Source organism: Nelumbo lutea, chromosome 6 (genome assembly GCF_056320005.1).
Source record: "Nelumbo lutea isolate HS-2025 chromosome 6, American lotus-T2T, whole genome shotgun sequence".
NCBI lineage: Eukaryota > Viridiplantae > Streptophyta > Magnoliopsida > Proteales > Nelumbonaceae > Nelumbo > Nelumbo lutea.
Genome location: NC_142689.1, coordinates 57,254,739 through 57,326,827, shown reverse-complemented (window position 1 = coordinate 57,326,827; position 72,089 = coordinate 57,254,739). Strand labels below are relative to the sequence as shown.

Here is a 72,089-nt window from a genome sequence, read left to right as displayed (position 1 = left end):
GCCAACATTCAAAACCTGGAGAGTGAATTGACCTCGTTGCCTCCGACCAATCCGTGCAACAACACTAGACAAATCCAAATTCTTCTTTTTGGGTGCCACTCTCTTTTCCGGCGTCTTAGGCGCATTGTACCCTGTTGTGGTGCTCAAGACATGGCAATAGGTCTCGCAAACACAAATTCCTTATATCAGAATAGCCTTCTCCATCCTGCGCCACGAAGGTTTCCAAGGCCTCTATAGGGGCTTTAGCACATCACTGATTGGCACAATCCTTGCTCGGGCTCTCTACATGACAACGCTTGAGGTCACGAAGTGCAACTTTGGAACCAACTAGTATATATATATTTCTATATATTTTATATATATTTATGTATATTATATTATATATATTTTAATATTTTTATATATTATAAATTAATAAATATGCATTATATATAAGGGAAATTGTCTAAAACTCACCATGAGTTTTCACCATGTCAGTATGTTTTTATTTTCCAAAACTTACTTTCCATAAGTGCACCGTTAATGCTTCTTAATAAAGGTGTCCACATCAGCATAAATAACATTTTTCATGACCAAATTACCCTTAGATGGTGAGTTAGAGGAAAAGGGTATTTTTCAATTTTTGATTTTCATGTTTTTTGCATTTTTAGTGTTTTGTTATAATTTTCAATGTTTTTTATAATTTATGTTTTTTACATTTTTCTATTTTCTAAATCTATAATTTTTCTTGTATTCTTTGTTATTTTTTTGCAATTTCTGTGTGTTTTCTATAATTTTTGGTGTTTTTTCTACAATTTTTATTTTCTGATTTTGTTTTTCAATTTCTATAGATTCTATAATTTGAAAATAATTTTTTATTTTGTTTAAAATTTCTATAATTTTTTATATGTTTTTGAAAATTGAGTGTTTTATGTATTTTATATTTGAAAATATTTGTTTGAACTTTTCCCGTTTTCATGTCTAATTATTAAAATATATGTATATATTTTATATTTCTCTATGAAGGTTAAAATGGTAATATATTAACACCCGTTAATTTGTTTAATGTCAAGTTAGTGACATGGTGACTTTTAGACATTTTGAAAAGTTGTGGTAAGTTTAAGAGAAGTGTCAAAATCTCAAGGTGAGTTTTTGACAATTTCCCTATATATATATTTATAATATATGATATATTATTGATTAATTAAAATATAATATTTTATATATATTTATATTTTTATTATATATTTATATATATATTTTTATAATATATATTATAAAAATTAAAAAATCGAAAATTTGACGAACTGAATCGACAGTTAACTGAACCAATCAACTGGTTTTGATTATCGGTTTTCTAGAAACTGGTAGTACCAGTTCGATCTAAGAAAAAGCCCCATGGTTCGATTAACCGAACCATGAGCACCCCTACATTCATCTCGACAAGTACCCCTTCTTTCCCTGCCAACCCCTATTTAGCGTTGCATCTAACAGACACAGTCTTTGACAAACACAGAGACGTGAGCCCTAATTTCCCCTCTCTCAGTCTCTTTCATTCATGATTCTCCCCCCTCTCTCTTTAGACCTTTGAATCACAAGGATCCATTCAACTCGACACGTACTCCTTCCTTCCTCCCCCGCAAGCCCTGATTTGATGCTATCTCTAACAGACAAAAAGATGTGAGCCCTGATTTCACCCCCACTCATCCAAGTAGAATTTGACCCAGATGAAGCCGATGATGCCGACGATGCAATGTTGTTTAACGTCTCCGACTTCCTTAGCTGCTGCCATTGATTCAGGCTTTGCTCCGACCACCACTCGAGGTGGCGTGTCCCACATGTCACTCTTCTTCAACTACCGTGTCGCGGGATTCCATCTTTCTGCGATCAATTTCCACATTGCATCTAGCTTGTCGTTCTCCTCCCGCTTTGCCTCGTTCTCTAGACCTCTCACCTTCTTCTCCACTGTTGCCTTCACAACACGCCTTGGATGTCCCACAGGCTTTGCCTCTGTCGTAGTGTCTGGTGGTTTTTTGATACGTCCCCATTGTTTTTATAATGGTAGATGATATAGCGTGATCTAGTCACTCCTAGCTAGAAGGGGCCTCGCTCCTAGCTGGCAATAGACAGCACCTGAGAAGGAGAAGATGAAGGATTCCCGGGGCGCTTGCCTAGCGGGAACACTCTGTTGCTTAAGTTAGAAATCTGAGAGAGAAGGTTAGAGAGTAATGATGAGCTAAGAGTGGGGATGCGCACTACTCGGTTACAAAAAATTCAATTACCTTTTTCTTGGGGGTCGGAGCCCTTATATATTAATGCGCTACAAATCGGGTGTAACTGCGTTTGGCTCTCTGCTACAGCCGTTATTCGTCAGATTGATTTAATTGGCACAGGTATCCATCGCAGGGTATAGTCCTATCACCTGAGAGACAATATGCAGAGTTGGCGTGAACGCTGCCTAACGTAAGACGTGGGAGCAGTCCTCTAAACTGGTAGGTGTTGGCCGCCAGACAAGAGACATTAGAGCAGACTAAAAAGCACGATCTTGTCGGGTAAGACGTTACCTGAAGACTTTGGGTTACTCAATAGCGAGCTCCCTTGTAACGAACTCCTTCATAGCGAGCTCCAATAGCGAGGTGTCTTGCAGCAAGCCGTTTTGTAACAGGCTATTCTGCTAGGGTTTCAGTGAGCTCATTACGCCGAGTTGTGGCCAAGCTGTCATGCCGAGCTGTCACTTACGTTGAGTCATATCCACGTGTCACTTAGTCAGGAGGTCGGGTCAAATCACCCTCTATCAATTGCCCCCCACTCCCAGGGCTAAGAGTCTCACTTTGGCGCGGGGAGTTCATGAATTGATGGGTGGATTTGACCCATATTCAAAACTAGGTTGACTGATTGCATGATGTGTACGCGCGGATGTCAGGTGACTTCTGGATTTTTGGGCGCCAAAAAATGCGCCAAACTGCATTCAATTTGGGAAGACGTGCAACCGTCTTTACTTCAGTTTTAGAGGATGTGCGGCCGACGTTATTGTAGGCCGTCGGATCTACTTTGATCAAGACCATTGGTTTTTTTGGCACAGTGGCTATAAATAGGAGGGCCGCAGGCCTCATTTTCTTTACGCCAACTTGCATTGCATTCAGTTTTGAGGTCACGCCTTCACCTTGTTTGCTCGAGCTCTCCCTGTTTCCGTCACTTTCTCAGTCTACTTCCCTGGTGAGTCATTTATTCTGTCCAAGCAATGTTTGGATATCCAATACCACAGTGGCTTTTCCTAAGATGGTAACTAGGGCGAGGTCCCATCGAGCTTGGGGGGAGCTTGGGGGTTCCCTAAAGGGCAGGCTCCAGAAGCCCGCGAGGCCTTTGGTAACGCGGCTTCCACTTCTCGGGGTTGGGAGCCTGATAGTTTCGGCCCTTCCTCCTTGTCCATGGAGAGGCTTCGAGCCCTAGTCTCTTATTATAACCTCCCTAGGGATCTCATCTACAGCCTCCCATCGGGTAACTATCCCTGGGAACACAGCCACAACGAAATCATGGTCTTTGAGGAGCAGCTAGTGGCTGGTCTCCGACTCCCTCTACATCCTTTGATAGTGGAGGTTCTTACCCATTTTAATGTCACTATAGACCAAGTTCATCCGAACTCAATCTGAAATGTGGTTGGGACAAATTCTTTATTTTTTGAGTATTGTCTTCCTCTTTCCCTTGACATATTTGCCACCATCTTGTCCATTAAGAATGCCTCCCCCGGAGCCCCTCCAGAGAGGCGCTCGTACTACTTTTCCCCTTGTCTTGGCTTCAAGCTCCTCCATGATCTACCGAACAGGATCCCAGCCTGGAAGCGTGGTTACTTTGTAGATTGCAACCCCGAAGGGTGGCCCTTTCCGACCCATTGGAAGGCCGCCATTCAGGATCTAGGCGTTGAGCTGAACCAGAAAGTTTGGGAAACATTGTAGTCTTGGGTGGGGTTAGGCTTCCTCTATTGGGACTACTTGGTTGAGGACAAGCTCGTGCAGGCCGGCTTGAGCCCTGGTAGGTCACCCTTAGTCTTTTTTTTTTGAGCCGGACTATTGCCTTGTGATTCTTGCAGCTAACATGTCTGGTGTGGATGCGTGTCGCCTTTTGTCGAGCAACCAGAAGCGCAAGGCAAAAAGGTCGCACCTCGACTAGGCGTCCACTTCTAGGGCCACTGAGTTCGAGACTGCGGACCCAACCTTTGTTCTGCCACCAGAGGTCCCGCCTGTGTCCTTTGAGGGAGTAGCCATGGGAGGCAGTGAAAAAGAAGAAGAAGAGGTCCCACCTCAGGAGCAGTACCCTTCAGCCACGCGATCCGGCCCCACCATGTTCCCACAGTTTCCTACCGAGGGAAGGGACGAAAGAGTCACCAACTACCTCATGGCCTCGCGGAGGAGTTGGCGGGCGGTCACTCATAATGAGATTGCGAGTTGGGTCGGGATGCACCATAGGGTGCTCGCCAAGCTGGCCTCGGCTCACTGCATGGTGGTAAGTGCCTTCTTCTTCCCTTTTTCTCCCTCCCTTCTCTTTTCTTTCTCTCCTCTTACTTACTTCGGCTTTCTATTGGCAGCTGAACTCCACCATCCATGCCATGGCCGGTCAGACTGCTATCCACTCCCAGGGTGCCATCAATCAGAGGTCAAACATGCAGGGCCTCCAACGCGAGCTCAACTGGGCCCGGGAGGAATTCTTCCAGGCTCAGGAGGGGAGCGAGGCCTAGGAGCTGCTCGTTAGGGACCAGGAAGCATGGATCTCTCGTCTATCTGAGGAGATCGCCCGTTACAGGGAGGAGTCTTCAAGGGTGGTGGCGGAGAGCGAGCTTCTTCGCCAGCAGGTCCAGAGCTTGGAGTCCACACTCCATGAGAGGACCCGCAACTTCGACACCGCGGTGGAGGTAGAACGTGCTAAGGCGGTGGAGGACTTCAAGGAGCCCCAGGAGTTCCATGACCTCCAAGGTCGAATAAGGCTCTAAGTCCTACCACTTAGGGTTCAAGCTTTGCTAGTGGCTAATCTAGAAGAAGTTCTCTGGACTCAACCTGGAGAGTGTAACAATGAGAGACCTGGCCCTTGAGACGGTGGACGCGGTGGCGGAGGAGGAGCTCGACTCTTTGGGGGAGAGTGACGAGGAGGTGGAGCCTTGAGGCTGGTTGCTCTCTTTTTCTTTTCTTCTGAAAAAGGAATCCTTTGAAGTGGTTTCTCTCGAGCGGCTGAGCCCTATTCTCTTTCTTTTCTTTTTGTTTTGATGTACTCTCTCAGGCTGTTAAGCTCGGTTTTTTCTAGTAATGAAATGTTTCTCTTTTTTTTTTGCTAAGTGTTGTGCGATTTGCTCTTTTGACTATATCACTCGAATTGTTAGAGCTAAGTGCCCAAAGTGGGGTTTATAGATTATCGTTACCCCGAGCTGTTTCCTAGTACTTGGTAGGGGTGATTTTATAACGTACACTGAGGTGACCAACATAGTGAGCATATGCCCGACCTGTATGCACCTGGGTTAGTTAAGTTGAAGTCGGTTGTCCCTAACGGGTCCAACTTGTATACTGGGGCGGGCTATGCATCATAGGATTCACACCCGAAATGTCTGTGCCTTTGGTATTAATACTTAGCCTATGTCGATGAAGCGGTTAGGTTTTATACGGTGCCGAGGTCTTTGTTAGCTTGGCGTTTTAGCCATTAGGCTAGGGGAGTGACTTATGGTCCACTCTCCTAGAGTTCGCCCATGCCACGGAGGCGACTGGGTCTTGTAGTGCCGAGGTCTTTGTTATCTCAATGTTTTGGCCTTTAGGCTTTGGGAGAGCCTACAGTCCACTCAGCTCGACGATTACAGGTAATACTACCTTAAATTGATAATATTCAATGCCCAAGGTACTTGTTTCCCTTCTAGGTTTTTGAGCTCATACATTCCTTCCCCGAGCACCTGTCTCACTCAATAGGGTCCTTCCCAATTTGGCCCGAGCTTACCAACACCGGGCTCAGGCACCATTAACTTACGAAGGACCAGGTCACCGATGCGAAGGTTCCGCTTCTTGACCCTGGTGTTATAGTACCGAGCTACTCTTTGCTGGTAGGTTGTGGTCCTAATGTATGCGAGGTTCCATACTTCGTTGAGTAGGTCGAGGTTGGTGAGTAGCTCATCTTTGTTTGCCTTGTCATCATACACTTCTAGACATAGCGTGGGGACTTCGATCTCGGCTGGGATAACTGCTTTAGCGTCATAAGTGAGGTTGAAGGGAGTCTCGCTTGTTGCGGTCTTCACCGTGGTCTGATAAGCCCATGGTACACTGGGTAGCTCGTCTACCCAGAGTCCCTTAACTCGATCGAGGCGTGCCTTCAGTCCGCGAAGAATGGCTCTGTTCGTGACCTCCGCCTGACCGTTTGCTTGAGGATGTGCTACCGAGGTGAAATTTTCTTGAATCCCCATATCTTTACACCAGTTCTAGAATTTGATATCCTTGAACTGCTTTTGTTGTCAGAGATTAGCACTTGGGGTAATCTAGAATGGCACACTATACTTTTCCAAATGAAGTTTTGCACATTCCGTGCTGTGCTCATCGTGAGAGGTTCGACTTCTACCCACTTGGTGAAATAATCAACTGCCACCACTAAGAACCTCCTCTGTTCTGTCGCTGGCGAAAATGGTTCGAGTATATCGATCCCTCACTGTGCGAGAAGCCACACGGACTGGTGAGATACTTCAGGTCGGCGGAAGGTTGGTGGCGGATGTTGGCGTGCTTCTGGCACTTGTCACATCTTTTGATGAGCTCGATCGCATCTACCTTCATTATTGGCCAGTAGTATCCCTATCGTAGCACTTTCTGGGCAACAGCCCCCCAAGTGTGCACCAAACAGGCCCTCATGAGTGTCGCAGAGCACTAGCTCGGCTTCGGAAGGTCACAAGCAGCGCAGATAGGTGAGCGTGTAAGATCTTCGGTATAGCCGTCCGTCTATTATGACGTATTTGGCTGCTTAACACTCTACCCTTCTAGCGGCATTGCATTCTGCGAGGAGGGTCCCGTGTAACAGGAAGCTCGTGAGCGGATCGATCCAGCTTGGCTATGCTTGAACGATAGGAGCGACCTCCTCTATGTACACGGTCCTCATGGTATTATCACTGGTGTTGGCTAACCGGTACAGGGTGTTGGCCTCAGCATTCTTTGATCTCGGGATTTTCTTGATGAAGTGTGACTAGAAGTTGAGTAGAGCCTCTCTTACTTTGGCTAAGTAGGCGATCATGGTTGGCTCGCGGGCTTCGTATTCACCTATAACTTGGTTGACCACAAGTTGAGAATCAATGCAGACGATGATGTGTTTGGCTTTCACTTCGTTTGCTAGGGCCAACCCAGCTAGTAACACCTCATACTCTACTTCATTGTTGGACGCTGCAAACTCAAAGCATAGCTTATACTCTAGTTTCACCCCGCTTTGCCCATACAGAACGGTTCCAGCTTCGCTGCCCTATTGGTTGGATGAGCCATCTACGTGAAGGATCCAGGGCTCCTCATCCTAGCTCAGGTTCGATCTAACTTGGAGAGAAGCCGCACTGGTTGCTACTTCACAGTGCTCGAGCTCAACCGGCCTGGGAACCTCGACCTCGACCAGCCTGGGGGCTTCGATGCTGAAAGTACATTCCGTGGCAAAGTTGGCTAAGGCTTGGGCCTTGATAGCAGTTCGCGGCTTGTACTGGAGGTCGTATTTGCTGATTTCGATGGCCCACTTCGTCAACCTACCAGAGACCTCGGGCTTTAGCTGGACTTGCCTCAGAGGCTTGTTGGTGAGGACGACGATAGTATGAGCTTGAAAATACGAGCAAAACTTCCGAGCTGCAATAACTAGAGCATACGCCAACTTTTCGATCTATGGATACCTCTTCTCTGCTCCCTGCAACACCTTGCTAACATAGTAGATAGGTCATTAGACTCTATTTACCTCTCTTATTAGTACCGAGCTGACCACCTCGTCACTTGCAGAGAGGTACAACTCCAAAACATCACCCTCCTTGGGTCGGGTTAAGACCGGGATACTGGCGAGGTACTTTTTGAGATTGTCGAACACGAGCTGGCATTCTTCGGTCCATTCAAAGCCTTTGCTTTTAATTGCCTTAAAGAAAGGTAGGCAGTGATCTGCTGATTTGGACATGAAGCGGCTCAGAGCGGCTATGCGGCCATTCAGCCTCTGAACCTCCTTCAATTTCCGGGGTGGTCTCATATCTAGGATGGCCTTAATTTTTTCCGGGTTGGCCTCAATGTTACACTGGTTGACAATGTACCCTAGGAATTTACCCGAGATGACACCGAAGATGCACTTGTTTGGATTTAGTTTCATGTTAAAGTTATGCAGAATTTCAAAAATAGAATGCAAGTCTTGTATTAAATCATTTGAAAACTGAGTCTTGACGACCATGTCATCTACATAACATTCTATTTTCTTGCCGATCAACGGCTCAAACAATTTATTTACAAGTCTTTGGAATGTTGCTCCAACATTTTTCAGTTCGAAGGGCATGAACTTGTAGCAGTATAGGCCGAGCTCAGTTATGAAGGCCGTCTTTTCTTTGTCAACAGGGTCCATCTTGATTTGGTTGTAGCCCGAATAGGCGTCTAAGAAACTCGGCAACTCATGCCCTAAGGTCACATCCACTAGACGGTCGATCCTGGGGAGTCGGAAGTAGTCCTTTGGGCAAGCTTGGTTCAGGTCGGTATAATCGATGCACATGCGCCACTTACCGTTAGCCTTTTTTACTAGAACGGGGTTGGCCACCCAGCTCGAGTAATGGACTTCCCTAATTAAGTCAGCTGCGAGTAGCTTCCCGACCTCCTCGTCAACTGATCTCTAGCGCTTTGGGGCTAAGTTGTGTTTCTTCTGTCTAACAAGCCTAACTACAGGATCAATATTTAGCTTGTGAGTGATGATGCTAGGGTCTATGCCGGGCATCTCTGTCGCGGACCATGCAAAAACATCTAAACTTTCAAGTAAAAAACTTACTAGTTGGGATCGCAGAGGCTCCTCGATTGAAGCGCCAATCAGGAGTGCCCGAGCTGGGTCCTCTGCCGAAGTCAAGACAGAGGCGGTCTCTTCTGTGGGTGCAGCTCGCTCCTCGCACTGCTCCGTAGGTCACTCCAGCTCGGGGTCGTCTGCCACCTTGGCTTTCCCTTTGAGGGCGGCGATGTAGCACTTGTGAGACTCAAGTTGATCGCCTCGCGCCACCCCAACTCTGAAGTCCTTATGGAACTTCATCGCCAGATAGTAGGTGGAGACCACCACACGTAGGGCATGGGTGATGGACTGACCTATTATGGCATTGTACGGGGAGGGTGTTGTGACCACCAAGAAGTCATGGTTGAGCCTTACTATGCTAGGCCAGGTGCCGACCTCCATAGGTACAGTGATTCTCCCCAGGGGTCTAACTTCCTCTCTATTGAAGCCTACCAAGGGAGTATTTGCGGGCTTGAGATCACCTTCTCGGAGCTGAAGCATGTCGAACGCCACCTTAAAGAGAATGTCCGCCGAACTGCCAGAATCAACGACGACGCGCTTGACTTCGAAGTCGTTGATCTTTATCTTCACGTCAAGCGCATCATCGTGGGGGTAGTGGAACCCGCGCGTGTCATCCTTCATGAAGAAGATCAATTCTTTTGTCCTTGGCTGCTTCGGGGGGTTCTAGTCTTCCCTTTCGACCTTGCGAGCTGATGTCCAAGCTACAGCCGAGGTGCAGCCCACGACAATCGATCCTCCGATGATTACATGGATAGTCCCCCGAACTGGTCTCTCTTCCAGGGGCCGCCCTGCGGCTGCTCTGCTTGCTTGCTGGATTCAGGAGCATCTCTGTTTTGCTCCTCCTGCCAACCTGCTTTATTATTATTATTCTGTACAAAGTTTCTTAAGTATCTGCGACGGATGAGCTTCTCTATCTCATTGCGGAGGTTTTTACAACTCTCAGTACTATGACTGTGATCTTTATGGAAGCTACAATACAAATTTTTATTCCTTACATTAGGGTTCCCTTTCAACCGGGGTGGCCACTTCATGTACGGGGTGTCCTTGATCGCCATAAGGATCTTGGCCCACTTCACGTTCAAGGGCATGTAGTGTGTCCTCTTCGCTGGTGGAGATTGGAAGTGCTGACCTAGCCTTGTCCCCCGAACTAGGTATTTTTTCTTCTTACTGTCCCCCTGGGTCGGGGGCTCAACTTCTCTTTTTCTTTTTTCAGGGATCTGCTCACCCTTCTGGTTGATTTCCTCCTTTGTCCCTATAAACTGGTCTGCGAGCTTGAGGAACTTGTTTTCCGTCTTGGGCCGATTAACAACCACGTGCCACTTGAAGTCTTTGTGCGTGATTCCTCTCTTGGCTGCGGTGAGCCGAACTGTAGGGTCCAGGTCGGGTATTTGTAAACAAGCGTCATTGAACCACTTGATGTAACTTCGGATAGATTCTCCTTCCCTCTGGACTATGCCAAGGAGGCTCTCATGGGTCCTCGGGCATCGCTTGTTGGTGATGAAGTGAGAAGTGAAGACTTGCACGAGCTGCGTCCAACTTTTTATTGATCCGAGCGCAAGGTTCCTATACCATGTACGGGCCACTCCTTTGAAAGTGGTGGAGAAAGCCACACACATGTAGGACTCACTGGCCCTTGCCAAGTGCATTTGTGATTAGAAGGCGTCAACATGGTCATTCGGGTCGAATGATCCGTCATATTTGTCCAAGGGAGGCAGTTTGAAGTCCTTGGGCATTGGGACGACCAAGAGTTCTGGAGACAGAGGGGATGGTACAGAGAGGAGTGGAATGGATTTTTTTCACCCGAGCTTACCTCTTCCATACCCTTGAACTTGGGCAGGTTGTGTGTTGCAGTTCGGCGAGCTCGGCAACGTCTCTGCTGCCTTTTTGCGGGCTCCACATTAGTGCTGCTGGCCTCGGCATTGTCGGGCACAGTTTTTGTAGGGAGGGGGACAGACTGCTGGTGATGGTTGTGATCAGAGGGGTCTTGCCTAGAGTCTACGGCCAAGACCTCAAACCGGTTCTCCACAAGCGGGGCTAGGAACTCAGAAAGTTGGGGTGACGCAGGCCTGGTAGGTTGGGACCCTCCTGACTTGACTGTGCGCGGCAAGGCAGGGGTGTCTGGTCTTTCCTTCCTTCTGTAGGACAAGACTTGACTCTTGAGAGGATTCTGGGTCTGAGAAGTCTCTCCCCGATGAGAAGGACGCTCGTTCTGACGGCGAGGCCGGACTTGTTGCATGGCCGGATGCCGAGGAGGAAGGGGTTGTTGGGTATGAGGCAGCGAGGGAAACTGCTGCTAATAGTGTTGCTGAGAAACTTGGTGTAGAACTTGCTGATGATACAGTTGGAACTGTTGGACCTATTGCATCTGAGCTTGCATGGCTCGCATGGGGGGAACAAGGGAGGGTTCGGTGAAGGTTGTTCCAACCGTGAAAGGGAGTGGAGCATTCACGGGTGCCATTGTCTAAGGCACGTTCAGAATGGGAACTCCATCCGCGGAGAGTGGGATGATGAACTGTCCAATACACACCGGTGGGACCTGGAGTTGCTCCCTGGCAGTGTTCATTTCTGCACTGCGTGCTGCGTTGCTAGAAGAAGCCATGAGAACTGAAGTCTGCAAAGTTTTATTGGAAGGATTTTTGAAGCTTTCCCATAGATGGCGCCAAATAATGTAGCACGATCTGGTCACTCCTAGCTAGAAGGGGCCTCGCTCCTAGCTGGCAACAGACATCACCTGAGAAGGAGAAGATGAATGATTCCCGGGGAGCTCGCTCGACGGGAACAATCCAATGCTTAAGTTAGAACTCTGAGAGAGAAGCTTAGAGAGTAATGACAAGCTAAGAGTGGGGATGCACACTACTCGGTTACCAAAAATTCAATTACCTTTTTATTGGGGGTCAGAGCCCTTATATATTAATGCACTGCAAATCAGGTTTAACCGCCTCTGGCTCTCTGCTACAACTGTTATTCGTTAGACTGATTTGATTGGCACAAGTATCCGTCGCAGGGTACGGTCCTGTCACCTGAGAGACGTTATGTAGAGTTGGCGTGTACGCCACCTGACGTGAGACGTGGGTGCAGTCCTCTGGACAGGCAGGTGCTGCGCCGCCAGACAAGAGACGTGGGAGCAGACTGAAAAGCACGATCTTGTCGGATAAGACGTTACCCGAAGACTCCGGGTTACTCAATAGCGAACTCCCTTGTAATGAACTCCTTTGTAGCGAGCTCCAATAGCGAGGTGTCTTGCAGTAAGCTGTTCTGTAACAGGCTGTAGCGAGCTGCCTTGTGGCGGGTTGTTCTGTCGGGATTTCAGCAAACTCATTACGCCGAGTTGTGGCCAGGCTGTCATACCAAGCTGTCACTTACATCGAATCATATCCACGTGTCCCTTAATTAAGAGGTCGGGTCAAATCACCGTAGAAGAGACCGAGGAATTCAGCCCTAATTTCCTGTCAAAATCGGTCACGTAGTAGACATCCGACCAACCCCCAACGATGACACCGGATTTTTCAACGAAAACCACTATTTTCTTGTCTATCTCCACCTGCATTTCTTCCATTTCGTTAATCTCCAACCAAACTCCTTGCGAAACCTTCCGCTTTTGCTTCTTGGGTCGACTCTTATCTTCTTCGCTTCCACTCTTGTCCGAGAGCTTCTGTTGGAAGCTCGACAAAGTTGCAATGATGATTATTATAAAATTGAAGACGACAAAGAGATAAGGACGAGCCAACAACTCTAGAATGAGATCCATAGACGAGGGAGAATCGAGATCGTCGTATGGAAACTGTTTTTGGCCGACGAGTACTGAAATGAATTGGCCATTCCTTCACAAACCGAAGATGGTAAAAGAGGATTTCTGGAAGTGAAACCCTAGATAACACGAAAAGAACTATAAAGATCCAAAACCCTAACATTTGAAAACCAGAAAAGAACACACTATAGAAGAACAAAGACTACAGCTAGATACATTAGATTCTTTTTGTTTGAAAAAGTTGTTCGTGCTCTATTTTGGTTGATCAATTTAATTTTAGCGTAAAAAATAATGATCAAGTGATCAAGGCTCTCAGTTCTCACTTCTCAATTTTCCATAAAAATTGTATCCAATTGATGTTGCCAAAAGTATCAAAGAGTTGAACCCTGAAACCATATTAGATAAACAAGTTTTGTGGTCCTAAATTGGCCGATAACTAATAACCGTCTATGCTTTTAGTTATTTATTTATTTTTTAATTGTAAAAAATTGTTTGTACATTTGACAAGTTTCATGGTCTTATTATTGAGCCATCTCCAACTTTATTGGTATTTTAAACTTTAAAGGGCTTTCTCCTATATCCATAAATTGAGTTATTTATCCCAAAGAATGAGGTAGTAAATTTCATTTTTATTTGAAAATTATATTAACTTTTTCTTTCATTTTTAATCTCCCAATTATTCAATAAAGAATTACTTAAAATTGTTTCCTTGTCTTCACACGGGCCCTTTCTGCTAGTATCCTACTACAGTTTCTAAATTACCATGCATATAGCACTGCACATATACGTCACAAATTGAATGATAGTGTATTTCAATTAAGTTCAGCGCAAACCTGCAGCAAATCCCGATTCATTACATTACACCCTGAATTGTAATGTTGCACGTCATGTTTGTAGACACATTTACCTTCCAAGGGTTCTTCATAGCTCTGCACCAAACTGGCATCTGGGCCTGCCTTGCCTTCTTTCTTGTTGACTACACATAACGTACGCTCAGTTTGGAAAGAGTATAAATACAAATTTATAAAGTACAAAACCTTATATTTTATATTGTACTGAACCTAAGATTGTATTTAATTGTAGTGCAATTTTATTTGCACTAATGCAAATGCATAGGCAAGTGTGGGGGGAGTTCTCCTTGGCCCCCAAAATACTGGGTCAAAATTGTAATAAAGCGAGTCCTTGTGGCCCTCCCAAAACTTGATACTTTTCAGTGACCGGTGTCAACTGGACTGGATTTGGTCAAGTCCAATGCGAATCCATTGTAAATGGACCAGCTCTAGTCCAATCCAATGAATATATTGAATTAATTTAGACTGGTCCAATTCAATGTCTAGAGGGTTCAATCTGTTCAAATTCATTTTGATTTAGATTAGTTTCAACCTAACCTTGTACATTGACACCTATATTCTTATCTTATATTAATGAACCTGATATTGGCTTAATCCAACCCAATCCAATATAAATTTATTATGGACGGACTAGGTCCAATCCAATCTAATAAATATTTTGAACTGGATGGTCCAATCCAATGTCTTATTGGTCCGTCCAGTCCATTTAAATTGTTTTGGACTGGATGAGGTCCAATCCAAAACTGATCCATTGACACCCCTTACTTTTTCAGGCCATTTTCCTCAAACCCAATTCTACTTCCTATCTCATTTTCTTGTTTAACTTGGTCCCCTTCTAGCTCCGCCACTGTGAGTAGAGTACAAATGAATATTTTTTACCGGGTCTTATTTTATTTTATTTGTACTGCAATCAAATAAAATAAGATAAACTTTAAAATAAAAATAAATCATATTTGTATTAAAATCAGTTATACTATCATAATTGTGCATCAATGCAAATAAACTGGCTGGCATTGCAACCAAACACAGCCTAAGCCGCCATTTTCCGAATCAAACTCGGTTAAACTGCACCTTTGATGTGCGTGTGCCAGATCAGGCCAGCCTAGAAATGTAATTATAGGAGCTCATCAGCTCACTGCTCCGCCTTGGGGAGTGAAGGTGCGATAGTCGGTGGAACGACAACACCGACTTTACATTGCTGGCATTCGTATGCCCTCCTCGTCCTTTTTCTCACTTGCCCTTTTGATTTGAATATGTATCTGAAATTCTGAATCGGTGTTAGTTTCAAATTGTCACATCTCCGGGCGGTTGAACCAGTGAAGCAGTGAATGGAAATATGAATGGCCTAATCAAATACTGACCTGAATTGAATGAAACGGTGGTTTAACCTACCTATTTGATTGAATTAGTTATGCTTTTCTGGGTTAATTCGAAACTGCATTAATACTTGTTATATTCTCGTATAACGCAATGCATAAAGATTTGAGCCAGAACCAGTGAGCAATACATGCATGTTTTTAAGATGATCATCACTGATCCGGTCGGCCCCTCCTATACAAGATTAATTTCCCATTTCCGTCCGATTAAAATTGGACAGATTGAATATTTACATCAAATTGGAAGCGAAAAGAAAGTAAAAATAAGATAGAGAGAGTGGCCGGCCGGAGAGATTAATTATTCTGATGCCAATTCTTCGTATACATATACGCATTATATATTGTTTTTCGTCGCTCGCCGTCTCAGTCAAAAACCATTGATACGACAAGTTAGATCAACGAAAGCATCTTCGTTGTAAGGAATTGTGAGGCCACCGAGTGGAGGATAGAACCCAAACTCTTCCTCAGCTCGGCGTAACAAGTCCTGAAATAGAGGATGGTTCAAGTAGGATACCGGAATCACGAACCGCTTCTTTTGCATCTCTCCCACGTAAACTGCAACGAACCCTTTTGGGACACCTCCTTTGCCAGTCGCCTTAGAAAAAGATTGGTTTTCTTCCGGGGCCTGTGGTTTGGGTATCTTCCTGTAGTGAAAAACCATGGCAGAAGTAGAGAACCGAAAGCACATTGGCAATTGCTTTGATATGGCTAATAAGTCTAAACAAGCTTGATAGGGTAGCTGGGAAGCTTTTAATCAACACTCTAGCAGGACAGATGAGTACACTCTTAAACAATGCTAATGTATAAAACCCAAAGGAGGAGTGGATATTTGATTGCAGTAGGTCCTTCAACTTGATAAACGATGGCATAATATAAAAAGATAAACATAGGAAACTTTTCTTTGAATATACATGGCGTGTGAAGTGTGAACGATGGTCGTCATGGATGGGGCATATTGTCGACTAGTTGGAGGGTATGCCAGATGTTCCGAGGATGATATTTCCAAATAGTCGGCATTGAGCATGTGCAAGTTTTAGAAGCCAGACTAAAACGGTTCAGCGGTTGGAATCAGAAGGGTAGCGGCCCTCCTTGCTTTGCAGTTATTTAGGGGCCGTTTGACAAATATTTTTTAGAAGATCTTTATAGTAAAAAATAAATTGAATTTTTGCATTAAGATCTGAATGGTTTGAAGTCTGTTGGGTTAAAGCATGTTTTTCATGCATTTTTCGTGCGAAGATAAAAAAATATAAAAATTTTATTTGGAGCTTTCCGTATATTTTAGACTTTTCACATCTTTTCAACACATGGGCTTTTCTCAATTAAATCTACTACGAATCAAAAAGGAATGGACCGAATCACAATCTACCGAACTTGTAATTACCAACAGGCCACACCGAAAAACAAACCAAACAAAGCCTTAATTTATTATTCTAATCTATTTAGGACACCTCCTCCTCCTCCTCCTTACCCATTATTAGTTCAACTATCACCATCATAGCACATAGGAATAATGAAGATTATAATAAATTCTAATATTCTATCGCATACGCAGAGGATTTGAACTGGCCGTCCGGCCGTATGCTTCCTATTGTACTTATTACAGCATCTTTCAACTTTCAACATAATTAACCATAAGTCCATAATTCTTTTATGGGCTATCAACCATAGTTGGAAAATGTCTCAAATTTACTTTATTAATTCTGTGATATAATATATAAAGTATGTAAAATTGATTAATTATATGTCAATTGTGCAGAAAACAAATGACTTGGGGGCGGGTAAATTGGTGGGTCTCATAAAAAGGAAAGAAATCTGTGTTCGTATTTTTTTTTTTTTTGTTGAAGGGCTATACAAAGGTGTAGTCCATCCTCCAAATCCATAACCCTCCAACCTAGGTGTAGGTAGGATTCGATCCCAACTCTTCACTATGACTGGTAGGGAACCTTATCAACTAGTTGATTGGCACCTTATTTATCTAACGTGCGGCAAGAAAAAATCCATGTTTGTATTTAGTTATTAATGGGTTGTATAAAAAAAAATGATTTCAGAGTAATTCATTTACTTGGATAAATAATATCCTCTTGAGACTTCGATAAATAACTTTCACTTTGATAAAGTGCACTTATTCGGACAACTATTTCTTAGATAACACTTGATGAATAAGTATATTTACCCAAATAAATGATAGGGGTGGATTCGAGCCAAGTTGAGCCGAATAGCTTATTTGAGCCAGCTCGCCAAGGTAGTACGAGGCTCGAGCTCGGTTTGAGCTAGAACCTTGAACTCAAGCTTAGCTCAAGTTGAAAGCTCGTAAGCTCAAGCTTGACTCGGCTCAAGCTCGACTTGAGAAAAATGTTTTATAAAATAAAAATATATATATATATATATTATTTGATATTTAAAAAATTAAGAATTATAATAATTAGTTAATATTATATATAAAAATAAAAATATTATATATAATATTTTTTATAATTTTAATTTTATTATTATTATTATTGTTAGTATTATTATTAGTATATGTATGTATGTATGTATGTACGTGCATATGTATGTATGTATGTATGTAGTCATTCGAGCTTGGCTTGCGAGCCTCACAAGCCAGGCTTTATTAAGTTCGAGCTTAGCTCGATTATCAAATGACTCTATAAATTGGGCTCAAAGTTCAGTTGAAACCGAGCCAAACTGAACTTTCACAAGCTGAGCTCAAATAACTCATGAAGAGCTCGGCTCGTGGCCATCCCTAATAAATAACTTACTAAAAAATGAATGATACGTCAATGTTAATGCACTAATAAAATTTGGGTCCACAATTGGTCCATCCCTAGACCTGGTTTGCATATAGCCGATGAAAATATTAAAATTTATAAGAGGGAAGAAAGCAAATCCACATTTTATTACTTGTACAGATGCACCAAAATTTAGATTATAGTTTTATGTGACAAGATTAGGAAGTTGGAAACACTTGTGGCACACAACTAAGTCCAGGTCTGGGTATACATTAACTTAGCCGGTGGGCGACTAGGGGTATAAATGGTATTCGAAAACCTGATTTCAAATTCAATATTCAACATAATCGAATCGAATTCGGATAATTTGAATATCTAATCGATCAAATTCGAATATCTTATTCATACCGAATAGTTAATCAAATTCTAATTCGGATTTGATCTGATTCGATTCGATAAAAATCCAAATTCGATCGATTATTTAATTCTTATATATAATATATAAAATATTTTATATAATTTATATATATAATAATTAAATTATATAAATAATTTATATATTTATATACTTTATATCAATAAAATATTTATTTTATATATTTATTAATTATCTAAAATAATTAATTAATTGAATTCGAATCAAATCAAATATTTAAATATTTAATCAAATTTAAATTCAAATATTAATTTTCAATATTAGTTGAATATCCAATCGAATTTGATCCGACTCGATTTCCATCCGTTTACACACCCTTATATCCGACCCGTCCGCTAGAAATCCTTAACAGTTGATGGCTACAACAGTCGGATGAAATGGATAAGATTCCGTCAAGGCTGACTTTTTGTTTTGGTTTTAATTGTTTGTCTTGTATTTTAATACTGGTGTCGTGGCAAAGTCTACCACGCGGAACCACTATTAAATTAGCACTGGGGCAGCTTAGCATCTTCGACAAGTGAGATATTTCCGATGTGCGGCTGCAGTGAACTATTGGGAGCGTCCTATTTGGAAACATATCCTTATCTATACGGCTTCGGTATCCTACCGTACATAGAGACGCTTTCAGTCATTATCTCACAAATGGCTCAGTTTAATTTACGCGGTTGTTCGTTATTGATAGAACTTATAATATAAACATTTTGTATGAATAGTGAACATGTATTTATATTTTTATATAAGAGTTTTTAGAGTGAGAATAAATGACATATATATCCTTTTTATGTCCATTATATGCTGTTTGAATAAAGAGTAAAAATGTCTAAAGAAAAGAAAAGAAAATGAGGCTATTTGCTCTTTTATTAATAGTATAGATTTTGTTTTGATAACGAGACAAAATTTACTTTAAACGTTTTGTATGATTCTTTTATACCTCAGCAACATATAAGTGCCATTAGTCGCCATACGAGTTAAATAGTAAAAAACGGATTTGAAAATAAAAAAGCATTAAATTTGGTGTTTTTTAGATAAATGGCTTTCACAAACATGGTTTTCAAAACCACATTGGTTTAGATGATGAAAATCCAGGAATCAGTTAGGTGATCAATTCCGTTTTACCCTACAATCATTATTTCGCCAAAAACCATTAATTTGATTAATAAATTATTGATTCGGGTATTCAAACTGTTCAAACCGTCCAATAATTTTGACTGTTTTTTATTTTTTTTGACAGAATGAACCATCTGTTTGATTCAAATGATCGTTCAATCAAACAACGATTTGATTTTGGAGAGAGTCATTTATATGATAAACGATTCAATCAAATAAATTTTTTAGCATTTCTTTGTTAAACAAAATCAGTTACACTGCCTTGTACGTCAAAGTTCCCTTCTAAAGCCTCAGTTAGGTAGTTTAGACGTCTATCCTTTTCGAGGAAACTTAATTTCATGTCATAATTATGATTAGAGCCCAAAAATTAGACTATCTTAATAACTTCTTGCCATCCCCTCTTATCATTTTGCATTAATTCTATATATAAATTTCTTGTTTAATAAAGTTGAAATGGATGTCGTTGATTTCTGATAAATTCCTAAAATTTCAGCCTGTAGCAATGGCTGCACCGTCACCATCAACCATTTAATGTTGTACCATTACGTGTTCTTATTGCAAACATCATGTGCAATTTTATTGACCTATAGGGTCAATGCTGATTATTGAGTACTGACTACGTAGGTAGGTATGTTCGACTTCAATTTGAATTTTGGTTATTAATTAGGCACATGTTCAATAGTACATTACCAATAAGGGTCTGGGTTCAAAGCTTCTAAAAATTATTTTAATAATTAATCTCTTAATTTATATGTTAATTAATAAAATATTCTTTTTTTTTTAATTTCCTAATTCATAAAAGGGATGATATAGAACAGAAAATAAATATATTTGGGAGCTTATTATTTGATTCCTTTATGGAATGGACCCGCAAAGAGGTCTTACAAACTCACTTTTTTTTTACTATTATATATGTTAAATATATGGATATAATTAAAACTATCGGTTAATAGATAAATTGTAACCACCTTAGAACTTTAGGAAAAGTACTTTTGTGCAGTTAAAATCAAAAGTTCATCTTAGGGAACTCGAGAAATCACTCTCATCTAATGCTCGATGTCTACGCGGCTGCAAGGGAAGACTTGTTTTGAGAGACAGCTCCCGGTTTTGGAATCCAAACCACTATATTCATGGGTACGACATGTGACAAGCTGAAGGTGCTGCAGCAGCTTGGCAAGGGGCCCTTTTGCCTCCAAGAAATAGAACCCCGTTTCCACATAAATGAAATAGGTTTAGGCTTGAAGATAATGCAAAAGAATGAAAATGCTGTGGTTCAAATCCAATTGACATTTTAATGAGAGTGAAAATTATTAAAATACCCATATTTAAATTCTCTTTTTTATTATTCTTTTTTTTCATTGATGGTACATAAAAAAAACAAACAAACAAACAAACGTTTATTAAATAGGAAAGTGTGAAACATTGCAACATTTCACTGTGAACTGTTTAATAGCGAATTAAATTTTGTATAAACTATGGGATGGGCTGAATCATGCTACTTGATCACTCTCTTTAAAATCACATTTTTCTCTTATGGTATAATCGGGTTTTTGAGCATTAGTTTCTAAGATGAATCGATGCACAGACTTTTTGGTAAACATATCAATCTCCCACGAATCACCAATGAAAGATGTTCAAAATTGATGAACAAAAAAGAATGAAACACTATTAGGATAATTTGGGCCATTGGGTTGACCGACACTCTCTCTTGTTCTGTTCGAAGAGACACGAAGAAATAGATGTCACAATGTTTAGACCAAATACCTGTTTAAATATAATAGGTGTGGTGTACACCCACACCACCTATATAGAATGTATAATGTATTCTTCTCTATAGGTCCCTGCCCATATGAATAGAAAGTTGATTCATATAACTTGAATTTCACCTCTTTTCTCAAGCAATATGAAACAAGGTGCTTTCACATATTTATAACAAGAAATAAAATCAAAATACAAAACTCTAATACAAAAGAGAGAGAGAGAGAGAGAGAGTTCATGCTGCTTCATGTATTTTAAATCTTCCTTCTAAAATACATAAATCCAACATAAAGCCTCTAAACAACGAGCATATGAATAATAGACAATGCTTACATGTTGGTCTATGTATCCATACAAATGCATTCCAAAGATCAAGAAAGATGAAAAAGAAAATTTGCACATAAACATTTTCGCAATCCATCAGGGCCAAAGTTTAAGCGGTGTATGGCATTGATGTAGTTTTCTAAGAAAACGGTGCCATATAGGCATTTGATACAATTTTTTTCAGAAAAATATATTACTCCAGACCATACCTTAGAAACCGTTTTTCTTAGAAAACAGACTATTAATTCAGATTAATGCTGAAAATGGTTCTATAGCATTAATACCAAACAAAATCAATACTAATTTTCCAAAAAAACAGCTTATATAGTTGTACTATTTTCAAACAAAAAATAAGCACCGTTTTCTATAATTCTAAACATAAACAGTACCAAATACTTACTTAATGATTGCTGACGGTGGACGAGGGGTGCGGTGACGCATCCAGTCATCACCGCGTAAGGTATAAATCAAGTACAATATCTATAAATAAAAAAAAAAAAAAAAACACGATGGACCTTCAACTTCAAATATTGTTTTCTTATCCACACGAAATTAATGCAATGCGTTCTGATTTGTGTTTCTGCACCAAAATTAATTAGCTGAGTCTAGTCGGGCAAGGGAAGTTGCTTGGTTTTTTCCAAGATGTGACCGATGACAGATCTGTCTCCAAAGCTTGGTCAAATGCAAGACAGAAGCATGTGATGGATTCAGTAGCAGGAGTTTACTCTGGAGACGGATTTCCCCTATTAGTTATTAGTTTCTCTCTGGGTCTCTTTCTCTATATATGCATCAATAGATGCCAAGAGTCCCATACGCAGAAACTCAAGTTAGCCTTCATCGATCCACTGCTAAACTAAGCTCTCTTCATCATCAACAAAGCTGAACTAAGCTCATGGGTATCCAATTGCCAAGGATTATCAAAAGGTATCTTCTCTCTACTGCAAATCAATCAAGGAAAGAAGTCCCAAAGGGCCACATTGCTGTTTACATTGGGGAGAAGCAGAAGAGATTTGTGGTTCCAATTTCTTATCTGAGCCATCCCTTGTTCCAAGACTTGCTCAATAAAGCTGAAGAAGAGTTTGGGTTTGATCATCCAATGGGTGGCCTTACCATTCCATGCAATGAGAATTACTTCATGGATCTAATTACTTCTCATTTGAGTTGATCCTGAGTGGTGGTGACCGCTGATGCAACATTCAATATTGGACCCCTTTGCACACACCAACCCTTCATATTTCTCTTTTATTCAAATGGGATTTTAGCAAACCATTTAAGTGTAAAATTCTCCTCTCTCTTTTCTTTTTTTCATTTTTAGTTTTTACTGTAAATGAGTTGGGAGAAGCAAAAATCATCATCCAATTGTAAGAAGCTTTTACTTAACTATAAATCAACTTCTGGTCAAATTAGTTACTTTTGTCTATATATGGGTATTAATATTTCTTACAAGTTCCATTCAAGTTCTTTATTAATAACTTTCCTTATGTGTTGTGGTGCCTTCCGTTACATCACGCGGCTTTTCATTCTTGGGTTGTACTTTTCTTTATTGTGTATTGGGATTGCAATTAAGGCTCAGTTTAGAAAGAGTATAAATGTAAATAACGTAGTGCAAAATCTTATATTCTGCATTATTTTATATGTCGGACTTTGGTAATGGTGTAAAGGAAATATGTACAGTAGAAACCAATCATGCATTAGTTTAGGTGAATGCAAATGGTGACAAGATTATCAGACCCATTTGTGTCCATTTTGTTTGGTAACCAACAAAGCAAAGAAGTTCTTGAGCATTTGAATTGATACAGAAAACAATGGCGGATTATTGAACACAGTTATGCTGCGAGTAGAGACCAGCCTAGCCCCCAGTTTCTGTGTTTCTGCGGTAACTGTTCTCTGTGAATCGGAACTAGGGTTCAACATCTCCAACTGAAAATTGTGATTTTCAATATGAAATCCAATGGTATTCTTGTAGGATTAAATTGTTGGATTTTAATCAAATAAGAGATTAAATCCAATGAGTTTGATTGGTCAATTATATGAGAAATTGTACCTGCATACTTGATTGGAAAATCAGTTTTTCTCTTACAAAACCAAGTTTTGAACTTGTTCTACATTGGAAAGTTATAAACTTTGTTTTCGGTGTTTTAATAGGAATTGATTTACACTCCTTAAAAATAGTAGAGGAGAGTATGGGGGTTTGATACCGTGCAATGAGGTGCACTTTGCTCGTACTTCACAGTCCGGTATGCTACAGTCTCATATAAGGTTTATTTGGAGATTCTTCAACTTTGCTGATTGCAAATTCTCGCTCAAGGCTCTGTTGTATCCTGGAAACGGATTTAGGGGCAAATAACGTTTTAAACACAGTGTCTTCAGACGCATCTCAGAGATTTTCCTCCAAAGTTACAGTGACTCCATTTCCCAATTGAAAATGACTTTAGAGTGCCACAACTCATTCTCTCCATGCCCCCGTCTCTATTTTCACATTAGCCTTTGACCTTGCATAAGGTTCAAATTTTTTATACGTATTGGACCGTATTGGGAGATACATATTGCATTGAGGGCTTCTCGATATGTTCCTACAGGGTGTATTTCAGGGTTTAACCCAGTTTAGGGGGTGGATAGGCCTTAAATCGATTCCTCTTAATCGGGATAAAAAAATTAAAAAAATAAGAGAAATGGGCTTTGGTATAGGCCAATACACCCCTATTGGCATATCAGCCGTATCGATATTTTAAACCTTGACCCCGATGAGATGAGAGAGAGAGAGAGAGAGCATTAGACCAAAATCAGAATATTATTTTTACCTTGGTTGTTGACGGTAGGGAAAAGTAGATGCGGGGTGATCGTTGTATTGAATCCAGTGGGAAGAGAAGAGGAGATTGAACAAGATTTTTACTTCGATGGAGAAGAAGGGAAAGCTTTACATAAATAAAATCAATATAAATTTCCATTGATTTTCAAGGTAAAAACTGATATGAATGAAATTTTACACTGATTTACGAGGTATATTAATACCTCTACCAAATGCTTGCTAAACCAGACTGGAGTGCAACATAACACCAGTTTGGAGGTTACACCATAAACAAACGTAGCCTATATATTTGTACTAGGAAGAGCACAAATACAAATATGCATAATGCAAAGCTTTGTATATTGTATTTATAAATCTTATGTTTATGTTGTACATATTTATATTTGTACTTTTCTCGTGCTCAATTTGGAAGGAATTCAAAATACAAATACGTAGAGTGCAAATTAAAACCCTATATTTTGTATTATTTTATATACATTTGTACTGTATATTTATAGTTTTTCCAAACTGAGCCTTGGGAGGAAATTCGGAGAGATCAAAAGTATAAGTAGGGCTGTAAATATGTTGGGTTTGGTTCAGGATAAGGTGCATCAACCCTGTTCTCCATTAACATCGGGACAAAATTTCATACCCTCAGAACCAAACCAATTATTCATTGTGTCTTAACATGATATAAACCTTATTATCTATAATTATCAATTATAATAAGTACTTATAACTATGGAATAACCTTAATAAAACTTAAATAAAATACTAAATTGTTGATAAAATGTTCATTTCCATAATTATTTTATATATTCTCCATGAAATTTACTTTTTTAGACATAAATATAACTAAAAATATAAAAATAAAAATAAAAAGATAGGATAATTTTATATATTATTAATTAGGATAAAAGACTTAAATATACATGTATTTTCATAAATTGATTTACATATATCTTGAATTTTTTTAAATAGACTTAAATATACCTTTTGAGTTGCGAGTAATTAAATTTTTAATAAATAAGTAGGAAAGAAGAAATACGATCTGGGGGTTTTTAAGCGTTAGCAGCTAGCCTCCACAGGCACATATTTTGCACACTGGAATCTACCATCCACCCCCACAGCCACACAGAGCTATGGTGCAACACCTTTACCATGTTTAAAAGCCCCATCAAATAGAATTTTAATATATACTCCAAGCTGGAGGATACTCTACGAACCCTGGCTCCACTCTGTTGGATTCAAGAATAGGCTCCCCCTCAGATATTAAATCCAAATTTCCTTCTTGTTGGATTTTAATCTCATAAGAGATTAAATCCAATGGGTTTGATTGGTCAATTACATGAGAAATTGCACCTGCATACTTGTTTGGAAAATTAGTTTTTCTCTTACAAAACCCAATTTTGGACTTGTCCCATATTGATTAATTATAAGCTTTGTTTTCAGTATTCTAATAGGAGCTGATTTACATTCCTTAGAAATAATAGAGTATAGAGGTTTGATACCGTGCAACGTGCGCACGTGTGTATGGCGCAATGAGGCACACTTTGCTCGCACCCATGTGGCTCGCGAATGGCGGCTTTGGTTTTGGTGCGATGCTGACTGTTGATCACCGTTGATAAGATCAACGATCGCGATTCGATCGGGTGTGATCAAGGTGCCTTCTCTGAACCAGCACATATCTTTTCTTCATACATCTTCATAATCTATTTAAGAAGCATGAATCAGACTTCAGAAACACACATTTTTTCGAAATCACTTTCTCTCTCTCTCTCTCTCTCAGTCTAGTTTGCTATAGTCTCACAAAAGGTTTTTTCGGAGATTCTTCAACTTTGTTGGTTGCAGATTCTCGCCTAAGGTTTTGTTGTATCTCAGGAACGGATTTGCCTGTTACCCAACAGCAAACTTAGTGAAACTGAGTGGGGGCAAATAACGTTCTAAAGACAATGTCTTTAGACGCGCCATAGAGCTTCTCCTCCAAAGTTACAGTGACCCCATTTCCCAACACTTCTTAAGTGGGCTATCATCTCCGACATTTTGGGGATCACGTCACCATATCAGAAGAGCTGGTAATTATCACTCCATCCCCTTTGGGCGCGACTAGATAAGCACTACTCGATTGCGTGAAGTTCACCTTTAGGCGTGAAACCACCTTCGAACTAGATCGATTAGAGATCTCGAATGAGCTTCGTAAGCCTCATGACAACTTTCCTATATAAAGGCATCCCTTTCCTTAGAAAAGATATGTGAGATTTAGCTTTCACAGTGTTCTAACTCTCTTTCGCTTTCTAGCTCTAAATACATTTATCGCTAACTTAAGCATCGAAATACCTAGACCAGGAAAGCATCCCAAACACTAATTACTTCTCTCTTACAGTTTGGCCGTGCACCCTACTCAGTCCAGCATTTGAACTATATTACAGCAGAGAGCACCAAATCATGCACCACCAAACATTATTCCCATCGGTCCTCTCCTCTCCACAACAAAGCTACTCAAGTCTGGGACCCAAAGATCCTCCCAAACCTTTATCGAAGCCCAATCGATCCCCGACCTTCCAACAGCATCCCAGTTTTAATAGGGGTCGAATCTTATACTTGAAATATTTCTGTTTAAGTAATCCAACCCAGTCTGCATTCTATTCTCCGTCAAAATCCGCCATCCAACCTTACACAAAAGAGCATCATTCATATACGTCATTCTCCTCATCCCTAAACCCCTTCGAGCACGCACAATTCCACATCATGTGATCACATTCATACCCATGTTTCCCATTATTAAAAAAGTTTTTCATTAAGGCTGTGTTTGATTGTAATGTAAATAAATTTATACTGATATAAAACCATAGTAGTGAGAATGATTTGAGTGTAAATTTTAACTTATTTTTGTTTATTTTATTTGTAATAGAGATGAAGTAAATTAAGACATGAAAAAAAAATTGAACAAAAATTAGCATTTATTACATTTATACCGTCATGCATTTATACTAATGCAAATAAATTTATATTATAACCAAACACAGCCTAATTTTTTCACTTCTACACACACCCATGGCCATCGGCAGGGAATTAACCGACATCACATAACGGTGCAAGCAAGAGATAACACTAAGCAAAACCGTGCGATCCATTTATGACAACGAGTTAGCTTTGCAACCGAGTTCGGCTTCCGTCGGTGCAAAGCACGTTCTAACAGTCTTTACAGCCTTAATATTGAAAATATTTCCGTACTTACTTGAGATATTTTAATAAAAAGTTGTAAGAGGTTATTGGAATAATGTGAGTATGGACTTGCACTGAACTAAGCCGAACTGCCCTCGACTAGGTTAGATGAACAGAATCTGTCCTTTTGGATCGTCTGCTTAATTTGGATTCATGAAAATTCCGTTCTCCTTCACTCTGCATTCAAGTGTCGTCCTTTGAAAAGGATGAATTTTGTTGAAACCTAAATGCCTTAAACAACTCATATCAGGTTGCTTGTGTTTTTCCAGTTATTTTGATTGAATGACGTGCGTGTAGGTGGGTTTGAGGTTCACTATTGGTTCTTCATTTTAAGTAGAAGTTAATTTGTGGAATGAATTGATTGAACCGCTTAAGTTTTACCTCGACTGATGATGTCATGTGAAATTTTAAATTAATGAAATAGGGCTATTTTATCTTGGTTGATTATGGATGATTATGTTCATACGAGAATCCTATTTCTAAGAATTACTGTTTATTTGTCTTGCAACAGAAACAGTTTCTGGAGGAGCATTTTGTCTCATTCATGGTTTTTAAAACTAAATTGGACAGAAAATCATTTTGGGTCTGGTTCTTGAGTCAAATGGCTCAATCCTTCTAATTATATGGACAGCTTATTCTGACAAAAGAATAAAAAATAATAAAAAAATAAAAAATAGTCAAAAACCATTATTCGGATTGACAGACTGATGGTTTTACTGCCCGGGTCAGTGATTCACCGACAAATCAACAATTTTTAGTGGAAAAAAAAACAGTTCTGGGCTGAATGGAACTGGTCAGATGACCAATTTGATTTTTAACCAAATCAAGGAAGCTTAATTAATTATCCTGTATATTAAAAGATGCTTTTTCCCAATCTAGTGGATATGGATTCAAGTAAAACGAAATCTTCACTACACTTGTGGGGTTGATTCATGGATTGAGAATATTTTTCAAAATGCAGTGATTAAAATTTCACAAACATACAGATTAAACCTTTTCTTTTTTCTAGAAAAGAAGAATAATGTAAACTATTTCAGGATTTCTTGCATTTTAGGAAGCTGATTTTGGAGTGGGATCACTGCTTGAGGATTGTTAAGGGGAAGATTACTACTACGGGTCTCCTACCTATAAACAGTTACTACATCCCCACCCATGAATACAAATATAAATATATAGAGTGCAAAATCCTGTATTTTATATTATTTTGTATGTATTTATATCATACATCACTGTGTATTTGTAGAAACATTTCTTCATGAATGACAATTGAGATATTTAAAAATACGGGCCATGATGTATTGGAATCCTATTTTAGGTGGATGAAAAATTTAAAATGAAATACTTTGTGGGGTGGGGGCCAAGAGTGATTTCTCTCGGTACTATGAAGTTCTAAGCTAGAGGAGCATTCTTATGGGTATGCATGCACATCTGAGGCCTTATAGATCTTCCCCAATACAGAGTGGGTAGAAAGTAGAGAATCCTGCTTGGATCTAAGCAAGAGTTCTGCATAAACGCCAGTTAATCACTTACGCTATGTTTGGTTTGAAGGAAAGAATAAGAAAAGCAAGGGAAATGCATAGAAATTTATACAAAATTTGTAAAGATTTTCCTTTCCTTCATTTCCTTTCCTCTTCTTACTTTTTCCTTCAAACTAAACATAGATAGTCGAGAGGCAAGAAATTCATAGCCTTTACAATGAGGGAGAAATAATTAATAAATTCTCAATTTCCTTACAAAAGAAAGAGAGAAAAAGAGAATGAAATAAATATCACAAAGGGTTGAAACTTGGGAACAACCCAGTTGCCAGAATTAAATTTTGTTTTTGGCGCCGGAATTAAAATTGGAATGAATGAATGATGAAAAATGGCGAGCACCAAGTTCTTTCTTGGCCAAACTATATTCGAATCCTCATCCATGACTCTTTCTCTCATGAGCTACTCAAACGACTGGTTAGATCGAGGAAGACCTCCTCTTGGCATGGAATGGTGAGACCGCCCATCGGATGATTGAACCCGAACTCTTCCTCAGCTCGACAGAGCAAATCTTGGAACAGAGGATGATTTAGGTACGAAATGGGAACCACAAACCGCTTCTTCTGGGTCTCCCCAATATAAACTGCAATATGGCCTTTTGGGACACCGACGGTGGCGGTCTTAGAGGGAAGAGACCGTCGGAGGATTTGCAATCCAGGCAAACGGATGGCCATGGTGTAGCCGTGGACGATGAGAAATTACAGGAACAACCAAAATCTGAAGGGGGGATTGGTGTGGATGAAGGAAAGCGTTGTGAGTATCAGAGGATGTGTGAATTAGTTGTTGCCGAGTCGGAGAATATATATATATATATATATATAGAGAGAGAGAGAGAGAGAGAGAGGAAGGGAGATGGCGGAGGGCCAATTCTTGGAAAGTGAAGGCTAACAGATAATTTCGATTCAGTAGTAAAGTAGGGAGCAAACACGGTGAGCACACCGAGAGTCTGAGATTAGTGTCTCCCATCTGTTATGTTGGAGTGACTCAACACATCATGGCCTACCACTTCAATTAACAACCTGGAGAGGATTCTGGAATTTCCACTCTCCCAACTCTTTCAAGTATTGAACGCCGGGCAAGGCCAACACATCATCCCCGAGTCCTGATTTGTTCTGGGATTAAAAATAGAAGAAAACATTAATGAACAAAACAATTTCAGTCGTAATTGGTTGTGTCAATGTCCCTTTTAGTGAAGGGGGCATTTCCATTGGACCCCAAAATTAAAGAGGGAACCTTAACCATGTGATGGCTCATGTTTTTACGCAAGTACTAACCCCTTATTTGTGTTCACTTATAGTATTTGTCTATTTAAATAAGTTTTTGAAAAATAAGCATTTATTCATGGTTAATAAAAAAGTCGAGAATAAATGTTTAATTTAAAAAATGTGTTTTTTCAAATTTCCACTGAATTCTCCTATTATTGTCTTTCTCCATTTGCGTGTGTACGCCTTTCAGCGGCAAGTGATGTGGGGGCGCTGTATACCAAAAGACAAAAGTAGAGAAGAGAGGAAGAAAAGCTTGCATCCATTGGCTGTTAGTCATATCCATGGTTTTCAAAATCGGGAATCGGTTTCTATTTTACCCAGAACCATTCTTTCGCCAAAATCCATTGATTTGATCAATAAATCGCTAATTCGGGCAGTTGAATCATTTGAACCATCTTAAGGTTTGGTTGTTTTTATTTATCTATTTTTTATATTTTTATTAAAAGAGACTGTATTCAATTTAAACGGTCAGACCATTCGACTCGAAAATCAGACCTCTGACCAATTCATTATCCAGTTCATTTTAAAACCCTTGGCCATACCCACTACTGCAGTAGCCATTGCAACCGCGCTTTCCGTACCCGCTGCATGGGAGGATGCAGCGGAATCACCACTCCTTGACGGTCAAAGCTGCTAATTGGCCATGTTGACCACAATAAGAACACTCCCACCGCTCCTTAACCTTGGCCTTGCTGCCATTCGTAACAGTGCTCCCAAGAAATACGACGAAATCGACGCTGCTCTTGAAGAGAAGGCCAGAGGTATCACCATTAACAATGTTCACGTCGAGCACGAGAGTGAGAAGTGCCATTATGCTCACGTCAACTGCCCTTGTGTGACGGATCAGCCACCATCATCACCATCAAGTACACCATCAGCATGCCATTCAAGTGTCTTCATGTGTCTTGGGTTGGGTCATTGTATTCTTTTTGTAAAGGAGGGTATGTCAATGGCAATTATATAAATAGTAGTATGAATATTCAGTATTTTGATGTATCTTTGTATTACTTCCCCAAAAGCTTAACGTACACTTTGAGGGGAGGTAGGTAGCTGAGTGAGTCATTAGCATGTAAAGGTTAAGCACGAGATCCCCTTGACACTAAACTGTATGCTTGTGCTTGCCACCAATTTATGCAATACAAATAGTCTTTTGTCTAATTTGTGTGCATTTGTTGTTGCTTTGTTGCTTTCTTATTGGCTTCTTAGGCTTATTCATCGACTAACGAGTGCTGCACGGGGCAACAACACATAGCCCTGTGACAATTGGTATCAGAGCTTCATTGATGCTAGCGGTTGTCAAGCCCAATGAGTCCCTGTCGTGCCCCGCAACAACACCAGCCGGATGAAGAAGCGAGATATGCTAGAGGAGATCCAGGAAGGGATTTCACGGGTTTATGATGAGGACGAGCCTAGAGGTAGCTCTCCCAAGGACAAAGGCGCCAGCTCAAAGCCTAGCAAGCGTGACAAGTCGGTTGACAAGTTTGCGACCATGGACAAATGCATCATGCACTGTGAAGCAATGGTTGGTAAAACTCGTGATCGTGTGGACGAGCTTCAACTCAACCTGGAGAACATGGCAACGGTTGTTGGAAGATTGGAGGACTAGTCCGTTGACAGCTCCAACAGGCCAGGCAACCCACTAGAAGACTTGGTGAAGTGCCTATAGACCCAGCTCGATGACTTGAAGGGCGAAGTGACCCTTTTAAAGAGACTAATGGCCAATACAACCGGTGCCCCTGCTGCTCCAGCACCTCCAAAGACTAAAGTCCTCGAATCTACCCCATACGTCGAGACCAAGATGCCCGGGAACTTGACAACTTCCTATGGAAAATGGAACAATACTTCACCGCCACCGAACTTGTTGAGGCGGCTACCAAGGTGTGCACTATTGTTATGTATCTTACTGATGTTGCTATGTTATGGTGGCACAGGATATGTGTCGATGCAGAGCGAGGATTATGCTTCATTGATACCTGGTCCGTGTTCAAGAGTGAGATAAAGTGTCAGTTCTATCCAGAGAATGTGGAGTACCAAGCCCGTCGAAAGCTCAAGAACCTAAAGCACACGGGCTCATTGCATGGGTTAAAGGGATGAGAGATCCATCGTATGGACGCCCAAATCTTACGGAATAAGGTGGGCGAATTTCAAAAAAATTTCTCTCCCTTTCAATTAGGAATCGAATTCCCTATTTAGAAAATCATATTTTCAAGGATCAATCTTGAACCATAAACTGAACCAGATCTGAACAAAAGCAATAGGAAAGAATTATACATAATACGGAGAAGTAATATCTCCCAATGGAGGTGTTCACGCCCAAGGAATGATCTAAAGACTGCTCCCACTGAAAATGACACATTGTAGGATGGAGCAGAATCAATAGTGTTCTTCTCCAAGAACCTATTCCTTCGCAAGAAACAGCAGGATGGCATGTGAGCACAACTTCCTATCAATCATTTCACAAAGAACTAATATCAAGATCAAATCTTGACTTCTCCTACTAAACTGGAGATCGAACTGGCAAGGTAGGCGGCAAGAAAGAACTCTACAGGGTTGCTTGATTCTTTCTTCTATGATTTCAACACTAAAGAGGATGTGAATATGTCTCTTCTAAAGGCTGTCGCTCCTTCTTTTGTAACCTTAAAGGATCAACTCCTAATCCTATTAGGAGTTGCTGATCCAAATCTTATTTGGATCATACATCCCTTTAGGTGATAAGAATAAATCCTTATTTTATCTGCAGATTGGATTAGCCTTCTCCTAATCTCATTAGGAGGTTTGCAGATCTGGATCACATTCAGATCTGGACTCTCTGAGTGGATAGGGTTAATACTCTATCCTATCTGCTAATCCATCTCAGAATTCACCCCATATTTAACTAATTAAACAACCTAATTCGAAATGGGATTTAGGCCCATTAAGGTCCAGTGCTCACTTAGCCTTCCTAACTACTGCCCAGTTGGGCTTCCTTGTATGGCATGCGACCCAAGCATTGATCTATACATCAGCCACATGGGTTCAGTCCAGCCTTTGTTACAAGGATTGATCGAATACACTGTTATGGACAGTGCACCCCCTAAAACCCATCAAATGGGCTCTATGGGCCCAACACTCACCCTAAGTGGTCCCTGGGCCAAGCCACTATGTAACACCCAAGGACTGTGGGTAGATGCAAGATTAGCCCATCAGGTATTATCCTTAATGGTCTTACACTCAACCTCTCAGCCCATAATGATCAAACACTACCCGACAAGAGAGGATCTCTCACTCGGTTGCAAGGAACAGTGTTGCACTCTCTACTCATATGGATCCCGGGAATTAAAACCTTTTTGCAAACATTTTAGAAACCATAATATATATATATATACTTTTATATCTCATATAAAATATATTTTTCAAAACAAATCTCAACGATCGAAATCAGCTGCCGGCAGTCTTGGTTTCCATCAGAAAGAGTGCATCCCTGATCATTACCTTTGTCCGACAAAGGGGCTGATCCTATCACTATGATCACCCACTTAGATGAATTCTCAAACTATACCAACATACCCAGGTTTTGACCCCCGTTAAGGATCTCATTGATTGGTACATCAAAGACAGCCCAATCCGACACCTAGTGCAGTATCATAATCGAGTCTAGGAGTCAGGTGTAACTTTCCAGTTTTTCCCATTAATCCCCAAGGTCCAGGGCAATACTGAAAATCTAGTCCAGTTCAAAGATTCAATTGATCCTACACTGCATATACCTAGGGTCTCACCCTGGTAGCTAAGACAGGCCACCCCAACTGACTTGGTGGCACATCAGTGTCAGCCTTATCAGGATATGTCTCCCCAGACCGACCCACTGGTTGTGAACATTCTAAACTAACACGAGTCTCATTAAGTGTTCGGTTTAAGGGTATTACATAAAAACATACCAAGGGAACATGAATCAAATATGTACTTTTATTCATTTACAATAAACTCATAATGTACATCATTCTGATTGAAGCTAAGGGCATACAAAACTGTCCAATATTTCCCACTTGCACTTAAGTCCAATCAAGTACAAGCCGGAGTCCCATGCTTTCCACGTGTTTCTCAAACACTTTCTGTGATAGTGGCTTCGTCAATGGGTCTGCTACATTTTCTGCTAACGCTACCTTCTGAATCAGGACGTCCCCTCTACCAACAATCTTCCGCAGTACGTGGTACTTCCTCTCGATTTGCTTTGACTTCGAGTGGGCTCATGGCTCCTTAGCCTGAGCAATGGCTCCATTGTTGTCACACAACAACATGATGGGTGATGTGTTGGATGGAACTACTCCCAACTCGTGAACGAAAATCTTCATCCACACGGCTTCTTTGGCAGTATCTTTGTATCACTTCCCCAAAAGCTTAACTTACTCTTTGAGGGGAGGTAGGTAGCTGAGTGAGTCATTAGCGTGTAAAGGTTAAGCATGAGATCCCCTCAACACTAAACTGTGTGCTTGTGCTTGCCACCAATTTATGCAATACAAAGTGCCTTTTGTCGAATTTCTGTGCATTTGTTGTTGCTTTGTTGCTTTCTTATTGGCTTCTTAGGCTTATTTATCGGCTAATGAGTGCTGCACGGGGCCCCAACACATAGCCCTGTGACCGTTGGTATCAGAACTTCATTGATGCTAGCGGTTGTCAAGCCCAACGAGTCCCTGTCGTGCCCCACAACAACACCAGCCCGATGAAAAAGTGAGATACGCTAGAGGAGATCCAGGAAGGGATCTCACGGGTTTATGATGAGGACGAGCCTAGAGGTAGCTCTCCCAAGGACAAAGGCACCAGCTCAAAGCCTAGCAAGCGTGACAAGTCGGTTGACAAGCTTGCGACCATAGACAAGTGCATCATGCACTGTGAAGCAGTGGTTGGTGAAACTCGTGATCGTGCGGACGAGCTTCAACTCAACCTGGAGGTCGTGGCAACGATTGTTGGAAGATTGGAGGACCAATCCGTTGACAACTCCAACAATCTAGGCAACCCACTAGAAGACTTGTTGAAGTGCGAAGTGACCCTTTTGAAGAGACTGATGGTCAGTACAACCAACGTCCCTGCTGCTCCAGCACCTCCAAAGACCAAAGTCCCCGGACCTACCTCATACGCTGGGACCAAGATGCCCGGGAACTTGACAACTTCCTATGGCAAATGGAACAATACTTCACCGCCACCGAACTTGTTGAGGCAGCGACCAAGGTGCGCATTGTTGTTATGTATCTTATTGATGTTGCTATGTTATGGTGGCACAGAAGATGTGCCGATGCAGAGCGAGGATTGTGCTCCATTGATACCTGGTCCATGTTTATGAGCGAGATAAAGCGTCAGTTCTATCCAGAGAACGTGGAGTACTAAGCCCGTTGAAAGCTCAAGAACCTAAAGAACACGGGCTCATTGCATGAGTACGCGAAGGAGTTCTCCGCACTATCGCTCGAAATCACGGACATGTTAGACATGTATTTTCTCTTCAACTTTATGGACAACCTACAACAATGGGTCGAGCTTGAACTTTAGCGATGAAGTGTGAAGGACCTTGCCACAGCCATGGCCGTTGCTAAACAATTGGTAGACAACAGGTGACCAAGCAAGGATTGCCCTAAATCCAACTCATATCAAGGCCAAGGGAAGACAGGAGGTGACAAGAAACCTTACTATGGGCCCAAGGGAGACTCTGGGCCAAGCAAATCCAACACTTTAAAGTTCTACAAGAAACCTAAGGGGGACTCTGGCTACAAGGGTGGCCAATTTGGGAAGAGGACACCTCCCTCACCATGCTTCATTTGTAAGGGAAAACATTGGACCAAGGATTGTCCTAGTCGGGGGAAATTCAATTCCTATCTTGCAAAGCTTAGTGATGATGAGCACAGTGAGGAGGAGAAAAAACCAAAGGAGACAAGAATGGGGGCTCTACGAAGACTTAATGCAATGAAGAAGAAGGCGAGCTTGCAAGAAGCACAAAAGTTCAAGCCGCAGGGACTGATGTATCTAGATATCCGCTTGAACGATAAACCCATAAGAGCCATAGTGTATATAGGTTCCACACACAACTTTATATCTATGGAGGAGGCATCCAAAGTGAAACTCGCACCTACCAAGGAAATTGGATAGTTGAAGGTTGTGAACTCTAATGCCAAGCCCATACAAGGTGTAGCTCGTTGAGTGGTCCTGCAACTTGGTGAATAGGAAGGGAAGATAGACATCTCGGTAGTGCCCAAGGATGATTTTCAGGTTGTTCTCTGCATGGAATTCTTAACTCAAGTAAAGGTGGTGCCCATGCCCTTCCTCAATTCAGTGTGCATATTCGAAGATCAAGCTCCTTGCATGGTTCCAGTTGTGTCGGAGACCAAGTCCACCCCCAAGACGCTCTCAGCATTGCAACTCAAAGATGGAGTGCGGAAAGGAGAAACAACTTACTTGGCCACATTGGTGGACTCCGACCTGCCCAGCCAACCAATCAGGTATCTCTTGCCAGCAGTTACAATAGTGCTAAAAGAATTCAAGGATGTTATGCCTCCTACATTGCCGAAGAAGCTTCCCCCAAGGAGAGAAGTTGATCACAAGATTGAGTTGGAGCTTGGAACCAAACCACCAGCACGCCTACCATACAAAATGTCTCCTCCTGAGTTGGCTGAGCTCCGAAAGCAGTTGAGTGAGTTGTTGGATGCTGGGTTGATTCAGCCTTCCAAGGCCCCTTTTAGAGCACTAGTCCTATTTCAGAAGAAACATGATGGATCTCTTCAGCTCTGTATTGACTATTGAGCCCTCAACAAGCTCACCATCAAGAACAAGTATCCCATACCTTTGGTGGCCGACCTCTTTGACTAGCTCAGCTAGGCCAAGTACTTCACCAAGCTAGACCTGAGGTTGGGGTACCATCAAGTGCATATAGCCGAAGGTGATGAACACAAAATAGCTTGTGTTCATTGATGCACCAGCCACATTTTGTACATTGATGAATAGGGTATTTCATCCCTACCTGGACCAATTTGTTGTTGTGTATATTGATGATATTGTAATTTATAGTAGAACCTTGGAGGAATATGTTGACCACCTCCGCACTATTTTTCAGGTTTTGCGAGACAACAACTTGTTTGTTAAGAAGGAAAAATTCTCTTTCGCCATAGAAGAGGTGGCCTTCCTCGGCCATGTGATTCGAGTAGGCACAATCAACATGGATCCAGCTAAAGTCAAGGACATTCAAGATTGGGCACCTCCCACCAAGGTCACCGAGCATTGCTCTTTCCTTGGCCTCCTAAACTACTACCGAAGATTCATCTTTGGATTCTCGACACGAGCCATTGCCCTCACCAACTTACTGAAGAAAACTAGCACTTGGACTTGGAATGAAGTTTGCTAAGCAGCTTTTGATGATTTGAAGAGAGCTTAGCAGAACCTGTCCTTGGCTTGCCAGACCCTAACAAGCCCTATAAGCAATACACAGATGCTTTTGACTTTGCCATTGGTGCGGTCTTGATGCAAGAAGGGCATCCCATCACCTATGAGAGCCGCAAACTGAATGACACAGAGAGGAGGTACACTGCAAGAAAAGGAGATGACTATCATTGTCCACTGCCTCTGCACATGGTGGCACTACCTGCTTGGCTCCAAGTTCGTGGTCAAGACTGACAATATAGATACTAGTTACTTTTAGTCACAGAAGAAGCTGAGCCCTAAGCAAGCTTGATGGAAAGATTTCTTAGCGGAGTTTGACATGACTCTAGAGTACAAGCCAGGGCCGACGAACAGGGTTGTTGATGCACTTAATAGGAAGGCCGAGCTTGCATCCTTATCCATAGGTGAAGGTCCTTCTAGAAGCCAAATCAGACTGGACGTCAATGAGCACATTAAGGAAGGACTCTAGAAGGACCCAATTGCTTAGAGTTTATTGGCAGTGGCTCGTGAAGGGAAGACTAGGCAATTTTGGGTTGATGAAGGCCTTCTTTGACAAAGGAAAGGCGAATGTTTGTACTGAGAGTTGAAGACTTGAGGAAAACTCTCCTGTGTGAATGTCATGATAGCTTATGGGTAGGACACCCTAGGTGGCAGCGTACCTTGGCCCTTCTACAGCATGCCTAGTATTAGCCCCATATGGAAGAAGATGTTCAGGAATATACAAGGGTGTGCCTGATTTGCTAGCAAGACAAGCTTGAGCGCACCAAGCCACTTGGACTCCTACAACCTCTTCCAATGCCCTCACGACCTTGTGAGAGTGTTTCCATGGACTTTATCAGCGGTCTTCCTAAGGTGGGAGACTATGCATCCATTGTTGTTGTTGTTGACAGATTTTCCAAGTATGTCACTTTCATCCCAACACCAAAGCACCTCTCAGCTGAAGACATGACATATCCTTTCTTCAAGCACATTGTGAAGTATTGGGGAGTCCCACAGAACATCGCTAGTGATTGGGATCCCCGATTTACTAGTGCTTTCTGGATAGAGCTATTCAAGCTTCTTGGCTCAAACTTGAACTTCTCCAGCAGTAACCATCCAAAGTCAGATGGGTAGACAGAGAGAATGAACTCCCTCCTTTAAAAGTACCTCTGCCATTTTGTATCAGTCACACAGAAGAATTGGGTTCGAATACTGGACATTGCACAGTTCTCCGTCAACACACAGAAGAGCTACTCCACCAATCAGAGTCCTTTTAAAGTCATCACCGGCCAACTTCCAAGATGTCTGCATAGCATCGTCAACAACTATCAAGGAAGAAGCCCTCGAGCCTTCACTTTCACTAGGGAATGCCTTTACCTTACTAGAGCCTCACTAGAGAAAGCCTCCAAAAGAATGAAGAAATGGGCTGATTTGGGTAGACAACCCGAGAAATTCCAAGTAGGTGACCTAGCCTTAGTAAAACTCCATACCCATTGCCTTAGGTTTTTTCAAGGAGTACACCCCGGGCTTGTGAGAAAATATGAGGGACCCTGTGAAATCCTAACCAAAGTAGGTGCATTAGCCTATAGACTCAAACTACCCCCTTGGCTAAAAGTCCACATCGTCTTTCATATTTAAACCCTACCATGCTGACAACCAAGATACCTCCCAAAACCAAAGCCAATGCTTACATCCAACTTACCAACCACCCAAGAACCGATCCCTTGACTCCATCATCAACCATAGGCTATCCCAATCCTCCCAAACATCAAATGGGAGTACCTGGTGAAGTGGAAGGGACCTATAGAAGGAGTCACCTGGGAGTTTGCTGAAGACCTCCTTCCATTCAATGTGAAGTTGGATGAGTACCTGAGGAGGAATCTTCGAGGATGAAGATTGAATTGAATGGGGGAGACTGTGATGGATCAGCCACCATCATCACCATCAAGCACGCCATCTAAGTGTCTTCATGTGTCTTGGGTTGGGTCATTGTACTCTTTTTGTAAAGGGGGTATGCCAATGGCAATTATGTAAATAGTAGTATGGATATTCAATATTTTGATGTATCTTTCTATCACTTCCCCAAAAGCTTAATGTACTTTTTGAGGCGAGGTAGGTAGTCGAGTAAGTCATTAGTGTGTAAAGGTTAAACACGAGATCCCCTTGACACTAAACTGTGTGCTCGTGCTTGCCACTAATTTATGCAATACAAAGAGACTTTTGTCTAATCTGTATGCATTTGTTGTTACTTTGTTGCTTTCTTATTGGCTTCTTAGGCTTATTTGTCGACTAACAAATGTCGCACGGGGCCCCAACACATAGCCCTATGACAGTTGTATCATAGTCCGATACAGGCTTATCATACCTACGCTTAGTAGGCTATATTAAGTGGCATTATTGTAAACTATGACAATATGATTTTTTGGAAAGAATGATATATCTTAGCTAATAGACCTCCAAAAGTTTCATATTCCCTGTGATGTTCACCAACACCCTACTTTTCATCTTCTACATCGGACGAGCAATCTGAGCTCGGAAATGGAAGTGGCATTAGAAACTCTTCTCAAATTTGGGTGAAATCCACATCTAGGCGATCGTTTGTTCTTGCCAACCTTCTATTACAAGAAAAGAATTAATCCTTTGTTGCTGTTCCAAGAGGAAAGATAGGAATGGAAGATCCTCGGTGAACTGCCGCAGTATCCTACTCAGACCGAAAACTCCATCCATTTCGTCGTCATTTTCCAGGCCAACATACATTAGGTTCTTCTTTCCAATTTGATTTCTCCATCCTACTCCAATGGAGCCGGTAATAAGGTTCCACCCAACCTCCTCCTGTAAGCTCGGACTCTCACCCATTCCTATAATTAAGTTTTCACTACTTAAATGTTAAATGATAGATTTTTAAGGTAGTGTTTGGGATTGATGTCAATTTTTAAGAAATTAATGCCATAGTAGCGATTCAAATATATCAATTATTTTTCTATTTAGTTTACCAATTTATGAGAAATTTGTAAATCAGATAGAAATGGATTATTAAAATTGAACTAAAAGGGAGGAATCACCATCTTTGATGTTCCCCCTTTTTAGGCTGATTCAACTTTTCTTCATGATGTGGTGATCCTAAACACCTTTGAAATTTGAAAAAAAAAAAAAGTCAGAGGAAATTCAACAAAATCGGGATTGGGTTTCGGCATGGGTCCATTTAAAATTTGCAAAATCCCAACCAACTCCACTAGATTAACTTCTCCTCAAACCAGTGTACCAATGTCTATATATCCCCACCCATAAGAGGATCACAAAACTTAGATTTATTGGTTAATGTAAAGCCTGTAAAAGTCTTTATAGCCTCATATTCAAAATATTTTCGTAATTATGTGCTTTATTTTATAGGGAGATATTCCTAATACAAGGTTGCAAAAAGCTATTAAACCGAGGTCGAATTCCCCTCCACCAGGCTTAATTAGAGATTAACCGGAACTGCCCTTTAGAATTCTTTCTGGTAGGATGAAGAGAGTACCAATGAACACATAAGCAGCGGCAATATCAGAATCTTCTGCTTGGGATCCATGAAAATTCCATTCTCCTTCACCCTGCATTCAGGTGTCGTCCCTTTAAAATGATGAATTTCGTTGAAATTTGAATGTCTTCAACAACTCATATCAGGTTACTTTTGTTTTTCCAACATTTTATTTGTTTTGATTGAATGATGCTATAGATCTGATGTCGTGTTATGTTTATGTTACACTGTAGGTTGGTTTGAGGTTCACCACTAATTAGTTATATATTCTAAGGTGGCATTTGATAAATCTGAAAATTCATATATGAAAAGTTAAAAAGATATTAAATGTGTCTAAAATCTGAGTAGAGGCATAAATGCTTTTCTACTTTTTAAAGAATCTGAATCGATAAATTTGTTTGTGTTGGATCAACCCATTACCATCTTAAATTTACTAATTTTACTATTTTAACCCTAAAAATACTATTTGAAAATGTTGAATTCAATTTGCATCATCTCATAAAAACTAATTTTCAACATCAAAATAATATTGAAACAATACAAATAATAAATAATAAATTAATAATTTATAATTTATAAATAAAATGACTAAAAAATAATTAATGATTATAAAAATATTAAAATAATTAATAATTTACACAAATAAAAATTTAAAAAATAGTTAAAAATTACTAGTTGATAAAAATAATTAATTATTAATAAATAACACAAGTAGATTTAATAAAAAATATTAAATAATTAATAATTAATAGAAATAACTTATAATTAATAATTAATAAAAATATTATTATTCTTCACCGAACCACCGCTGCTGCATGTTGCAACGGTAGTGGTGGTGGTGGGAAGACAGGGGATGGAGAGAGAGAGAAAGAGAGAGAAGATAGGGAGAGAGTGTGAGAGAGAGAGAGAGAGCCACTGCAACTTGCAGCTGTGGTGGGAATAGAGGGGAGGAAGGGAGGGAGGGAGAGAGAGAAAACAGGGAAAAGAGAGAGCTGCCGCTACAAGTTCCAATGGTAGTGGTGGGAATACAGGGCGAAGAGAGAGAGAGAGCAGTGGTGGTGGTGGGAAGACTAAACATGTAATTTACATGTTTATTAGTTTTCCTTTTTTTTTATATATATATATATATATATATATTTCTTTGTAATATTTTTCAAATCAATGAAAGAGAATTATCTCTCTCTCCAAATTGGGATAGAGCAGCGGCGGTGGTGGGAAGACAAGGCGGAGACAGAGAGACCGAGAGAGAGAGAGCATTGAGAAGCACGTGGTGTTGCATTACGCGGTCCCCGCCGCTCTCTTTTACAAAACTGCAACAAAAACTAAACTGAAAAGACTCCATTTCTTCCTCATCGTCATTCACACCTCTCTGGTTCTCTTTCCTCCTCTCTTTCTATCTCCGAAACAAGAGAACATCCATTCATTGCAGAAAAGTCTGTCTCTCAATCTCCTCTAAGACATTTTTTTCCCTTTTTATTTTTGCTTGTTTACTTTTCTGTTAATTCTCTGCAACTTGACCAACACTCATACTCGGCACAGTGTATCTTGCGCCTGCTCGTTCTCTCTTTCCTTGTAGTGCTTTGATGCTTTGGCTCAGCCTTTTTTTTACTAGGTTCTGCGCACGGTTGCTTCTCTTTCCTTTCATTTGGTCATTCTATTCAATTATAACTTATCAATTCCATCATGAACGTCCAATTTCTTTACTTCGGCCCCCAAAATAACTAATCTTCTGCTATTGGTCTCTTCTTAAGCTTTAAATTCGGGAACCCGTTTGGAGGTTTTGCTTTATGGGTTTATGGTTTTCCCTTCTTCTTGTTGAACCTTTGCACCTCCTCCCTAAATCTCTAAACCTTCAACCTGTTCATCGAGGTTTTGGTTAATGGGCATTGTTTCTCCATTTTTCTGCATTAAGACTACTCGTTCGATGTGGGTTTCCCTCTAGAGTGCTAGATTCTGAAGCAGAGCATGTGCATTCTCAAATGGGGGAGCTTCAATCCTGTGCGAGCTTAGTTAATGCTTCTGCATTATGTGCTAGAAGTCGAGGGTGCTCTTTAGAATTTTCTTTTCCTTCGGCTCCGCTGAGCTGTGAAGAACTAGAAGTGAAAAGAGAGGGTGTCAATATCGCAGAGATTTTGGCCGAATTGCATAGGGAGCGGAAGAAGAATGCAGAGCTTATGGAGAAGAAATCCTTATTGGAAGCTCAAATACATGAGAGAGAAAATGCATCTCTCCTCATTCCTGGACATGTATGATTTGATTACCAGAGATCCATTTCTGAATTTCTTCTGCTATTTCGCATCTTGCCTGGTGCATTTGTTTTGTCTTTACTGTAACTAATGCTTCTTTTTCTCTAAAATTCCGTACATAAGAATTCATTTCTACGATAAGTATATACCGGTTTTAGTTTGTGTGTGTATGTGTTCAACTGTTGATGGATCATTCAACCATTACTACTGTCGTTTGTTTTCGGACTCTTACAGAGAGAGAGAGAGAGAGAGGGAGACAGAAAGAGAGGTCCAAAATATTGTCAGGGGTAATTTGTGTCATTTCTAAAATATTGTAAGGATATTTTGGACTATACATCGGTTCTAAAATGCGTATGAACACGTTAAGAGTCGGTCCAAGGTCTATTATTTTCAGCTCTGAAAATAAGATTCAGACCAATTTTAAGAAGTAAAACCAAACAAGGGATAAAGTCTGAAAAATAACATTTTCAAATTCAGATATTTGAAAAGTGCAATCAAACGACACCTAACTATAGGTTACAAGTAGAAGTTAATTTGTAGAATGAATTGATTGAACAGATTAAACTTTACCTCGACTGATGATCCTATGTGAAAGTTTAAATTAATGAAATAGGGCTATTCTATCTTGGTTGGTTATCGATGATTACTAATATCGGATCTTCATACGAGAATCCTATTTCTAACAATTACTATTTATCTGTTTTGCAGTATAAACAGTTTCTGGTGGAGCATTTTGTCTCATTTGAGAAATAAAGAAATGTGTTTGAGAGAGAGATATCAGTTGCCACAACTCTCTTCTGAGGGTATTTTTAAGTTTTTTACCCTATTAATTAGTCAAAACAATATTAAACTTTAGGTTTGAATTGATCAAAACAATAATAACTATTCCCAAACCATTTATTAGTGGAGACTAAAACATTTAATCAAAACCAATATAATCAATTCGAGGTTACCTCTAGTTTAGAAATGGCAACGGGGTAGGGTGGGAACGGGGAGCGTTTTCCCATCCCCATTCTTGCAAAAAACCCCATCCCTGTTTCTGCTAACGGGGACAAGGTTATCCTCATTCTCGCCTCCACGAGGATCCTCATCCCCATAGGGATTCTCATTCCCTATTATCTTTTATAATGTTAACTATTTTGTTTTTGTTTTTTATTTTATTTAAAAAATAAAATAAAAATAGTTAAAATTTACAATTCTATTAGAAAAGATTCAAACATATTCAATCATATTTTTAAAAATATTAATATATAGATGTATGTGTATATATATACATATATAACGTGTGCATACATGTATACATATATATTAGTGGGGTTCCCACGGGGGCAGGGAGTACTCTCTCCATCCCCGCCCCGTCCCCGCTAATTGGGATGGAAACTTTCCCATTCCCATCCATATGGGGGGGAAATCACCCCCCATCCCCGCCCCATTCGGGGTAGATCCCCATGGGGATTGTGGAAATGGGGAAAATTAACATCCCTACTCCAGTTCTATATGATAGACCCAACCCATTGACATCACTAAGTATAGGTAGGGATGTCACAGGTAGGGTTTGGCATGGGTTTGCTTCAATCCTAACCCAACTCTCCAGTGTCTCAACTCGAACCCAAATTCGACCTAAAAATGCATAAAATCTAAACTCGACCTGACTCTATAAGATCTAATACGATACCAACCTGATACAATCCATAACATTTCAACTGTATTTTTTTAACATGTTTTGAAGACCTAAAATCTATTAATTAAAGTTAGGAAATTGTTTTATAGATTCTAAGGTGTCATTTTTCCCATTTAAAAAAAGAAGAGAACTGAAATCAACATATACAATCTTAAACCTTAAGGCTATAGAGTTAAAAAGTCAAAAAGTTACAAAAAGACTTTATATATATGTAAGATATCATGACCTGCGAGAAAGGTCAGCAAAAACGCAAACCCGACCCATACCCAACTTGGGTTAAAGAATCAAAACCCTAATCCACCCTAAAACCAAACATGACTAATCCTAACCCGACCCTAACTATAGAGTGAGGTCAAACCAGGTTTACAGTTTAACCCGACCTATTAACATCGCTAAGTGTGGGAAAGGTTAAAAGCATTTGTCATAGAAGCTTAATTAATTAACCTATATATTAAAAGATGATCTTTTCCCAATCTAGTGGATGCGGATCCAAGTAAAACGACATCGTCACTATACTTGTGAAGAACTGGTTGATTCATAGAATTGAGAATACTTTTCAAAATACGGTGATTAAAATTTCAGACATACAGACTAAACCTAATTTTAAGAATAATGTAAACAATTTCAGGATTTCTTGCATTTTAGGAAGCGGATTTTGGAGCGGGATCACCGGATGAGGATTGTTAAGGGGCAGATTCCAATTCACTCTTTTGCAGCCATTGTTAGATAAGAGACAGCATTAGAAAAATTGCAAACTAGCTTGTGAGTTCCACTAATTTCAGCAAATAAAAATTCCCTAACATAGGAACCATCGGCTCTCCTACATACAAACTGTCCCCACATCCCCACCCATAAAACAACATCATTGTGTATTAAGCTTAGTTTGGAAGACAAACATAAATACTGTAGAGTGCAAAATCCTGTATTTTGTATTATATCTATTTATATTTATATTTTTTCTAAAATGAACCTTTAGGCTGCATTTGAATGCGATGTAAATCAAGAATTGATGTAAAATTTATATTGATTCAATTTTACAGGTATTTAAAAAGAGGGTGTAATTATTATCGATGTAAATCTTCATTCCGATTCAGTTTTGTATGCGCTTGGAAGAAGTGTAGTTTTACGTCGATAATCAATGTAAAACCTCATGAACTCTAAAGTTTTATATCGATAATCGATACAAAAACTACATCAATTTTATCGATATAAAACTTAACACTTTTTCAGTCATCACTATTTTCAAGAAGCAACCGTCACTTTTATGTCTCTGTGTAAAACGTTATCGGTGTATTCCAAACGTAACCTTATACTCGATGAAAAAGAGATATTCCCAACAAGCAACTGTAATGTCTCATGAAGTGTAACAGGTTGGGGGTAAGGATTCGACCCCCCGGAGGAATTCTGCCAAGAGTGATTTCTCCGGTACTATGAGGATCTAATGCAAGAGGAGCATTATGTTTTTTTCTTTTTTAATGGGTATGCACATCTGAGGCCTTATAGATCTTCCCCAATACAGAGTGGGTAGAAAGTAGAGAATCCTGCTTGGATCTAAGCAAGAGTTCTGCATAAACGCCATTTAATCACTTACAGTCGATAATTAGGGACTCCCGATAGTCGAGAGGCAAGAAATGCATGATATTCTAAGGTAATGATCAGAGCCAAGTTAGAATAATTAATTTTCTGAAACTTTACAATGAGGAGCAATAAATTCCCAATTTCCTTACAAAAGAGAGAAAGAAGAAAAAGAATGAAATAAATATAACAAAGGGTTGAAACTCGAAAACAACCCAGTTGCCACAATTAAGATTGAAATGAATGAATGAATGAAATTTGAATGAAAATGGCAAGTACCAAGTTCTTTTTGGCCAAACTATATTCGAATACTCATCCATGACTCTCTCTCATGAGCTACTCAAGCGACTGGTTAGATCGAGGAAGGCCTCCTCTTGGCATGGAATGGTGAGACCACCCATCGGATGATTGAACCCGAACTCTTCCTCAGCTCGACAGAGCAAATCTAGGAACAAAGGATGATTTAGGTACGAAATGGGAACCACAAACCGCTTCTTCTGGGTCTCCCCAATATAAACTGCAATATGGCCTTTTGGGACACCGACGGTGGCGGTTTTAGAGGGAAGAGACCGCCGGAGGATTTGAAATCCAGGCAAACGAATGGTCATGTTGTAGCTTTGGATGATGAGAAATTACAGGTACAAACAAAATCTGAAGGGGGGTTTGGTGGGAAAGAAGGAAAGCGTTGTGAGTATCTGACCGAGGATACGTGAATTAGTTTCTCCGGAGTGAGAGAATATATATATACAGGAGATGGCGGAGGGCAAATTCTTGGAAAGTAAGGGTTAATATGGTGAGCACACTGAGACTAGTGTCTCCCATTTGCTATGTTGGAGTGAATTACATCATGACCTCCACTTCATTTAACAGCCTGGAGAGGATTCTGGAATTTCCTTTTTCTTTTACAACTGATAGGCCAACCCTCCCATGTCTTTGAAGTGTTGAACGTGGGCGGTGGGACAAGGCCAACTAATCATCCCTGAATTCTGATTTGTTCTGGGATTAAAAAAAAAAAACAAAAGAAAACATTAATGAACGAACTGTTTGATCTTTGATGGATATCAGTCATAATTATTTGGGTAAAGGTCATTTTTCTTTATTTTTATTCATGTTAATAATTTAATTAAGCTGGAGTTTGATAATTAAATCTGAAGTTAAAAAGATTCTACTTTTTAAAGGCTTTAAATCAATAAGTTTGTTTGTATTGGATCAACCCTTTAGCATCTGAAAATCATTGATTTAATATTATACCCCTAAAACATACTATTTAGAAATGTTGAGTTCAATTCGCATTATCTCATAAAAAATAATTTTCTACTTCAAAATAATATTGAAACAATACGAATAAAAAATAATAAATTAATAATTAAAAATTACTAATTAATAAATAACATGAGTAAAACTAAAAAAATTATTAATGACTATAAAAATATTAAAATAATTAATACTTAATAAAAAATAAAATAATTAATAATTAATAATTTACACAGATAAAAATTACAATAATTTTTGAAAATTAATGAAATAATTAAAAATTATGAATTAATAAAAATAGTCAATAATTAATAAATAACACAAGTAAAATTAATAAAAATAATTAATGTTTACTAAAAATATTAAAATAATTAATACTTAATAAAAATTAGATTATTAATAAATAATAATTAGTAAAAGTAATTAATAATTAGTCATTTATACAAATAATAATTAAAATAATTTTTAAAAAATAATAAAATAATTAGAAATGACTAATTAATAGAAATAATTAATAATTAGTAAATAACACAAGTCAAATTAATAAAAATAAATAACAACTAATAAAAACTATTAAAATAATAAATCAATAATAAAAAATATTAAAATAATCAATACTTAATAAAAATGAAAAAATTGTTCAACTCCATATATTATTAAAATGTTTAATAATTAATAAAAATAGGTAATTGATAATTACTTGAAATAAAATTCATACAAAATTGAAAAATCAAAATGAATTATTAAAAATCAAGTAACATTAAAAATATGAATAAATTCCATTGATAATTAATATGAAATAACATATTCAATAATTAATAAAAGTAACAATATAAAAATAAAATAATATTCAAAATACAAATAAATTCCACAAAGTAAAGTCCCTACACATTCAATTCTCAATTCGAAAGAATATAATATGGTTGTCTATAAGATTACACATAATAAAGCCATGGCCATACCCTACATGTCCATATGTCGTATATATAATTTTTCTAATCATTGTCATATGTTCATATGTCCCATAACTACCCTATGCAACTATAATAACAATAATAAACAAAAAACTAAAACAACAAAAATAACAAACTGGATGACATTGCATATAAGAGACGCACTGACATACAAGTTCCACATCTTTCTTGAGTGATTGTGATATTCAGGTTTTTTACAAGCTATGAAGTGGGTTGATTGAACTCCTTGAACTTTGTCACTAGGTCGACAATTAGTTTATCAATTCAACAAAAAGAGTGTATGCTTTTCCCACATTGGGCAACGCAAGAAAACTTTTCCCCAATTTTCATCTGTTCCAACCTTGTAAAGTTCTATATAACCAGCCCCACATGTACATATGATTGGAGAACACCTAACAACCATTTTCCTTACATAAAAAAGTATGTTGGCATATATAACCATAATAGGACACTACAAACAAACAAGCAGTTCTAGTAATAATGCAAGTACACAACTATGATAAAAAACAAGTAGTTCAATGCATGTTTCTATTTAATAATTCTTGTGCAATTTCCTCTCGCAAACGAGACCATGAACCGTGCATCAGCTTTCCCATTATGTGTCTCTACATCATCATTCTCTCCTATCTCTACTTCCTCTATATTCTCATTAGGTACTAGCATATTAGGTTCATGATATTCATTGAAAAGGGTATCAACTATTGATTCCCTTCTCAAATAGTTGTGGAGTGCGAAACATGCAATGATTATGTCTTGTTGAACATAGAGATTGAAAGGTAACATCATTTAAGAATTAGAAACTGAGCTTTCAGAATGCCAAATGATCTCTTAATTACATTTCTCAACTTTGCATGTTCTTGGTTGAATCATTCTTCTTTAGTCCTGGTAGGAACACATCGAAAGTCTGTTACCCAATATCGTACATTTCAATAAGGTGCCATAAAGTTTCTTGTATTTGCATATGTAGCATCACATAGATAATACTTGTTTGTGTCAATCAAATTTATATATCAAAAAAAGGAATTTACCAAAAAGAATAAACACCCCTAGAAAATCATTCTTACCAATAGGTGGAAATATGAGAAGATATTGTTAGGGTTGTATGCAACCTCATGTAGAACCCTAGCGTCATGTGTTGTTCCTTTCCAACCAGCATAAACATATGTAAACACTATGTTAAAATCACTAACAACTAGCACATTTTGGAAACACTCTTTTCCTCTTCTTCCCAAGTATGCTAATTGTTTTTTTGGTGGTACCACAACATAAACAAGTGTTCCATCTAAAGCACCAATAACACCCTTCAACAATAAAAGAAAACATCTAAATAAAACTAGTTCTGAGCTTAACCCCTATCTTATTCAAAATCATGAAACTTATGTGACATTTCTAATTATTTACCATGAATACCTATCGTAGTCGTTTATGGTGCCCTGGGATATTTGTGTTTGGGCCAATTGTAGTTGGGCGAATCATTTCTCATGCAAATTCAATCATAGCAGCTAACACTTGATGGAAATATCTATGCATTGTTTGGATGGAGTGCTGGAATTTTTTCTTCAAAATAGAGAACATTTCATTTTGGCTTAAACACAAAAGAAACATAGCCATATTCTCCCCCACTGATATGTATCGACTATCATGCAAGCATCTACAATTGCGAAAATGACCACATAAACGTATATATGATTCAATTGGCATCCCCATCACCTCGATAGTTGGTCATGTCCATTTAATAGCTCTTGTGTATGGATATAACTGGGTAGTGCAGATTCACAATCCAACGTTCTTGGAATATGCCTTCGCAGTGTTTTTTTATATACCAATATAAGAAGATAATCATACCCAACCTCTTCATCCTAGGTGTCATCATATTTGTTGTGTACCTGGTTGTTTACATTCTACTTTGAGATAATCTAAAAGCAAATCTCATGCATGTTGAATAAAGAGTTGGATAAAATATCAACTACATCAAGTCATCAATTATCACAAAATAAGATCATATACAACTTATTCAAAACATCAAAATAAAAAACCAAAAAGCATATACTACATATGTCCAACATATCATCCCAAACTGGTTAACAAAAAAATGGAGTTCCATCCATTCAACCAAAACATCAATCCAAATGCAGTTGAAATTGACATGAATCTCCTATGATAAGTTCACCCTCCTGGCATAAAGTGACAACCACCTTTTCATCGCCTCCTCATCGGGTGTGTCACAAGATCCATACAAACGGATCCATACCTTCCAACATTTCAAGTTTTCCACTGATAATTGAAGCTTCTATATATAAAGGAGTACTGGTTGTCCAACCGATATCAATTAGCTTCTGCATACATTTTTCCACAATTGATCCTCCATCCTCAACAATTATAATGCCAAGAAGCTTCTCTATCTTAACATCAATCTCACTAGTGAACTTCTTTTGCCTCTCGGATGGTCATTCACTTGGACCTATAGACTCCTCAAATGTATGTTGTGTTTGAGTCTAGGGCCTTGTGGGAGGTGTGGTAGGAGTGTCATCAATGTCAATAGGACCACCCTCTTGTGTATTATCATCCACACCTGTAGAGCCATTGGTCTCAGCCTATTTGCTAACGGAGTCCAACCAACTTCTCAAGTTGAACAGACCCCATTGAACAACGCTCTGCACTCATCGGCAAATTATAGTTTTGCGTACCTAAATACTTTTGCATTTGGGCAGGCCTTTTATCATACAAATAAACAAGCTATCCTATTAGATCCTACACACAAATATAATGCCTATCAACAATAAAATTTCTAGGTAGTTTTACCTTCGAGAAATCTTCCCACTACTCATTTGACCAATCCATTGTGATTATGACCATTTCCAGTCCTATTGATAAGTGTCACCCGTAGTTGATATTTTCTCTTCAAATAATGGAACCCATTCTTTAGTTGTTTTTGTGACAAATTCTTTTTGATCTTTTCCTTTAATTTCTTCTTAATTCGTGTCTATAATTCTTTCTTCAGTTATCCACCTTGTCTCCCATCGGTGGACACCTCATCAATGCATAGGTCCAACAATAGTTTTTGTAAGGTTGGGTCATTTCAAGTGGCTTTATCAAAATTATCTTCAGTAGTCATTCCTAACCCCCTATAAATGATAAAATATGAACTATGTCAAAGTAGAAAACCCAATCTCAAAGCATTTAGAGTTGTCACAAAAAAAAATAAAAAAAAAATCTCAAAACAATAAAAAATAATATATAACTTAAAGCTGTCTACATTCATCATGTTATTCTATGCATGCATTAATGTCATGGTCCAAGTGGCTTTATGAAAAAAGGGAATGAAGTTGGTTATGTTAAGTGTTTTTGACTGTATTTTTTTAATGCCATTTCACTATTTTAACTCAAAACATTGTTGAAGTCAAAATACCTATATGGCAATCAAAATATTGATGCCATTTGTCATGCCACCCAAGTGGATATGTAGCTCCATTAAAATGGCTCTCAAGATTGAAGAGGAGAGTTTTTTATTTTGGGTAACAGCGGTGCAAATCGGGCCTGGTTATGTGAGGTTGAGGTTAAAAGTTAAAACTAGTCCAACCAGAATTGGTGAACCCCCAACATATATATGGATGTAAATCGATGAATTAAGATCAACCAGATTTTTATCATTACTATTATTTAGAGAAAAAAAGAAACAAGGAAAATATATTATTTGGCATTGCCATGTATATGGAGATAAAGTTATGATGCTTTAGAAGCCTAACCGGACCATCAAGCCAACCGGGCCTTGTTAGTTTTTTTTTTTTTTTTTCTTTAAGTCAACCCAGATCAAATTGCACCACTAATTGTAATCTACAAACAAATGAGGAGGGATTTGTTGGCATATGATCCGCATGTAAAGTGTTGTGGGGTATTTCAACCCTTGTGCATTTATTACCAAGTGCAAAACCTGAAGTTGAATTTGCTACCCAAATGGGTGGAAAGACAGATCCTCTATCTGACATGAACAATTTCAAATTGGCCGGTTCCATATGCTACCCAACTAATGATTGTGATTTTGATCTCAGACTCTCAGTAAATGGTACTCGTATTTTACCCAAAAGGAAAGTGCCAACAGAGGCTTGTCTCTCCTCCTTCCTTTAGTCGTCCATGTAGTGAGCAGGCTTGTTTGTACCCACAAAACAACTACCACTGGCCTTACTAGCAATCGTGTCATAGTGGCCCTCATCAATCCATCAGGGAGAGAGTGGCGGCACCATAGATGCTTTTAGGTGAGGTTCTTGAATAGATTGATATTCTCTAATACACCCCCTCACACGAAAGCCTATTGGGCTTAAAGCGTGAACAAGCACAGGCCCACCCATACCTTGTGCTAAAACTTATTTAATTATAATGGAGGTAGCGAGGATCGAATACTAAGCCACTTGGTCAAAATGGCTTTGATACAATCTTAAAAAGCCATTCAACCTAAAAGTTTAAGCTGTTAGGTGAGGTCCTTGAATAAGTTGGCATTCTCTAACACTATCAACTGATTTGTAGGAAGGACAAAGACAATTGGAGCAAAGTAGAACAAAAATTCAGAGTATTAATTGATTCGAATGACAATAATTTTTATCTCCAATCAAGGCAATGGTTACAAAAAGGAATTTTAGGTTGATCTTCAAAGTCACAAGACAACACGCTCTTACATGAATTATACAGTTGAGGAAATGGGAATCTTGTTGTTTGGTTGGCCATTTCCGGTGATTGCCTGTTTAACACTTGGGTGCTTTTCAGCTTTCTCTTTCCCCCAATTATCTATTAGCCCAGGGCCACCCTAGTAAGAAGTTAGATCATGTATCTCCTTATAACAAAAGCTGATCTATCATAGCCAGGAAAAACAAAAAAGTTAGCAGCAGACCTCAATCTACCTTCCATCTCCACTCCTAAGCTGAAGAAGAATTTAACAATGTGAAGAACTGTTACCATGGGCGTGTATTTGAAATAGAAAAATAGTTGGAAAGAAGACCTTAATCTCAAAGAAATTCTATGAGGATTATGTACTCTTATCTCCTGAAGCACGAATGCGTTTTCGGTGTCTAATACTCACCAGAGAGGTCGAAGGGTCATCTGAGAACTAAAAGTTAAAGTGATTGTTTAGCCATGAAGCCATGAAGCAAATGATCAACTTAAAGCTCTCAAAATTATGTTTCATTTTACTCAACTTCCAAGTTCAACCATGACTAATGCAAAACCTGGTGCACCTCTCCCTATATGTTTGATTTATGTCTTAAAAGTGCAGAATGCACTAATCATCTATTGCTGTCACGCCATTTTGCATCTCAGAATTGGTCTCATTTTCTATCATTATTTGGGGCGGTTTGTTTTATGTGGCTCCCTGTTGTTTGGATGGCATCCTTTCCATTTAAAACGAACAACATCCTGAGAATTTTAGTATTGTAATTTGCTACCAAAAAAACGCAGCATCAGCCAATCACACAGCATTTTAATATTGTATTTTGCTACTAAAACTTCAGCAGATAATCCATACTTTACAAAGTGTTCCCATATTTACAAACTCTATTGAAGATACTTTCTTTAATCTCCAATATATCAAAATCAGAATCTAACTATGACTTTGATTTTCTTTTTTTTTTTTTGGTATATTCTCTGAGTAACTCTTGAAATAATTCCATTCCACCCAATTGCAATGAATGTCTTTGGAGTTATGTCTATAAATCCAATCTGATTAATTAAAGTTATTAAAATTTGTTCCAAGGCAGAGTAAATCCACTATAAAAGAAACCAAGCAACTTAAAAAGTACAGTGACATAGAACTCCACTTCCGAACCACTATGTGAAAACAAACAAATAAAACATCCTATGTGGCTAAATGGTCATATCTCACTAAAAGACACTCAAAAAAAAAAAAAAAAACAAATAATACCAAAGTTTTAACCTTTTGGAAAAGTAAACCTATTGTACAAGATTCCATTCAACTCTCCCAACAAAAGTACAACTGGGTGCTTAGGGAGGACTAGAAAGGACTAGGGAAAAGAAGTCACCCAATACAGAAAATGCCATTCTAGCTCAAGAAAATTGCTTCATTGAGTAGTCTAGGTAATTCATCATACCAACATAACATATTGCATTGAATACCACACCCAAGGTTAGATGGTTTATCCATCCATCTAACACTTTGTGCAAAGAAGTTCCAAATATCCATTTAGGTATAATATGACACCCAAGATTAGCTTGTGAATCTATATACATGTTCTTTTTTTTTCTAGGGCTTGAATTCTGCTTCCATGATTTCTAATTATCTTGATTCTTATTGGTTCATTTTCTTTCCTTTAATTTCTTTTTATCTTTTATAGGGTAAAGGCTTGAATTCTACCAGCATGTTCTTTTGATTCTGACCAACAGTGATTAAAGTCCTAATTTACTTCATAGAAGATACTTTCTTTTAAAAACAAATTCATTTCATATCCATTCAATCCAACCTTTACCTAGACAAAATATCTGTCAATATCCTCAATTTTAATTTCCAAAACAAAAAATATTTTCTCTTTTCCAAAGTACATTTCATATTCTAGTTTTACCATGTTTTATTTGGTTCTTTACTTTTCTCCATATTCTAACTTTACCATGTTTTATCGAACTAGAGTTTCTTTTCTTTATTTTTATCCTTGAAAACTTTGATACCAATTCCTTACTGAACTATTTACTGAAAAATGTTTTGCTTTTGTTATAAAACTAAAGTACATTTTAATCACAAGCCTAGTTATCTAATACGAATGGGATTTTTTATAACAGTCCCAACTATTCCCTCTAATACAATATGAAAAAGAGAAACAACGACAGTGGTGAATCCTAAATATTCCAATATGGCAATGGAGATTTGCTATAATAGTCCCAATAGAGTTCCATGGAGAATTGAAAATACAGGGAAACATGACACATTGCAAGAAATAAACAACAACAATGGAGAAAAAGAAAACAAGAATGCTGGATGAAACGAACCAAGAAACAACGACAGTAAAGGATGAAGTAAACATATCTGCGAGATACTGGATAAAATCGAAGAAGCTATCAATAGAAAATGGAAACTACGAGAGATTGGACACCGAGAAACTAGAGTAAAAAACAATCAATAGAAAATAGAAACCCTAAAGCTCATGGAAGAAAATGTGAAGAAATCAAATCCATCTGCAAGTCGAAACCATACCTGTGAGGGAACTCAACAGCGGTGGAGTTTCGTTCTCATCCCAGTGAGGTGTTGAATGAACTATCGTTTTGATTTTATACGAAGAACAAAAACAGGTAATTTTAAAAATTTTGCGAGGAAATTAATGTCTTTCACATGGGTCTGAAACGCATCTAACCACGTTAAAGACTTGGTCCGCCTCTTATAGATTAAGATCTGAATTTGGATTTCAGACCTAGTAAGAGGGCAACCCAAACAAACGTGGCGCTGAAAAGTAGCATTTTCAGATTTTAGATCTCTAAAAGCATTATCAAGTGTTTATGAACATGGAATCTTACCATGTGATTGCTCATGTTTTTAAGAAGTGTGATGCCTCTATTTGTGTTCACTTATTCCAAGTACTTATTTATTCAAACAAATACTTAAAATAAGTGGTAAATCATACAACGAGTGGAAAATAAGCATTTAGTATGTATTTAATAGATGTTTCATTTATTAGTTAAATGTTTGTATTTGATTTATCTTCAAAACCGACAAAAATAATAATATCGATCATTTATGACAAATAGGCACTACTAAGTGTCATTAGGTGCCATAATGGAACAATAAATAAATGTCTAATCATTGGGAGAAACGTTAAAATGAAGTTTCTCCCAATGGTAGGCGTGCACATAAATCAAGGCCAATTTTTGTGTGCATCTATAGATATGGATCATCTTGATGGGCTAAATGCTGATTTAACAATAACATGGTGGCATTTTGATAAATACCTATTATGAAACACCCATGGAACAATGCTTATTCAAATTTGGTGGGACAAAACTATCCCACAAAAAATTTTCTAATTTCCACTGAATGCTCCTACTATTCTCTTTCTCCATTTGCGTTTGAAGAGACCTTTCAGTGGCAGGTGGTGTACGCGTTGTACTTAATCATGGTACCAAAACGTAGAGAAGAGTAGAAGAAAAGCTTGTATTGTATCAATGGCTATTACAGCCATACCCATTGTAGTGGCCATTGCAGCTACCAACTTCAACAAAGCTCCCCTTGACATCCTATACTTCCTCGATCTTTTCTCCTTCTACTATTTCCAATCTCCCAATATGCAATGGCACTTCTGTACCAAGTGAGCCCTCGCCCTCTCCTCTAACCCCTCCAGCATCTTTTGGTGGCCCACTACCGCCACCACCACCACATCATCTAAGACGATGTAGTGGAAGCACCACTCCTTGACAGTTAAAGCTGTTAGAGGGAAGTTTGTACGAAAGAAGTCTCATATTCATATTGGTATAATCAGACATGACAACGACGAGACCACTCCCACCGCTTCCTAGCCATGGCCTTGTTGTCATTGGTAATAGTGTTCGCAAGAAATATGATGGAATCAGCGCTACTCTGGAAGAGAGAGCTAGAGGTATCACCATTAACACTGCTTACATCGAGAACGAGAGTGAGAACTGCCACTATGCTCACGTCAATTGCCCTTTGTCATGGTCCAATACAAGTTTAACCTTACTTACGCTTGGTGGGTTATGTTGAGTGACATTTCATAAATTTTGATAGTATGATTTTTCGATGTTGCTACCAAATTTGGAGCTGAGGGTAGCTTAATAATTTTCGAGGTCCAGAGGTTGCAAGTTTCACCTGCCAAGAGTGAAAAGACATCAGAGGCGTTGTAGTGTCCCTTTTATAGTCAGTCACCCGAGAGAGGAGTAATGAACCCTAAGTAATCATCCCGTAGATTGTGGTCACGTGTATGGAGTCAAACAGGCATCGGTCGACCGTGACTCCTTCATTAGTGTGTTAGGAGTGAATGTGTCAAAAACGTTCAGTTGCATTAAATGCTCCACAAGTGTTCAGAGTGGGAGTTACCATGCTTCCTTGGAGGAGTGTGGATTGATAGGAGTACCCCTAGATGATGCCACATGTCGAGGTCTAGCGTGTTGGCCAAATACACCTACATCACTTGTCCCCCACTCTTAAAGCCGAGGTCGGGGCCAACGAATGAACTACACTGAGGGCTTGACCTCGGCTAATGAGATTAGACATTAGTTCTAGTAGTACTTCATGTGTTTGTCCATATGCAAGAGTTCTACAAGTGACACCGTCATGTCTTTACATAGTCTAACGTTCGTGACCGGGACAGATGTGTGTTTCTATGGTCATGTTATCATGACCTGCATGGGTGCTCGTTGCCATTGTCTGATAGTCGTGTTCAGGACGTGTGATGGCTTCTATTATGAAATAGCTTTGTCCAATACGGGAAATGACTTTTGTTGTCGGATAGCCATTTTTGGGACAAGCACTGGCTTCTGCTACCATGGGGTCGTGATTGGGATGGATGGTTAGATGGACGCGTTGGATCAACATAGCTTGAGCAGGAGGCGATGGGCAAGCCGGTTTTTGGCTTGAACTTCATTTCGTCTTTCAAGGTCAATGCCATGTGGAGGCTGTCGGAGTGGACGGTTGAGGCATTGCAATTGCAGCCATTGGATGAAGTGGATCTGGAATGTTCATTTTCCTTTAAAAAGGAGAGAAAGATGGGGGGGGGATCCCACCATGCATTCGTTGTTGTGAATTTGTTGGGAGTTTCTTAGAGCACCTCGACTTTCGATCATTTTCTTTCCAATCTTTTCGGTACACCTTTTCTTGCTATGGCTTCATCTTCTATCATGTCAACTTCTAACTCTAGTCATGAGACTTAATCCCTTCCCGATGTATAGCCTAATTTTAAATGTATAGCCTAATTTCAGTTATTTCTAGACTAACCTGTAGCTTAATTTTAAATATATAGCCGGTTTTGGTTATAATTTCCCTAATTTTAAACTAATCCTAAAGTAAAACTATTTTCTTATCTAGATAGTGGGTCAATGATCCAACTCATAATTGAATAATAAATATTTAAAAAAAGATAGAACACCAAAAATGAAAATGTACAAAATTTTGGCAAAAACATTTGAAAACATTTCTAATGTTATATATTCATCATATTAAATAAAGATAATTATTAAAATAAAAGTTATTTTTATTTATGATAGAAATGGAACACAAAATTTAATAATAATAATAATTGTTATTTGGTAGAAGCATTTAAGTTTGTTTTTAATCATATTGTTACTTTTGTTTTATTTTCAATTTCTATTTTAAATATAATATATCTAAAATTCAAGTAATTAATATAAAAAAAAAAATTCTCACGTACAATACATGTTCTTAATTAGTAGTAATTTCAAAAGTCCCAATGGAGAAAGAATATTTAGAACTTAAAGATTGTTGAGATAAATAGTACTGATGGGTATAATGTATAAACAAGAGTGTTCATTATTGTACTACGAGTATAAACAAGTTGACAAAGAGCAGAGATTTGAGTAACATATACAACATGATCACGTCTAAAATCAAAATTTATTACAGTGGATACAAGCAACGATCTAAATATCAGTAGTCTCAATACCTAATTTAGTACATATCGAAAGGACGGATACTATATGCTAGTGTAAGGGGCACATGCTGTTGCACATAAGTAAAAATGAAAGTCAAAACTTAAGTTCTGATTTATTTTTTAATAACCTACATTAAAATCACGACAAGTATCATATATATATATAGAGAGAGAGAGATTAATTTTGCTATTATTGTTTGGTAAAGTCCCAAAATTATTGAAATGAAAATTTTGATTTATTTCATTTAAGAACAAGGGATGTTTCGGTTTAAAAAACATTACTTACTGATCATCATTATCTTTCTTAATAATTAATTAAAAATATCGATGGGTTGTGTAATTTGCACATTTAATTCATGGTGGAAGCATTTACTCAGGTCACGTTTTGAACCAATGCTGTTTCCTGAGAGGTGTTTTTTGAGCAAATATTGCTGCATTGGTATGCCGTTTTCTCAAAATGAACTTTTGATACCACACGGTTCCTGATTTTCAAGATATGGTCTGGAAAAATCTATAACCAAACATCAGGCATGATCCAAAAAAACGGATTTCAAATATGATGCTGATGTGGCACCATTTTTCAATAAAACGGCTTTAGGTACAAATACTGGTTTAATTTCTTAAGACTCATTGAGACAATTATGTAAAATAACAAATAGTACAATGACCCACACAGGTTGAATCAATGCAGGTTGATTTGGGACATAATAGATAACCAACAAGGTCGGGGTTGGTATTCTGATCAATTTCATTTGATATCTATTATTTATATTGTCAATCTAGGTTAGTTTTTATTTGAATTTTTTTTGGCATATAGATTTATTATTTAAGTGTAAATAATAATCCATTTTATGGATCTACATCATTTGAAGTGAGGCTTTTTTCTTTCTTTTTTTTTTTTTTTTCTGAGTGGATATATACATGTCTGCAAAAGAATTCTTCTATTTGAAAGTGGAAATAACCACTCTTTTGATAAAACGATGTCACTTGTCTACGGGAGAAGCCCTCTACTCTAAGGGTTTTGTTTTAATACATCACTAGTCGGGGCCTCATGTGATGCATAGGTGTTGTTAAAAGAAATTGATTTTCATTATTTATCTTAAATTTTTAACTATTTTTATTACATTTTATTATTTTTATTGCTCTTAAGTGCAATGCATAAGCTTTGTTAACTAACACTAATTTAGATAGGAGTCTTAGGACATTTCTAATTGAGAGAAGCTTATAAATCCTATCCATCTTAGCATTATTCTTGGGTGGGTTATCTATTGTCTAATAAATTAAAAATAAAAAGCCAAAAGTCTAGAAGGGATTAGCGAGAGAAGAGTTGCTTTTTTTTCAAGTTAAATTAAAATGTATCTTTATTGATTTTAATTAAGTTATACTTTATTAATTTATATCAATTTCACTAATAAAATACTTTTTTCTAAGTATTTAACCATTTATTAATTATTTAAATTTTACTTTTCTATAAAGTTAATTTTACTAATTTTTTGCTACTTTTTCATTTTTAATATTTTCTCAATAAATATTACTTTTAATATATTAAGAAACTTCCATTATTTTTAGTCTTATTTATTAGTTAATTAAAATTTTAAGTTTCTAATTTTTTGTTATTTTCTACTTTTTTAGAAAACTTCCCTTCTTTTATCAGTTTTTCCCATTAATTAACAAAAAAATTAATATTTTTTCTATTATCTTCCCTTACTATTTTGATTTTTTATATTTTATAATCAATAAAATATTTTTTAGTAAAAAATCCTCTTATTCACTCATTTTATTTTCAAATTTGCATAACTAGTGGAACCAATCAAACCAAATCATTCCAACTCAATATGAATTGGTTGGAGTATGAGATTTTGTCTATGGGTTGGAGAAAACTCAAGGATTCCTTGTTAGTGTCCTGCCCGAACTCGCCTCGCCATTGGGGATAAAACAAGGGTGGAAGTAGGGGATTTTGTCTACAGGTCAGGGATGGGGAGGGGGTGCCCTGCCCCAAACCCATTCCGTTGTCATTCCTAATCAATAAAAATCTGTTCAAATTGGTAACTAGCTAAAATTTTATATTTTCTTAATCCATCTTTTTTTTTTTTTTCTATGAATTTCTTAACCCATCTTGTTATAGTATTATCAATACAAATAGTGACATGTAGAGCCCAAAATGTCCCAAGGAGAGAGGAATAGATCTTATAATTACAACACTAAAATATTATTTATAATTATAATAAGATTTTTAATATTTTATTACTTTACTTATATCATTTGTCCTATTGTATTATCTATTTTTTCTCTTACTAGTATTTTAGACATGTTTTACTCATTTATTTCAATATTTAAGTTTTAACTTGAATTGTGTTTAGAAAAATTTTAACTTAAACATTAATATATATTTTAGGATCTGTTTGGTTCGTAGCCGGAATCGGAATCGGAATCGGAATCAGAACGGTCCATTCCCATAGTCTGTTTGGTTCAGACAGGAATGAGAATGAGAATTAAAATCAGCAGGAATGGGAATGGGATTCCGATTCCACCCAAACAAACAGTTGGAATCGGCATAGCCCATTCCGATTCCGATTCTAGACTCCTATTTCTACAAACCAAACGGACCCTTAATACATTGTTGAAGAATAATATATATGTATTTAGAAGGTGGAAGAGATAGATAGAAATAGATAGAGAGAGAGGTTAGGGGTTGGGATATTATATGGTTTATTGGGCATGTGAGATAAATTAGGAGATGTTTTAGGTGAAGAGATAGTTTAGGAGAAATTTTAGGAGAGGAGATGATTTAGGGGTGAGAGAGAGAGAGAGAGAGAGATTTTAGAAAGATTTTTAAGATTTGATTTGAAATTTTGAGAGGAAGGATGGCTGGCCTAATAAAATAGGCTAAACCATTGGTGACTTGGTTTAATGGTAGGGTTGGGAAGGGGAAAGAAGAAAGAGCAAAAGAGGAATTAGGAAAGGGGGTTTAGAGAAAGGAGAGGCATGCTGACTTGGACATTTTTGCTTTTTATATATAGTATAGATGTATAGAATCAAATTTGGGTCTGCCTATCATCCGTTTACCCCAAATAATAAAGTCTTCTCATATTTCCAGCAATACCCCATTTACATAACAGGATGCAAAATGTAGTGTGGCCATATCAAATTAGTTTGGGCTTGGGTCAGGTTCATATTTGGGTTGGTAAATTTGAACTTTGACATTAGTTTGTTTTTGCATTGGAACATCAAGATAAACTTTTGAACCAAATCCTTTTCATCTTGGATTGTTTCAACTAATGTAAATTTCTTACTTATAAATGACCTGGCCAAAATTTAAAATGTTTATACCCAACCAATATCCACTACATGTTTCTCTTTATGTTTTTCTAAGCTCTTTCCTTTTTTGGGTAAATTACAAAGATTCCTTGTACTATGGGGTCAGTGGCAAATACTCCTTGAACTTTTATTTGGATCAAAGGCCCCCTTGAACTTTCACTTTGTGACAAATACCAATTCTATTAGAGTTCCATCGGTTAACTTTGAAAAAGATTCTCATTCATCTGTTTAAAATTTTTTAGGTCCCAAATTACCCTTTTCTTATTTATTTGATTGATTTATGATTTGATTAGTTTTCTAAATATAACATTGAAGTCCTATCCATTGCTCCAATAGATCCTTGCTGATTTTTTGTTGGATTCAACAATCAAATGAAATGGTAGAGGTTTATCTTTCATAGATATAAATTTATGGTTTCGTTTGTTTTTTGTTTTTGATTTATTAGAGAAAGGAATAGATAATTTTTATATTTTGAGATGAGGAGAGACATTCATGTCTACGAAATGAATTAAGAATTAAAAAAGCCTTGGTTCTGGGGTCTATTTATAGCTATCTAAGGTTCAGGTGCTATTAGGCAACATCTTTGAGGTTTCTACGGAGCTGTTTCCACAATTTGAGGCATGCTGGATCGTCAGTTGCTAGATTCGCATGACAGTTATAGGTTGCCCACGGGCCTTGTGGCGTACGACTTGGCGAGTTGCTCCTATGGTCGCGGTAACGGTACTTACAAGGGCCAAGCTCCCCCCAGCTCGGTTGTACACTTGATGTCGGTTGCCATGTGTTGTCTTGTCTAGCTGTCTTACCGAGTTGAATGTTGTGTTGCCAGCAGTGTTCACATGTCGGTAGCTATGCTGGGTGACCAAAATGTCCCTCATCAATTGCGCCCCACTCTTGAGCCGTTGCTCAATGGGCGAAGAGAGTAGGAACTTCTGGGGCGTTTTGGGTTTGCTACTTTTTGTTGGTGGCCCAATTCACCCTTCTTGGTGGTTCAGTTCACCCTTGTTGGCAGTTAAATTCACCCTTGTTGGTGGTTCAGCTAGCCCAGCTTGGGCTTGGTCTGAGCCACTTCCTCTAGAATCTTCTAGAGTGGGTGGCTTCACACGCACAACTTCTATGGCAAGTGATTTGAATTTGAATGCACACCTAAATTCAAACTGAACGTGTGCGCTTTGTTTTTGAATTTTTGAATTGGTGCGCTTGCTTTTAAACTAATGCCAAGCTGTCTCGCACCTGTGTCGTTGGATCCATGGCTGCTAGATGCAATTCCCTTCTAAGCTGTTGATTATGTTTCTCACGAGCTATAAATATGGGGGCCTATAATGAGGTCCCCACATATTCACTATTTTTGGACTTTTTCGAAGGAGGAGAGTGTTCTACGAGTCTATTTCCCATACTGGTCTATTGAGGTGAGTTTGATTCTTCGTCTGTGATCTATTCTTTCTTCTCTCCTCGAGTTCCGCTGCTGTTGCTCTTTGATCTTTTGCTTTTCTAGTGAGTACTTGTCTTTTCGTCATGTCTCATAGTCTAGCCAAAGATAGGATATCTGGCTGTAGGTAGGATGAGGAATCTAGCTCCTTTAGCGAGGGTTTATTCAAGTCTTTCTGTTGTGGGGCCCTAGTGGGCAAGAGGGAGGAAGTAGAGGCCATGTTAGATTCACTCGAGCCCACCTAACTATCTAGGGAAGAAATAATCAAGTTGTGCCAGAGATATGAGATCCCTAACGAGTATCACTGGATAGAGCCCGCTGCTAGTCAATACCCTTGGGATCACGACATGGAGGGGTTGTGTGTGTACAAGGAATCTCTGGCGGTAGGCCTCTGCTTTCCTCTCCATCTGTTCACTACTGCTGTACTAAGGCATTATAGGGTGTACTTGGGTCAGCTCGCCCCCAATGGGGTGAGGACATTTGTTGGGCTGATCAGCTTGTGCCACCACCAGGGCTTCCCTTTGAGCTTTGAGGCCTCTTTGCTCTGGTACAAATGAAAGTATTTCTGGTCCGTTCTATTTCTACCTTCCTTTCCGCAGCGGGAGGAAGATTTTTAACTTTCCCAACAAGGTTAGGGGCTGGAAGTAGAGGTTCTTCTTTCTTGAGAAGGATGGTGGTTGGGATGTCAACACTTCCTAGTTTAGTAGTCCCCAAAAGGTTGCTAAGTGCAAGGATGCCGAGCTTCAGGCTGCCGTCCAGCAACTCGCCTAGGAACGAGTTAGAATTAGAGTGTTTCTAGCTGAGCCGATGCTTGTGCAAGTGGGACTGAGCCGTATAGATGTTTTCGTTTTAGGTCGCACATTGCATGTTTTATTCAGGTTGTATATCTACTTATTTTTTATTTTTGTTAGCTCGACAACTGATGTCTCTGTCTTTGCAGGTATGGTGAGCTTGTCCTCTATGATGTTTGCTGAGGAGGAGCTGAGGTCTTCTCGCAAGAAGCGCCGAGCTGTGTGTAGGTCATCTAGGGGGAAGGTTTCTTCGTCTGGGACCCCTTTGGTTGTCAACCTAGAGGGGGAAGGGGACCCGATGTGCATTGAGTAGCATTTGCTAGAGCCACAGGTCGCACAGGAAGAGAGGGAGGCTAGCCCTTACATTTCCAACATCCCCCCTTTGTTCCCTGTATTCCTGACATGAATGTTTTTGACCGGGTGAGTGATGCTCGCGTAGCTCTTCGATTGGGCAGGGGCATACTTCTTACTAAAGACATGTGGCAGTTCAGCAAGCTAGATCTCATCGAAACTAGGGCCTAGTTGACATAGTATATCATCCAGGTCTATTTCTCTTCCTGCTGAAATTCCTTGGTTCCTATTGCGAGGCATCTTACTATGTTTCTGGTTTTTGCAAGGAAACACTTACAACCAAGTTCAATTGGACCGAGCTCACTCTACGCAAAAGGAGAGGGCCAGCATGCAAGCTAACCTCGATCTACTCAACACCGAGGTGCAGAAACTCAGGATTGATTCAGAGGGGGAGTGTCTAGAATGCCAGCATCTGTACAATGCGAACCTGAATATACAGTGTGAGCTGACCTAGTCCCAGCACAAGCTGAGCGAGTCGCAGTCAAAGTGTTCCCAGTAGGAGTGTCCTAGAGCTAAGCGAGCTAGGGGAGGCTGTTGCTTCTTACTTGTAGTCTCCCACATATGGGAAGCAGAGGGCATTGGATGGTATCCCTTCGATGAAAAGGGGATTCAATCTATGTCATCGCTATTTGAAGTCCTTGTACCTTGATCTCGACGTCAACTCCATCACAACATGCAAGGGCCCATGTGAGCTCGTCATGTAGGTGGACGAAGAGCCTTTGACACCAGAGGAAGAGGAGGACGGTGAAGAGGAGGTTGAAGAAGGAGGCGACAAGGAGGGCCTAGATGATGATGGCAGTGATGAGTAGGTCACTCTACAAATCAACTAGTTATCTAGTGGAATTGGGGGTGGTTTCCCTTTTAATGTTTCGGGCACCTTGTGCATTTGTAAGATTTCTAGGGCTTGCATGCCCTATATTGTCCAAACATTACTAAACCTTCCCTTTTTTTTAGCGGATGCTTGGTCCACTTTTTGTAAGACCATTTGGCCCCTTTTTGTAAGACCGCTTGGCGAATTGATCCCAATTTTTTATGGAACCAAGAGTCAGCCTGGAATACCAGAGCCAGGCTTCCTCTTTCAGGGTGGTGGGAAATACTATGCACATGCTGGCGTCATTTTCTCCATGGAGGAGCATGAGGGCCTGGAAGCTGTTCGCATGCTCCACCGGGTCTGTCTTTCCCCTGTAGGACTCCAAAGTTGGGGCTTGGAAGTTCTTTGGATGTGGTGCCCACATATATAAGACAAATGGAGGTTTGATGCATATCCAATAAAAATTTAATAAAAAGAGGAACAAATCTATAAAAAAATTATGCTTCTCTATAAAACAACAAGCATAATTGAAAGAATATCTACAAGGACTATGGAACTCAAAAACTTGAAAATGGAGAGATTAGTTCAATTGTGGCAGTAATCTCTAACTACAATTTGCCCCTACTATCTATTGATGAGAATAAAAATTATCATATTTTTATCCCCAAATATTCAAACTTTTATATTTAATTAGTACTTAATTGGACTCATTATTCTAGTATTTTGATTCAGGGCATGAAAGAAGGCGTCAGGAGAAAAACAAGGCTAATCGGGTAAATTTATCCAGTTTCGGCACTACAAGATGAGTTGGCTATAACTCTCCCATCCGAACTCCGATTGAGAAGATCCAAGATGTATTGGAAAGATAAGGGAGAACTCCACAACTTTCATGTTTTGGGTTTTGACAGATTCAGTCTGCATCAAGTTTAAAATCGGGCCCAAATTCAAAGCAAATTCTTAGTAAAGCCCAGTTCACAACTAAAGCCCAATTCGCATAAAAACCTTGTAGCAGCCCAATTTATTAAAGAAGCCCAACTCAAATTTGAGAATAAAGAGTCCTATCAGATTTAAATTTCAATTGTAATTCTAGAAAGATAAAAGATTGAGATTACTAGATAGGATAGGATAGGATTAGATCTAATTAGGACTTTCTATTTTTAAGAAAGAACTCCTAGGAGGAGTTGGACACAACCCCTCCTCCTAATGCTATATAAAGGGGAGGGGGGACTAGCTTTTAGCATCACGCATTCAAGCTCTCTCTCTGAAGCAATCAAGAAGACAATCAAGAAAGCTTCAAGAAGGAGATCAGCAAGGCAAGAAAGCTTCAAGAAGGAAGTGGCGGCAAGGAGAAGACAAGATCTCATCTTCAAGGGCGACATCATGAGTTCTTTCTTACCCCTTGTTTGTTTTATTTCCTTTATCATGAATTAATTTATTTTTAGCTAGGGCAGTGGGAAGCCTAACCACGACAATGAATTGATTTTTATTATGATTTATGCAAGATTGTTATTTTCATATTGTCTATGAATTATTATGCATAATGTGATTAAGAGCTTGGCCACCTCTTAATTGATTTGGTTTATGTGAATGAATCGAGAGAGAAATTCACATAATTGATTGAATAATACATAGCGTGAATTGAATGATATATAGAGATATGTATACATGATTCATCTGATGATATAAGTTTTTCATAGAACTTAATGCATTTCTATCACAAGAACTCTAGTCGAGAGATCGAAGGGTTACTTGATAGAGGTAGATTTGATATGTCCTGAGAAGGAATATTAAATAATTTTGGAAAAACTTTAGCATATGAAAATAATAAATTATCTTGGTTAATCTAATAAATTGATATCCATTGGAATGGTTAAGTGGACCAACAGTCCTAGCGCTTCCAATTAGATCGTTGCAAGTTTTGTCATTGAGTGCCCTTATTTTTATTTCTTTTTCTTCTATTCTTAATTTTCAATAGTTCTTATTGTTAGATCTGAAATTCGATTGTCCAAATAATTAAGGAAGGCTATAGTTCTAATACTTATTTTGTTAAATCCTCATGGGAACGATATCTTTATATTACTTGATAACTAGTGCACTTGCTAGGGTTATATAATTATAGCCATCAAGTTTTTAGCGTTGTTGTCGGGGATTTAATCCTAAAATAATATTAGAACTTGTTAACCTTGGTTAATTTAGATTTTTATTTTTTCTTTTATCATTATTTATTTGAATTCTTGCTTAGTGTATGACACGTACTAGAAGAGAAGAATTAGCAGAATTTGATCCTGAGATAAAGAGAACCCTTTGCATACTGCAAAGAGCCAATAAAAGTGAAGAAAGAGAAGAGGTTGAAGAAGGCGAACCAGCAGAAGAAGAACAGATGGTAGACGAAGCAAATCAAACCCTTTTGGACTATGCTTGCCCAACAATTGATGGGGTTACTTCTAGCATTTGCAAGCCCACAATTCAAGCCAATAATTTCAAGATCAAGCCTTCAATTTAGTGGATTGCCAAGTGATGATCCTAATGCGCATATTGTTAATTTCCTAGAAATATGTGATACATTTAAACATAATGGAGTTAGCCATGATGCTATTAAGCTTAGAGTTCTTCCATTCTCATTATGTGATAGAGCTAAAGATTGGCTTAACTCACTCCCTGTAGGAAGCATCACCACTTGGAATGACTTGAATTAGAGAGGAAATCCTTGTATGAGGCATGGAAACGTTTTAAAGAGATGCTTAGGAAGTGTCCTCACCATGGGATACTAATTTGGCATCAAATCTAAACTTTTTATAATAGTATTACCCCCTCTAATCGTTCCATTATTGATGCAGCTGCAGGAGGTACCATCATGAGAAAAACACCAGAGGAAGCTTATGATCTAGTGGAAGAAATGGTGCCAAATAGGTACCAATGGAATAATGATCGAACTGATCAAAGGGGAATACACCATATCGATTCTTTTTGCAGCTTTATCTACTCAACTTGCTAGCCTTGATAAAAAATTAGATAATTTTAATGTTGAAGCAATAAATGCATCATCTAGCAATCCATGTGATCTCTGTGGTCAATTAGGACATATTATTTCTGACTGTCTATTAGGTAATCCTTTTGCTCCACATGAAAGTGCTAACTTTATTTCTCATGGTGGCAGGCTGAATTTCAACCCCTATTCAAACACATACAACCCAAGGTGGAGGAGTCATCCAAATTTTTTATGGAACAACAACCAACAAAAAGCACTCATGGGATTTCAACAGCCAGCCCCACAAGAAAAGAAGGGTAATTTAGAAGAAATGATTTCTAAGTTCATTAATGTTGCTGAAACAAAAGTTCAAGAACATGAAAAAAGATTCTTAAGTCAAGAAGCATCAATTAAGAACTTAGAAGTCCAAGTGGGGCAGATTGTGAATATATTGTCAGAAAGAAAAAAGGGATGATTGCCCAGCAATACAGAGAAGAACCCAAGGGAGCAAGTGAATGCCATTGCTTTAAGAAGTGGGAAGACTATTGGCAAGACCTAGAATGATGACCAGAGAGCTGAAGTTGCCGATCCACAAAAGGAGACCGAAGGGAGTACACCTAAACTAGATTTAGATGCTATTAAACTTCCTCTCCCCTACCCCAGAAGAGTTTTGAAAGCTAATTTGGATAAACAATTTGAAAAATTTTTAGAAGTGTTTAAAAAATATATATATTAACATCCATCTTCTTGATATATTGTCACAGATGCCAAAATATGCCAAATTCTTGAAGGAGGTGATGCCAAATAAAAGGAAATGGGAAGATTGTGAGATGGTAAAGTTAAACGAAGAGTGTTCAGCCATTCTTCAATATAAATTGCCCCCAAAGCTTAAGGAACCAAGGAGTTTTTCTATACCTTGCACCATAGGGAGTACTGAATTTGAAAAAGCCTTATGTGATTTAGGTGCTAGTATAAATTTAATGCCATATTCTATTTTTGAAAAACTTGGATTGCATGAATTAACACCTACTACTATTATTCTGCAATTAGCTTATAGAAGTATCAAATATTCTAGGGGAATAGTAGAAGATGTTTTAGTCAAAGTGGGCAATTTTATTATACCTGCTGATTTTGTTGTGTTGGAAATGGAGGAAGATAGGACAATGCCTCTAATTTTAGGGAGACCTTTTCTTGCTACTGGTAATGCTTTAATTGATGTGCAAAAAGGTCTACTTACCCTTAGAATCAATGGTGAAGAAGTGGGGTTTAATATATTTAAAACCATGAAATATCCCAACAAAATTGAACATGAAATATATGCAATAGACTACATTGATGTTTGGGCAGCTGAAATTAACACATCTAAATTAGATGATCCCTTAGAAAGTTGCATTCTCAATTCTTGTAAAAACACGCAGTTCTTGGATGAGGAAGCTAAGGAGGCGTTGAACTATTTGGAGGACGGTCAAAAAGGGTTCAAGCCAAGACAAGATAATGCTCATTATATTATGTTGCCAATTTCTAATGAGAGATTGTTATCCTTTGTTTTACAGGCCCCTATTCTAGATTTGAACCCGCCTGATGAAGGAAGATTTGGCTTGGCCTCTTAACCACCCAACACGTGGCAGAAGCAACAGCTTGACACGGCAGTACGCTCAAGGCGCGAGCTCCGAGAGGAGGAACCAGCGGTTTGAGCTCCCCAAAAGGAGTCTGAACTCCCCCTTTGACCCCGAGCCTTACGAGGAGTGCAAAGGGCAACAACCCGAACTGGCCCACCCCAAGGCAGTTCGGGCCACACCTCTATCCGAACTCAAGACTTCACCTTGCACACCACTCCAGCACTTCGTCTCTAGGCCGCCGAACTGAACGACCGTACTCGACACCAAAGGAATTCGTATCCTGAGGCGGCACACCTAACTGACTTAGGATCTGATGCTTGACAGCCGCACTTCAACGGCCACCTGCCACCGCCACCTCCAGTCATAGAGACGGCTCCAACAAAGAGAGCAGTGGTGGTTGCCTGTCCCAGCAGAGGTGATGACACCCGAACTGGCAGAAGTGCAGAGGTAATGATAACCGACCTGACAGAAGCTTGGGAGTGAGTGCATGAAGTGGTTATAAAAGGCTCTCTTCCCCTCTAAGGAGGTACGTGATAACTTTGCGCTATCTAGTTTTGATCTTGTCTTTAAGAAAATACTAACTTGAGCTTCGGAGCAATCTCATCGGGTTCCTCCCCGGAGATTCCCCGCCTTCTTCTCCGTTTTAGGCACCTATTGCTCCAGTCAGAGGCAAGGTCGTTGATAGCTAGGACTGACCGGATTGCACTACATCACCGCCCATGATGGATGAAAGGGGAGCACACCGAAAGCTACAACCACGAGAGTCAGAGGATCCGATTCATGATTACTAAAAATATGGAAGTTTGTTTTTCCTTTTTCTTTTTGTTTTTGCATTTCTAGTTTAGTTGTTCTGCCCTTTCTCTACATTTCACCTCACATTGGGGACAATGTAAGTTTTAAGTGTGGGGGAGGGGATTTAGGATTTAGGTTAGAATTTAGGTTGTGTTTTAAAATTTGATTTAGGTCGTGTTTTGCTGCATTAAAAAAAAAACCTCAACTCTTTTGAAATCAATTAAAACAATATTCTAGGAAAATTCTTGTGATCTGAGTAAAGAAATATGATCAGGGAGCACACCATTCTAGGACGGAGCATAAAATGCACCTACCAACCAAGCAATTCAATAATAGGATGGAGCATAAAATTCACTTATTGACCAAGTAATCCTAATAATGGGATGGAGCATAAAATGCACCCATTGACTAAGTTCTAAAAGTGAGATAGAGCATAAAATGCACTCACTTCCACCAATGAGAAAAAGAAAAGAAAAAGAAAAAAAAGAGAGCAAGTAAAAATGTTTTCCTTAGTTTACTACCTGGTTTGTAGTAGTAAAGAAGGGATTGGCTAATAGATGAGTTGAATATAACTTGGTTGTGTTGACTTAATAGTTCGCAATAACTGACCTAGGATATTTGTGGAAAAAGATGAAGGAGAGTTGAGTTTAAAAATCAGTAG

General features: G+C 38.9%; 3 protein-coding genes across 4 annotated transcripts; 1 reads left to right on the top strand and 2 right to left on the bottom strand.

Moving 5' to 3' along the window:
* Window positions 1-28,907: 28,907 nt before the first annotated feature.
* Window positions 28,908-29,729, bottom strand: LOC148849025 (auxin-responsive protein SAUR21-like). Its single transcript, XM_088950066.1, has one exon. The coding sequence runs from the start codon at window positions 29,528-29,530 to the stop codon at window positions 29,252-29,254; it is 279 nt and encodes a 92-aa protein (XP_088806192.1). The 5' UTR covers window positions 29,531-29,729; the 3' UTR covers window positions 28,908-29,251.
* Window positions 29,730-38,341: 8,612 nt separating this feature from the next.
* On the top strand, window positions 38,342-43,264 carry LOC148849024 (uncharacterized). Its single transcript, XM_088951381.1, has 2 exons — window positions 38,342-38,625; window positions 42,925-43,264. The coding sequence occupies exons 1-2, from the start codon at window positions 38,342-38,344 to the stop codon at window positions 43,262-43,264; spliced, it is 624 nt and encodes a 207-aa protein (XP_088807507.1).
* Window positions 43,265-46,580: 3,316 nt separating this feature from the next.
* LOC148849023 (auxin-responsive protein SAUR21-like) lies at window positions 46,581-56,165 on the bottom strand. Of its 2 annotated transcripts, none has more exons than XM_088950065.1 (2): window positions 55,932-56,076; window positions 46,581-47,510 (listed from the first exon to the last, which is right to left on the bottom strand). In XM_088950065.1, the coding sequence occupies exon 2, from the start codon at window positions 47,120-47,122 to the stop codon at window positions 46,844-46,846; it is 279 nt and encodes a 92-aa protein (XP_088806191.1). In that variant the 5' UTR covers window positions 47,123-47,510; window positions 55,932-56,076; the 3' UTR covers window positions 46,581-46,843. The 2 variants fall into 2 exon arrangements, 1 of the variants encoding a protein (XP_088806191.1); XR_016100815.1 differs by lacking the exon at window positions 46,581-47,510 and adding an exon at window positions 48,729-49,624 and having other exon boundaries at window positions 55,932-56,165.
* Window positions 56,166-72,089: the final 15,924 nt, after the last annotated feature.

Bases quoted from the DNA above. Each gene is read 5' to 3' on its own strand.
- LOC148849025 (XM_088950066.1), bottom strand. From the start codon at position 29,530: ATGGCCATCCGTTTGCCTGGATTGCAAATCCTCCGACGGTCTCTTCCC.
- LOC148849024 (XM_088951381.1), top strand. From the start codon at position 38,342: ATGGACTTTATCAGCGGTCTTCCTAAGGTGGGAGACTATGCATCCATT. The intron at 38,626-42,924 runs GTAGACAGAGAG...TTCTGCATTAAG, and splicing joins AACCATCCAAAGTCAGATGG to ACTACTCGTTCGATGTGGGT.
- LOC148849023 (XM_088950065.1), bottom strand. From the start codon at position 47,122: ATGACCATTCGTTTGCCTGGATTTCAAATCCTCCGGCGGTCTCTTCCC.